This window comes from Lontra canadensis, unplaced genomic scaffold (genome assembly GCF_010015895.1).
Source record: "Lontra canadensis isolate GAN:19392208 unplaced genomic scaffold, GSC_riverotter_1.0 scaffold41, whole genome shotgun sequence".
Taxonomy (NCBI): Eukaryota; Metazoa; Chordata; class Mammalia; order Carnivora; family Mustelidae; genus Lontra; species Lontra canadensis.
In genome coordinates, this window is record NW_022631035.1 from 12,894,096 (window position 1) to 12,955,043 (window position 60,948).

General features: G+C 55.5%; 1 protein-coding gene across 1 annotated transcript; it reads left to right on the plus strand.

Annotated features, from left to right (window-relative positions):
* Positions 1 to 1,522: 1,522 nt before the first annotated feature.
* On the plus strand, positions 1,523 to 59,270 carry CACNG4 (calcium voltage-gated channel auxiliary subunit gamma 4). Its single transcript, XM_032870797.1, has 4 exons — positions 1,523 to 1,823; positions 49,713 to 49,796; positions 55,179 to 55,319; positions 58,393 to 59,270. The coding sequence occupies exons 1-4, from the start codon at positions 1,604 to 1,606 to the stop codon at positions 58,929 to 58,931; spliced, it is 984 nt and encodes a 327-aa protein (XP_032726688.1). The 5' UTR covers positions 1,523 to 1,603; the 3' UTR covers positions 58,932 to 59,270.
* Positions 59,271 to 60,948: the final 1,678 nt, after the last annotated feature.

Sequence of the window (60,948 nt, forward strand, 5' to 3'; positions counted from 1 at the left end):
ATATGAGAAAGGCTCACAGGCTCACGGAAGAGAGACCACTAATTCCAGCATGAGGTCATTAATTTTCCTTGGGTCCCGGGGGTCAGGGAAGGTGCTGGAAATGGAGGTGACATTTAGGCTGCACCTCACAAGAAGAATAGCAACTCTGGGCATACTTCTTTCAGCTTTCTGGGGGTCCAGGGCAGCAGCCCCAGGGCAGCCATCAAGGGTGCCAACCACACGAGCTTTGGGGAGGGACAGAATAACGTCACACTGGACATCCCAGGGCTTGTCTCCGAGGACCTTTTGGAGGGAAGAGTTTGGAGCTGAGGTTTTGAAGGAGAAGGAGCCTGCATTGGCTCTGAGGAGAAGGGAGCGTGTCCAGGTTGGGATCATGCCAGCAGCAAAGGCAATTAAGTGAAGCCAGCAGGGCTGGAGGCAGAGACTGGCAATAAAGGGACAGAGGTGAGGGAAAGCCAGTTAAGCTCCAGTGGAGGGAAAGGCAAAAAGAAATAAAGGTATTCAGGAGCGAGCAAGAAGAAAGAGGGGAACAACTGAGGGCTGCGGTGCTTGAATCGGATACAACTAGGGTGTTCCTGGACTCACAGGAATAAAGCACCCAGAAATGTAATAATGGAGGGGAGCCCCCTCTCCAATCACAACCCCATTACCGCTCTGCCTAACAGGGATGCTATGTTCTTCCCAAATGACCTCTGGCTGACACCCCTCTTCTCCCTCAACCCCAAATTCTGGGTCCCCTGGAGGAGCTGGTGGGGGCAGGAGCAGTTAGGTGGGGGAGGGAAGGGGCCAGGGCCTGGCTTGGCCTGTAATATCTCTCAGCTGTGACCCACATCTGGGGCTTCTGGAAATCTGACCGGAACATTCCCACTGCCAGATTACGCCTACACCATCCATCGCCAGGTAAAGGCACAGATTTGTACACGGGGCAAGGAGGGCCACCCCCCGCACGCGCGCGCACACACACTCCACAAATGAAAGAGTCCCCGGGAATCTAAGGGAAGGCTGGATGTCCTGGGTTGAGTAAGCGAGGTGGCTGGCAACGCGGTTCCCTTTCCGTCCTCCCGGGAACCCGTGCCTCGGCTTCCTTCGCTCCAATAATGTGAATGAACCCTGGGAGAGGAGGCGAGAGCGCGTGCGAGCGCGGAGAGGGGAGAAGAGCGGGGGAAGAGAAAATCCGGGCAGGGGTAGAGGGGCCGAGAGGGGAGCGCAAAGCCGGGCGGGGGCCGAGGCGCGAGGGGCGGCGCCGAAAGGAGCGGGGCGCGGGCCCGGAGCGCGGCGGCGGCGGGCGGAGGCGCGGAGGGCGCGGGGCGGAGGCGCGGGCCGAGCCGGGAGGGCGGGCCGAGAGGGAGGAGCCCCCGGCCTCCGCCGCCAGCCCGCCCGGCGGCCCGCGCAGCCCTCACTCGCCGCCGCGCCTCGGAGTTTGAGCCCCGGCGGGGCCCGAGCGCAGGCACGCCCGGGGCGCGGGGTCGGAGCGCGCAGCGCGGCGCCGCCCCCCGGCCCTCGGCCCCCCAGCCCGGGCGCCCCCGGAGCGGCGCGCGGAGGGAGGAGGGCGGGCGGGCGCGGCGGGCCGGGCCGGCGGGCGGCGGACTATGAGGCGCCCACCATGGTGCGATGCGACCGCGGGCTGCAGATGCTGCTGACCACGGCCGGAGCCTTCGCCGCCTTCTCGCTCATGGCCATCGCCATCGGCACCGACTACTGGCTCTACTCCAGCGCGCACATCTGCAACGGCACCAACCTGACCATGGACGACGGGCCCGCGCCCCGCCGCGCCCGCGGCGACCTCACCCACTCGGGGCTGTGGCGGGTGTGCTGCATCGAAGGTACGGCCGGCCGCGGCACCCACCCACCTCCCGACACACACACACGCACACGCACAGCCTGCCCGGGGTGCCGGCCGGGAAGGGGGTGGGCGCGGCACTGGCTCCGCGCGACACACAAAGGAGCCGGAGCGAGCGGGCGGGTCCCCTCGCGGCCAGCTGTGCACCAGCTCGGGGTCCCTCAAGCCGATCCCACAAACTCCACGCACACGCACACCCCCTCGCACACAGACACAATGAAACACACGGAAACTCACACGGGCGCGCGTGCAGCCCGAGACCGGAGCGATCCCGAGGGGCCGCGCCGGAGCCCCCGGGGGAGGTGGAGGATGGCGTGGGGGCGGGAGGAGGCTGGAGTTGGGGGGAGCGGACCGGAGAGGAGGGGAGGGAGGAGGGGGAGGGGTTGCTTGGCAACCGGTGTCTGTGCGATTGCTATGGGAACTGGCCATCCTGGGGCGGGGCCGGCCGGGGGCGGGGAGCGCTGGGGCCGCTCCTCGCTCGCTCCAGGCCCGGACCGAGGGGTGGGGGTGGGGGCTGTGCTCCGAGCGGCTCTGGGCGACCTGGGTCGCCGGAGCCTGACGCCGCCTAGACCCTGCTCCGCCGCCTACTCCTCCACGGGGCCCCGGCCCGCTGCTCCCTGCTGGGTGGGAAGGGAGGGGTGCGTCACCGAGGCTGCCCCCCACCCCAGACTAGGGGAGCAAGTCCTTCGTCGCGGTCCCTCGGCAGGGAGGCTGCGGGAAACCTCGGCAGGACGCCAGAGTGCGCAGGGGCGACCCGCGGACCGACAACTGCCTGGGAGGGGCGTGGCCGCCCGGTCGGTGCAAGAGGGGCGGGCGCGGCGCCCCACAGATGCGCGAGGGGTCGTGAAGTAGGTGTTGCAAGGTTGGAATGCCTCTGGGGGGCGGGATTGGGTGTCCCGGGACCAAGGGGACCGCTCCCTCCGCGGGAGGGGCCCGGACGCCTCCAATGGCAAAATGCGCCCGACTTCAGCGCCTCCAGCCCGCCCCGCTGCGGAACGGGAACTAACAGGTGGCTGTAGAAGGGCGGTCTGGTCCCAGCCAGGTTGTGAACGGGGCCTGCCGCTTTGGTCTTGGCTTTCAGATCGGAAAAGGGATGGGGGAAGTTGGCGGAGCGTTCCTTTCCGATATCCTTGGACAGAGTTTCCTCTTTCTTTTTCTGTAACCTTTTCCCGTGTGTTAACTCCGCCCTTCCGTTATTCGGGGAGTTCTCCCACACACCCAGCCTTCCTTACTGCAGTTACAGCCCCTGCAAATAGTTTAGCGGGTTTGGAGCTTCGTGGAGGTTGGTAGGAAGCTCTTAAAGAGATGGCCCTTTTTCTGGCCGCATTTGGAGTCATATAAAAAGAGGCTTTGTAAAGCTCGGTCGGCTCGGGGAGGCTGAACTTGTTCCCTTTCCCCTCCTCCTAGACCTGCCCTCTCGGGAATCCTGCCCACCTCTGCTCCCCACACCCTCTCCCAGACGCGGCTGCCTTGCCCTTTGCAATTTGGAGTTTAGTGCCAGGGCTAAGTGGAGTCTTGGAGGAGCGGGCATAGGTGCAATCAATCGTTTGGGAAGCATGCCGCACAAAGGATCGGTGGGCCCACGATCACACCCTCCTCTTTTCTTTTGAAAAACATCATTTCTGGTGTGCAATTGCTCAGATCACAAACACCTACTCTTCTCATCTGGAAAATGTACCCACGTCACTACCTGCCACAGCACCTGAATTAGACACAGAACAGGGGCCGCAGAGCCCCCATGTTCTCCCTCACAGGCTCTGGGGGGCACAGTAAGTCATGCCACTGTCATCACCCGAAGGCACCCGTGGACCCCAACCAAGCCTCCCAGTTTCCCAGTGGGAATCGGAACTAACTCCTCCACAGCGGCAAGCCTGGCCTCTGCAGAGCGGCTCGAATGCCTCCTTTATTAATTCCTCATCCTAATTAGGATTGATGCTGCACTTAGCATCTTGCCAGCTACCTCGAGCCATTTGCACTCGGTGTTCATCAAGAGAGCCCCAAGCCCATCTGGGCAGCTGGCTCTGCTGGCGGAGGGAGGGTGGGGAATTGCCATCTGGGGGACTTCACCATAAGAACTGAGCTGCCTCTGTCATTCCCCACCCACCCACCCACGAGCTCAGGGGTTCTGAGGGCCAAACCAGGCCATATCCAAGGGCTGGACCACCCTTGGACCAACCCAGGACCAGGAGAGCTGGTTCAGGATTCCTCATTGTAGCTGGTTTCATCCTTCCCTGGACCTGGGTGGAAACTGCCGGCTCACCTCGGGGAAGCACAATCGCCTGACATCTGTGATGCCTCCACCTGCCAGAGAGGGTCCAGGCACAGCCATCCCACGCCCCTCCCTGGGGGCCTGGGCCCCCCCAGTGCTGGCTTAGTGTGTAAAAGGCATGATTTCCACCTGTTCTCTAGCAAAGTGCTCCCAAAGCTTTACATGGGGGTGGGGGGGGGCAGAAAAGAAAAGATCAAGCCTCTGGGCTGAACCTAGAGAAATATTGGAGTGGGGCCACTAACAAAACACTGGTTGTGACTGAGGGTTTGCTGGCCACATTGATTCCATTTCCTGGTTGTCTCCCGTCAATGATGCTGCCAGGACCGGAGAGCTGAGCCCTCTGCATGCTGAAGGCATCCCAGCATTCGGACAGGCCCGCCCCCAGCCAGGCAGTGCTGTTGTCACCCCAGCCTCTTTCTGCACCCCCCCAGATCCTCTCTATCGGACAAGCGCTCGGAGCCTGTGCCTGTTAGCCCACGGCACGTTCACAACAGCCCCAAGAGGATGCTGTCTGCACCCCCGTAGGCAGCCGAAGGTACAGAGGCTCAGAGAGGGTGAGGCACTTGCCCGGAGGCACCCAGGTAGGAGGCTGCTGGGCCAGATTTGAGCCTTTGTCTCACTACAAAGCTCTTCCCACCATGTAATCCTGCCCTTTCCCAAACAGCTTCTGGGTTGCCATTAAAAATAGAACCAAGTACTTGACTACCCAGTGGAGCCTAGCTCTGAGGTTGGGCTGACAGCAGCATGAAGGCATTTAGAAGTGAGAATGTACAAGTGATGCCCAAATTGCATAACATACTCTTTCTCCCCTCCCCTCCCCTCCCCTTTCCTTCCCTCTCCCCTCCCTCCTCCCCTCCCCTTCTCTTCTCTCTTTGTCTATTTCTGCCTCTGTCTCTGTTTCTGTCTCTCTCTTCTTCTACCACGTTCTGGACTAACCCATCCCCATCACTATCGGCCTCCTGCTCCCTTCCTTCCCAAGCCCACCTCATTCTTTCTTTGTGTCTTTGGTGACACTCAGCCCAAAGCTGGGGACACGGGAAAGAAGTCCTAAACCCTTGTGGACTTTTCCCTCGTAGGTATCACCAACCAGCATTTGCTCAGTCTCTAATGCGTCTTGCAATTAGGCAAGGTATGGAATGTAAGCAAGCATTATGGAGCGTGCACTGTGTCCTGGGAATGTCCCCACGTCGGCTGTTAGTTCCGGAGTGTCCGCAGGGGCCGCTGGAGGTCAGGGTCCGTGAGGGACCCACCTCCCTCACCTGAGCAACGCCTCCCATCCAGTAAACCCAGTCTGCATTCACCTTATGGAACACAGAGAAAAAGAAACTGTTAGTACTGCACCCTGGGGCCAGGGGAGAGAGAAGACAACCCTCAGGGGCTAGCGAGGGGCTTCAGCTCGCCCAGGCCCCGCCCAGTTGCCTGGGGGCGGGGCTTACTCCTACCGGACACCAGGAACCCTTTCCAGGCAGGTGCTGGGAAGCTCTGCCTCACCACGCTCCCAACATAGGACCATTCAGAGACGTTTTGATTCAAATAACGTCCGTTCCACACCCACTCCACTCCCAGGCACTGCGCTGGGAACTTTTCCTGTCTGTGTTTGCTTTCATTTTCTCTTGCGAAAACTCAGAGGCAGCCTGTCCAGTCAAGCCCCGGTGGGGGACAGTAGCCAGAGCAGGGCTCCCTCAGCTAGTCACCTCACCCACCGGCTCTCCTTTGCCCTCTGGTGTTGATAGAGATGGCCATTACTTGGTGAAGACCTCCGTGCAGGACTCCGTAAGTTCGTGTAATTGTCAACCATAGTTCAAGGCAAATATTAATTACCTGCCTTTCGTAGATGTGGAAGATGAGGCTTCCGATGGTCAGAGCTCTTGAGTGCTGTAGAATGTCTTCTGTCTGAATAGATGAGCCCGCTTTCCACCAGCCAGAGGATGTCCTTTATTTGAGCCACACAGATTTGGGAAGGGGCAAGTGAGGGTGTTGCCTTATCCCATTGGCTTAAGCAACATTTATTTCTTAGAGTTCTGGAGGCTCGAAAGCCAAGATCAAGTGCCAGCCGATTTGGCTCTTGGCTTGCAGGTGGCCCCCTTCTCACTGTGTCCTCACAGGGCGGAGTGCGAGCTCTCTGGTCTCTCCTTATAAGGGCATTAATCCCATCATGAGGAACCCCCACCCCGACTACCACCTCAGACCTCATCTAAACCTAGTCACCACCTCCAGAGCCCCAGCCAAGTACCCCTGGGGGTTAGAGCGTCAACATATACGAATTTCATCGGCATATATGAATTTCGGAAGGACATCAGCATTCTGTCTGGTGGGGGCTGTTCTTCCTTCCTGTCCCTGCTTCCTCACCGGGGCTCACTCTCTAGCCACTCAGGAAGGGGCCCTGGCAGCCCCTTCTCCTGTCTACCTTCCCTTAACGTCCTGCTTTGTTCTTTGCTGCTTTCTCTCTTCTTGTAAGAAAAAACCAGGTCCTTTGAACTGGACCCGCTGACTTAGTGAGGAGAGGCTGGGGATCCCAGGGGTCTGATTTAAGGACCTCACCACAGAGCCGGCTTTGGAGGAACCCCCCATGTGAGGGGCTTCAGAGAGGCTCAGTGGGAAAGCAGCAGCTCTTTAAAATAAATCTCCTGGGTCAGTCTCTTCAGATGCAGAGACTCGAGATTTTGGGGCTGTAGTCCCAGAAATGCAGCAGAAGAAGAGACCTCGGGTCATCAAACCCAGAGTCTCAGAAGGCGAGGGAGGCAAAGAACGGCATAGCCAAACCAGAACTGCGGAAGAGGGCCTGGTGGGCCTGAAGGGAGGGGCCTACCTGGTCTGGAACTTTCCTCCCATTTCTGGCTTTCGGCTATACAAGCCCCAGAGAACCCCCTGCCCCCAGCCTCCAGGTTGAATCAGGTTCATGGGGCTTCCACACACGGGCCAGCAGGGGGATGGGGGGCAGGGCTCCTCTGGCCAGAAGAACCTCTGAGATTACTTCATTCAGTGACTCTTGACCTTTTTTCTGCTAAGACACACACGCAGAAAGGCTCTAAGGCACCAGTCTGCCGGGCCTGCTTCTATTTATTCACTCATTCATCCAATCCATTCACTTATTCTCGTTCCACACATGCTCGCTGAGTACCTGCTCTGTGTCAGGCGCGTGAGGCTCTCCGTCACATGGCGGATGGGACAGACTCGGTCCCTGCTCTCCCGGAGCCAACATTCTCATGGGGTAGCTGACACTTCCAGGCATTGATGAAGGTTAGGACAGATGCAGAACGGGGGTGTGCTGGGAGAGGCTGGGGAGGGTTGCCATCGGTCAAGGGGACAGGGAAGAGCTGTCAGAGGACCGGAGGAAGAAGAAAGACCTTCCAGGAAGAGGAAAAGGCAGGCTGAGGCTCTGAGGCAGGAAAGGCCGGGCAGGGCTCCAGCACCGCGTGGGAGTCCCGGAAAGGCTCAGGCTTCCGGAGGTCAGGATCAAGATCAATGCTTTGAGAAGTTTGGGGCTGGGGAGTAAATTGACCTGACTTAGGATTTTAGAAGAGTCTTCAGCTGCACATGGGGAGTGGAGACTCTGGAAGGCAAGGGAGGCCACCAGGAGACCTGTCTGGTCCTTACTGCCGGGGACCCGAATGGAGTCTTGGGGCTAACTGGTGGCAGCAGAGGTGGGGAGAAGTGGAGAAAAGGATGGGCAAGGGGAAGCGAGGAGTCAAGGCTGACTGCCTGGATTGACTCCTGGATCTGGGGCTATGGCAGCTGCGAGATGGCACGGCCATGGCCGAGTGGGGAACACGGAGGAAGGAGCAGGAACGGGAGGGGAAATCAAGCATGTACCCATGGGGGTTCCAGGGTTTGGTGCGACCACCTAACATGCCCTCCACCGGAAGTCATGCTGGGAAGTCCCGAGGAGGGTAACTCAGGAGGACCACGCTATGTCACACGGGCCCGAGTGTCTGGATTCATCATCAATTGCCCGTCACCCCGGGACAGGGTTTCTCGACGTCAGGACAGTGACATTTGGGGCTGGGTCCTTCTTGGTGGCGGGGGCTGTCCTGTGGGCTGTAGGCAGTTCAATGGCGTCTCTGGCTTCTCCCCACCAGAAGCCAGGAACATCCCTCTACTGCCAAGCTCTGATAACCAAAATACTCCCAGACGTTGCCCAGTGTCCCCTGGGCATGCTGGGGTGGGGGGCAGAGTGGGGAAGTGAAATCAACCCCCTGTGGAGAACCACTGCTCTAAGGGAGTCAGCCTTTATGTGGGGGGCTGGGGCAGACCCGATTTCTGGCAGCTGGTAGGAGCCCCACTCTTGTCTCATTCCTTCAAGAAAACGTATGTACGGAGAGAATGATGTGGCATCTGCTTTAGGTGACTGGTGGCAGAAGGGGTCACTTCTATTCCCTTCTTAAGAGTAATGACTTGCAGGGGACCCAGCTCACCCCTGCCTGTGACACCCCAGCGTGTGTCCACACTAGAGATGGGACCTGCCTATGGGGCCCGAGCCTCACACTCTGCAAGCAAAGGAAACTCAAGGCCAAGGAGGCAAAGTGACTCATCCAAGGTCACACGGCTTGTTGGTAACAGACCTGGAGCAGAAGGGGGTGTGGGGACTGCCTGGTTAGGGCTCGCTGGGCACAGCCTTCCCTCAGGCAGGCATGGGGGCAGAGGCTGGGCACTAGGCAGCCACCAGAGCATGACAGGCAAGCAGCAAGAAATGCAGGGAGATGAAGGGAACTCACTCCCTCCGGGCCTTCCTCTGCCACAGCTCATCAGCTCCATCACAGTTAACCCACAAACACACACTCAGAGCAGCAGCCCCTGGCCTCCCGGAAGGACACGTGAGCACTGGCCAGGTCCCTGAAATCGGGGTCAGTAAGAGAACACACTGATTCTAACCCCAGGGCCACGCCCAAGACCCCCCTCCATACCCCTCGCAATCCTTCTCTTTACCCCCATGGTGCTCAGAGGGTACTGATGAGACTATCTCTTCTGAACTGAGAGTCAGGACGTGGTACCAGACGAAGGACATTCCTTTTCGAACATAAAAATTTCTTTATGTGAAAACCTTTCAAAGCTGTGAAAAATGGTATCATACGATTTTACTTATTTAGTTCTTCTCCCTCCAACCAAAAAAGAGAGAAAGGAAGAAAGGAACCAGATCTTAAAAAAAAAAAAAAAAAAAAAAAAAGTGGAGGAGACATTGGGTCAGAAGTAGAAACAAGAGCAGGAAAATAAGGTGATGGTTGAGTCCGATTAGCACACAAAATGCACGCTGCAAAGGCTGGCCGTGTTGCTGGAGATGGGCCACCGCTTGTCCCTAAGCTTCCCGGGGCTGGGGACAGACAGGAGAGCCTGACCAAACGTGGAGTAGCCAGTATGCACATGGTAGAGGAGATCTCTGCTGGAGAGAAGCCTGATTGTCTCTGATACAGAGGCCTGGGAGCAAAGTATTCCCTGTCTCCTTATATCACATTAAAGTAGACTCTGTTGAAAGGGCAGCATGGTTGGGGGTGGGGGGGGTTGGCGAGCCAGGAGGCCAGGTTTTCAGTTCAAATTCTGGCTTTCCCAGGTATCTGTGCCGCTTGGGGCAGGTTACTTAACCTCTCTGAGTTGTTCACATACCTGGAAAATAAGATAATGAAGCAACAAATGTGAAAGTGCCCAGCAAACAAACACAGAGTAGATACTCCCCAAACGGAAGGGGAGGACTCAGGAGTTTCCCAGCAGGTTCCCGGGTGTAGAAATGCCCCTTTGCATTTCAAGCGCTCTGTGATTTCTCTGCAGTGGCAGGACAGGGCTGCGGGCCGGATGACCCTCCGAGGGAAGCTCCAGGATTTTTGCAAAGCAGACAGTACTGCCCCTGGAGGACTCTAGGCTCTGCCAGCTCAAAGACGACAGACTGTGACACCATGACTGTGACGCCATACTCAGCCATGCCTGACCTTGGCTCCCCCTACCCTCCTGCTTTCCTGGAGCCGGGATGGGGCCTGGGAGCCACCCTGTTGGGGATGCTGGGTCCGAAGAGTAATCTGATTGTTTTGCTCCCCTAGATATCAGGATCTGTCACCTCACTTCCACCCCTCTCCCCGACCTCCAAGGTCCTTCAAGCCAACCTCCCCTACGAAACCAACCAACCCCTAGCCCCCCGCTGCAAAGCTTGTAACCCGAGCTGCCCTCACCCTTCCCCTGCCTCTCCCGCCTCTCCCCCACTTCCAAGGATTGCACACCCGAAGCCAGGTCCTTCCTGCGGACATCCACCCTTCTGTGCCTCCCACCACACCAAGCCCACAGAGGCAGAGGTCCTCCCAAATGCTGGTTAGGTGTCCCTCCTCCTCCCTGGCCATTGCCCCGTCTCTGAGAATGTGGAAAGACCACAGGGACTTTTTGACCCAAGCCCAGCTCCAGAGCCTGGGAGAAAACCCATTAGCGAAGGCCGGTCAGCTTCCCCGGCTCATCTGCCCTCACTGTCTCCATCATCTGCTGGCCCCAGGGAAGCACAGCAGGACTGGGTGCTCACGGCAGCTCACTCTCCCAGCCCCCACTAACCCACAAGGAAGCACCGTACACCCAGCCCTGAAGTCGTATGGACATGGGTTTGAGTCCGGACTGCCACTCATCAAGGTACCTAATCCCCCCGCCAAACACCAGTCCCTTCATGGTGGGATAGCCCCTGGGGTCGCTGGGAAGGTTTTGTGAGAAAACCTCACGGTTATATGCAAAAGGTTTTGTGCAAAATTACCTTCGGGGTGCCTGGCATCTTGTAGGTATATTCAAGTCAGGATTACCTTCTCCCTGGTTCCATGTTTCCAGAACCTTGGAAATTTCCCCAGAAGAACAAAGTTGTTCCACGTTCGCAGCGGGTTTGAGCGGGGCTCCAGGTCAGCTCACTGGCCCCCAGCGTCTGGGACAGGAAGACACTGAGCTTCTCCGGGGATGTTCGGGCCAGTGGAGAACATGGTGTGGTGTCATCACCTCTTGAGGCAGAACTGCTCAAGTGGCTTCTGTGAACTATAAAATCAGAACCCAAGGGCTCTCAGTTAGGAGTTGAAATAAAGTCTAGCACCAAGGCAGTGCCCAGAGCAGTGACGGCAGCCACCCGGGCTGAGAGTCTCTGCACCGTATTTCCTGGTACTGAGGCTGTCCCTTTGAACTCCCCTGGAGCGGGATCTGGGCTGTCACAGAGGAGGACGGGATGCCGGGCTGTGGAAACATCAGAAAGGGGGTCAGGAGACCTATGGCCTGATCCCAACCCTGCCACTGACCATCTGAACCGTCTTCTGCTTGTCCCTCAACCTCCCAGAGCCTCGGTTTGCTTGTTTGGCTAATTGGCAAATGATACCTTTCCTTCCCTCCATCTTTGCCTCCGTCCTCCATCCTTCTCCATCCTTCATCCCTTTATCTCTCCATCCCTCCTCTCTCTCTCTCTCTCCCCCTCCATCCATCCTCTCTCCCTCCACCCTCCACCCTCCTCTCTCCCTCTCCCTCTCCATCCCTCCTCTCTCCCTCCTCACTCCTTCCCTGCATCCTTCCTTTGTCCACTGCCCCCCACTGGGGTTATGGGAATATGCAGTGGGAAGGTGCTGGTAAGGCAGTGGCCGCTCCCACGGAGGCACTGCAGAGGAGACAGAAAGGAGTCAGGCTGCCTTTCTTGGAAACATCGTGGTCTTGGCCTCTTTGCACCTACACCTTGGCAAGGAAGCGTATGTGGGTAGCAGCCTCCCATGTCACATGTGTTGCTGCTGGCCAGTGTGGTCTCTCCTCAGGACAATCGGTCACGACTCCTATCCCACCCACTCGGTGCTTAGCTCAACCTCCAGCAAACACCGTGAGCCTGCTTTGTGCCCAGCACCGTGCTGGCCACCACAGAGGCCACACGAGAGCCGCTTTCCTGCGGGAGCCCTCCCTAGCCCTGCCAGCTTTCCTCCCAGAACACACCCGCTGCTTCCCCACCACTTCTCCCCACCTGGCTCCCAGCCTCTGTCATCTCTTGCCCTGATGCCCCAAGCAGGTCCTGACCCGTGTCCCTGCTTTCTCTCCTGCTCCCAGCCCCAGGCCAGCCCTTCACTCATAGCCAGAAAGTTCTTATAAAAATATAATCAGGGGACACCTGGGTGGCTCAGTGGGTTAAAGCCTCTGCTTTCCGCTCAGGTCATGATCCCAGGGTCCTGGGATCGAGCCCCACATCGGGTTCTCCACTCAGCAGGGAGCCTGCTTCCCCCTCTCTCTCTCTGCCTGCCTCTCTGCCTACTTGTGATCTCTGTCTGTCAAATAAATATATAAAGTCTTTAAGAAAAAAAAATATATAATCAAATGACATCACTCCCCAGCTTGACAACTTTCAGTGGGACCACAACCCATCTGTGATCAAGTCAGGCCCATTCCCTGATCTACGAAACCCTGCAGATGTGGCCCCACACACCTCTCTGATCTCTCCCACCAGGCGTTTCATTTTCCAGAAAAAGTGTCAGGGAAGATGTATCTGAACCAAGCCCATGTGATGGTTAATAGCATGGGGGCTGGACAAAGAGACGTGCATTTGAATCCTGCTCTACCCTGCTTTCCCTGCGAGCTTGGGCAAACTCCCCCAGCTGCTCTGAGGCTCAGTTTTCTCATCTGTAAAATGGGATAGAATGATAGACACCCCCAGAGAGTGGAGCCATTCCCCAAGACACAGCACCAAGCAGGAGTGATCTAGGGGGACTGGAGATAGGAGAGCTGGACTTCGGGTGGGCTGAGTGCATAGGGTGGGGGACCACCCCTCTCTAAGGGAGGAGGCAGAGCAGACCTGGAGACACAGGTGCGGGAGTCATCTGCTGGGTGGACGAAAACAGTTCCCCCTTGTGATGACGTGTCAGGTCATGAACATGAACCCCACGGGACCAATGGCACTGTGGCATTTGTACTTTCTGAACCAAAACCAGATAAAAAGCAACAGGTTTTCTATTGTTGTCGAAGGTATAAGAGGTAATACAGGAGACTTTACTGGGATCCTGAAATGTTGACATTCACAGTTTGTTTGAGGAAGTGGCAGGGCAGGGGAGAGATCAGACAATTTAAAATCAAAACCATCCTAGAAAAATCCAGACCCCAGTCACAGGCCATGTGCAAAGGCTGCAAAGTGGACTGTTGTCACTGTATTCACGGGCTGGGGACTTGTGCAGTTAGGACCCCTGAGTGTTGGGTGTTCTGCTGTCACCATCTTATAATTCTTAATCATTTTTGAACAAGAGGATCTGTATTTCCACTTTGCATTGGATCCCATAAACAGCATAACCTCTCCCAAGTGTCCTTCTGCTCCTAGAAGAAACTTTGTTGAGAAAAATGGGACAGAGAAGCTGATACTGGAAGGTCCTGAGGTTGTGCAGAAATTGGCAGCCGGGGTGGGAAGCACAGGTGGGAGCTGGGGAGTAGATCTCACTGCTCTTTTTTACCCGAGGGCCAGCCACCAACTCTACACAAGGACAGGGGCTGCCTCGGAGAACAGTGTGGCTTAAAACTCTGTCACTGTGAAGCATTTATGGGGTGCCTGCTGAATCCTTGGCTTCGTGCTGGGCTCGATGGGTGCAGAATGTACCGTCTGGTTCCAGGGAACCCATAGGAGACAAGATGGTCACACACGACAGTGCAGGGCATGGAGAGCTCCAGAGCACACCTGGCTGTCAGGGCACCCTCCTGGGGGCACCACCCGGACCTGTCTCCTAGGGTCACCGGAGGATCAAGAGGAAAACACACACAGGGTTCCATACACACCTGCTTTGCAATAGACATGCAAAACACAGGGGCAGTGTAAGCAGCCTCTTGGAGAGAAGTAGGGCATGGTGGGGGAGGTGAGGGAGGACGGCTCAGATCCCTTGCAGAGTGGGGTCTGAACCCAGGCTCTGCCTCCTGCTAGCTGTGGGGTCGCCTGCCAATCGTTTCACAGTGTCTGTAGAGCCTCAGTTGCTTTCTCTGCAAAATGGGCTGTAGCAACCCTCCAGTGCAGACTTGCTCCCAGGAGCCAAGATGCGCTGTGTCCGTGCTCAGCTCGAGCCAGGAATAAAGGGTCCAGTGCCCAGTAGTTACTGTCCTTTACTAACCCAGAGAATGCCCAGCACGTGGGGGCAACGGGAAGGGGTCCCACCTGTAAGGATGGATCTCAGAGGAAGGGAGTCTCTGGCGAGCCCCCAGCCCAAACCACAAGCAAGGGAGAGCACCCAGATCCCTGAAGGCTCCCAGGGGACATTTCAGGACACCCAGGCTCCCTTCCAGGGGCTGGACAGTCCGGCCAAGGCCGTGTCACCAGCTCATCTCTGCCACACGGTGGGGGGAGGATGGCCCGCGCTTGCTTCCGGCCCTCGCTCTGAAAAGCCCCGATAACAAGCGCACATTGACGGCCGGGTTCCCCTGGGCGAGCGCGCTCTTCCCGGCTCGCATCTGAGCCCTGCCCCAGACAGTTTTCTCGCTTCAGCAATTTGGCGTGTCATACAAAGGGGCTCTGATCTTTCCTGATGTCCAACTCCTCTTGCCTGAAAAATAGCTTTTGTTGTCTTTCTGCCCACGGATTCCTGCGTGGGAGTCAAGGCCAGATGCCTGGTGCGTGAAGAGTCCCGTTTGCTTAGCCATGTGCGGGGTCCCCCTTCTTCCGCCTTGGTGGCCCTTTGTGGCCCGTGGCCCCTTAGGTTCAGTCTCTCCAAGAGTTGTCTTCTGGCCCCTGGCCTGTCTTCCACCTTCACACTGGTCAGTTCCTCTCCCCACCGGGTGGCTGTGTCCCAAGGGTCCTTGCTGGGGTTGAGACCAACTCCCACTGTCCCACCATCACCACACCCACCCAGCCAACCACTAGGTCTCCTTCCATGAGCCTCCTACCAAACCAACGTGTTTTGTTCTTCCTACCCTCCCCACCATCATCTCTCCTCCTTCCCTCCCCCCCAACCTCCCTCCCTCTCTTGCTTTCTGCCTCATACCCCTATTTCTTCTCCTTTCCCTTTGCAGTGTGCCACATTCAAATCACACAGACCCTCTCCTGTGTCTTGTTCAAGGCAGACTTTTGAAAGATCTTGAGGCACTTACGAGATAAAAATGTATTATCTTAAGTCTGTGATTATTAGAAGGTTTATTAAACATGGGAAGAATTCTATTAAGTAGCAAATTGAGTGAGTCAAAAACCCATAGATGTGGAACGTCTAAAGGTCACCTGGTACAAAATAGATGGGAATATGGCTATGATTATTCTATGCGGCCAGAAAAAAAAGAAAAAAAAAATTGGAAGGAAATTCACCAACATGTTAAAATGGTGGTCGTGGGAACTATGCATGATTTCTTTACTCTCCTTCTATCTTTTTCAGATTTTCTGTTATGTTGGGGAGTTGGGATTTAGAAACCTGGTATTTAAATTTAAAAAGCACCAGGGGGGCACCTGGGTGGTTTAGTCAGTTAAGTATCTCCCTTTAGCTCAGGTCATATTCAAGGTCCTGGGATCGAGCCCCCCATCAGGCTCTCTGCTCAACAGGGAGTCTACTTCTCCCTCTCCCTCTGTAATCTCTCTCTGTCTCTTAAACAAATAAATAAAATCTTTAAAAATAAATAAGTAAATAAAAAGCACCAGGGCCCGTCTCCAGTCCTCAGACAGATGAATGGATGTGTAGGTTCATTCAGTGTTAATGGTGTTTTTTCTCTTTATTCTTAAATGCCTCCAGGAGCGTGCTCCCTGGCATCACGCCCAGTCACCTTTTGTCAGTGTTTTATTACAGGCCACCCCTGACTTATAACCGAATTGATTCCTGGTTGAAAGCCTCCGTGAGCTGTCCACCGGCGAATTTTTGTTTCCTGTAAGCACAATTTGCACACTTGGTTTGCATTCCTAGAAATCCATCTCATGCCATCAAAGTACCCAAACTGACCACAAAAGTAAATGAAAAAGAAATAAAACCCCAGATAGATGCTCCTACACACTTTTCTCCCATATGTAAAACTAAGCACTTCGTATAAAAGCTGCATCGTGAGATGTTCCTTTGGGGGAATTTTTCTGCCTGAGCCAGACTGGCCCACATTTCTCGAAATAGGAATCCAGTGAAGTTTGAGCAGAATTTTCTTTCCTTTTTTTTCCCTTCTCTCTTCCGAAAAATCTCCTGTGGCAAGTTTACGCATGCTTCGTGGCACCGAAAAAAAAAAAAACAACCCTCAAATAAAGCGTTCTTGGGTCTCAGATTTTTTCCATTGCCAATTCCATTTGTGTAAATTCTTTGCAAAAAGGCTTTTCATGGCGAATGCTGGAGGAAAGGTAGTTCCCACTGTGACCTGTACCAACCCCACTCTGCTTTTCAGGGCAGTGAGTCAGTTGATTCTTCAAATGCCAGGCAATGCTGGGCTGTCAACGCCCAGGGCTTCCCGAGGCCAGATGCTTGCTTGTTAGAGCTGCTTTAGCGGGTAGCGGCGCTCTTAGCAAAGACAGCCGTGCGAGCCGCCCTGCAGAGGCAGAGGTGAGGTCCCAGCCCGGCGGCTGTGGCTGCGATGCCCAGCCTTAGACTAGAAGGCTCTTCCTTGATTCCCGTCAAAGTCGCTGGGCCTCTGATGGTGTGTTTGTTCCTTCTCATTCAGTCCTTCCCAAAGCCGAAAACAAAGCACTCATCTTCGCCCTTAAAAGCCCTTCATGTTCTCGGAAGCGGTGCTTATGTCCTCCCTTAGTTCTCCCATCTCGGAAGGATCGGGAAGGAAATTTACCTGTCTTTGTTTTGTTTTGTCTTGTTTGTTCTTAAACCTGGTTGTTTTCTCTAGACCATTTCTGGCTTTTGGGCAACAAGCCTTTGTAGGGTGCCCGCTGGTGCAAAGCGCCCTGGGCTGGGCGTGGTGGGCGGAGCCGGAGGAGACCCTCCCCACTTCTCAGAGGCGGGTTGTTGAGTGGCCCATGAGCAGGTGGGTGCCCAGGCCAGCCCTGCCCTGCCTGATGGTGCCCTTGTTCCCCTCCTGCCTCACCTGCTTATCCATCCCCCACACCCCTGCCCACTTCTTTGCTTAGGATCCAAACTACAAATTTTTTTTTTTTTTTTTAATGAGTGAGTATCTAGTGAGTGCTCGCTGTGTACCAGGTACTGAATGTATGATTTCCAGAACTTTCCGTATGGTCTTTCATCATTATAACAGCTATGACGTAATGCTACTTAAGTAGTTATTTAATGAAGTATTGGTTCGTCACGTATATTTCAAAGGGAGAGGGAGAGAGAGCGAGCTAACTCTTACATCGTGCTTACTACGTGCCAGGAACTGTCCCAAGCCCTTTAGGTATGGATTTAGCTGGTCCTCAGCTGCCCTATGAGTGGGTACTGTCACTGCTTCTACTGTAGAGATGGGGAAACTGAGGCATGGAGATATTAAGTGACTTGCCTGAAGTTCCAGAGCCAACAAGTGGTGACAGCTGACTTCAGATTCCGGCTGTCTAGCTTCACGTCGCCTCCTCTTTGTTGCCGAGCTACGACAGCGATAGCTACAACTTGTGGAAATCGCTCATGTGCTGGCACTTGGCTAGCTCCCCTCCTCCTTACCGAACCACACGGGTAACACTTCCCTTGTGGGAGGCCGAGATGCTAAGGGAGGCTCACCCTCCTGGACACAGGCCAACATGTGCACCCAGGCGTCTGCCTCCGAAACTCTCTTCCAGCTCTTTCTACGGCCCCGTGGGAAAAACTACCCTATGCCTGTCAAGAAAGAGAAGCAGCCTCAGTCGCCCTGAGGAGTGGCGGTCGGGCAGCTCCGAGTCCTACACATTTCCAGAACTGTCCATAGGGACACCAGGAAGCTAGGGGCCAAAATGCAGACTGCTGTGCTCCTGTGCTGCTGGTGGGGAGGAGGGCTGGACGTCAAGAGAGAGCAGGATGTGTCCCACAGGTGCAGCTCCGCGGGTTGGCAAGCTGCTGGCTGCAGGCCAGGCTGGCACGGCAGGCTTCTCGGAAGAGGTGGGCACAGCGTCGTGACCAGAACAGCACACAATGCTGGGCTCGGAGTCTGACTCATGCAGCCCGGAGAGGAAGGATTCTGCTGTCAGACCGAAGGCGGCTCTTCAGATCAGATGTTCTCAGTAGAGAAGGTAAAAAGCATTCTGTTGGAGACAGCTCCTTGAAGGAGGCATTAACCACACACTTCAAACCCCCAGAACCCACGTTCTGCAGGGGATGCCACGTGCCAGCACATTTTCACACCCAGATCCCAGTGGTTGGCATTCATGTGCTCACTCCCAGCTCACAAAAAGCAGACAGAAGCACAGAGTCTGGTCGTACTCTGTGCTTCCTCTCCTATCAAGTTCAAATGCCTGCAGGACCAGTCCAATTCCAAATGCGATGGAAGTCAGCAGCATGGCTCTCCTTTGCAGAGAACCGACTGGAAGGGGATGAGAGGGGGCCCCAGGCGTGTGTGTGACCACATTCCAGATCCTGACCTGGTTGGTATTTGCATCAATGTAGACATGGAGACATATGTTCATCGAGCCGCCCTCAGGATTGCTCTCTGTGTGTTATCATCCATAAAAATTAAAAACAGACAGGGGCACCTGGGTGGCTTAGTCAGCTGAGCGTCTGACTCTTGGCTTAGGCTCAGGTGGTGATCTCAGGGTCATGGGATCAAGCCCCACGTCGGGCTCTGTGCTCAGCGCTGAGTCTGCTTGGGATTCTCTCTTTCCCTCTGCCTCTGCCCCTCTCCTGTACTCATGCTCACGCTCTCTCTCTAATAAATCAATAAATCTTAAAAAAAACAAAAAAACAAAAACAAAACTTAAAAACAGACCAATACAGGTCTGGGGTGACCAAGACCCCTGGATGGCCTGTCACCGGCCCTCACCTACTGTCATCGATCCTCACCAGCTGTCTGGTATTTTCTTCAATTCTGGTCAATCCCACAAATGCTCGTTGGCAATGTGGGCCCCTAGCCTGTGCCGAATTCTAAGGACTCAGTGATTTGGCTCATCTGTTCTTCCACTCAGCTATGATTTTTGCATCCAGCCTTTTGGGAAGGCTGCTTGGACGGCTGGAGGAGACGGACGTTCCTGTATTAGCGGATGGCGTGACTGGGAGCTGAGGAGATCTCCCACTTGCACATGCCTCCCGATCTGTAGTCTCTCATGGAACTCTCGCCACCCTATGGGGACGTGGGCTCTATCGGCCTCAAGACGGTAGAGCCGGGAAGGCAGAGTCTCACTTGAACTTGCGTTGGGTCCTGTTCTGGTCACGATGCTGTATCCACCTCCTCTGAGCAGAGTCTGAGCCCCCCCCCGCCGGGGCTGCTCTGGTTACTGGGCAGGCCACGAGCTGAGTGCCCGTCTCACCCCACACGGGCCTCGTCCTTATGGAGATGCTCACTTGAGCCCAGCACAGCTGCTGAGGAAGGGCCCACCCTAGGTGTAGCAGAAGCCTATCGTGTTTTGGGTGAAGGGGGTCTGGCCCCAAGGCCAAGAATGACCTTGTTTTTCTGAAACTGTTCTTGGTCTCAGCCAGGCAACTGAGACCTGTCATTACCCTGCCTCGGGAAGCCAGTACCTTCAGCCCTCATTGCACCCCCCGTACCCCCAATCCCCACCAGCATTTCTGAATCTTGATTCAAATCCATCAAATACTTACGGAGAATTTTTTTTTAAAGATTTTATTTATTTATTTGACAGAGATCACAAGTAGGCAGAGAGGCAGGCAGAGAGAGAGGGGGAAGCAGGCTCCCCGCTGAGAAGAGAGCCTGATGCGGGGCTCGATCCCAGGATCCTGGGATCGTGACCTGAGCCGAAGGCAGAGGCTTTAACCCACTGAGCCACCCAGGCGCCCCACTTATGGAGAATTTGAAAACCAGACCCCAGACCGAGTCCTGGGCATTCAGGTCATTCATTCATTCAGCAAATGTTTGCTGAGTGCCTGCTACTGAACCAAGCAGTGTTCTAGATGGCGGGGGAAGTTTCCTTCATAGCATCGAGGAAAACAGTGATTCACATAATGATTATATGGTCTCAGAGGACAATAAGCAAGAAAAATCAGGAGAGTGGCCGGGGAGGGCCCCGTTGCGGGGAGGTATTTGAGTAGGCCGGAGGAGGGGGAGGTCTTGGGGAGGTTTGGGGAGGTCTTGGGGACAGTTGTGTGGGGCAGAGGGGAGAGCAAGCATCACAACCCTGTTTGAGCTTGTCTGAGGCCTGAGTGGCTAGGGCAGGGAGCAGTAGATATCGGTCAGAGAGCGGACTGTGGCCACCACTAAGGACTTGGAAGAGGCACAGGAGAGCTTGGGGCCAAGGCCTGATAGGCTCTCACCTCGGTTCTAACAAGATAGTAATGGCTACCATGTTGAATAATGTGGGGGCTGCGCTTGGCTTGCTCTGAAATGGGGAGGCAGGCTCTGCAGGGATCCTTGTCATGGTCTATCCTGACCTCTGTCAGCCAGAGGAAATCAAGGAGGGCTGCCCAGAGGTGGTGACGCTGGCTGTGTCTTGCAGAACGCATAGGAGTCTGCAGTCAGGGGAACTGACCGTACAGAGGCACATGCCTTCGTTCATTCACCCATTCATTCACTCCTTAGACATTTTGTTGAGCTACGTGGGTGAAAAAGAGAATCCTGCTCTATTCCTAGAGAAATTAGTGCCTGACAGCCAAATCCATTGTAATTCCTTGTGGATTTGTGATGATAAATGCGCCTTCCAGGAACTGGAGTCCTGCAGGGTGGGGAGAGGGAGGCCCTCGGAGGCACAAGGTGTGGGCGTGGGGGTCTTTCTAGGCAATAGGTCGTCGGAGCCCATCTTGAGAGATGAATCTTCACACCGTGTGCAGGAGCCTGCATTTGGCCCTCATGGCAAGGGCTGCTAGTGAAGGGCTCCACTGGGGGTGGCAGCCAGGTTCTGATTCGTGTCTTGAGAGCTCACTGAGGCTCTCTTACAGAAGACGGAGCAAGGCTGGAGGCACAGAGACCTGCTAGGAAAGTACTGGAAAAGGCCTGACCGGGGTGAAGGACCCTGGATTAGGATGACTAGATGGAGCAGAGAGAGAAGGTGGCTATGAGATCCACCTTGGAGACAGACTGGCCATGGGGATGCAGAGGAGAACCCAGCCTGGGAGGAGTGTGTCACCAAGCAAAACAGGACACCTGGGAAGAGCAACAGGCTTTGTGAGTGGAGCTGCCGAGGGCAGCTCCAGGCCAGAGCCCAGGTGCATGCAGGAAACAGCAGGGACTTTAGGTTGGATCAGACTCCACAAAGCTCTTATGTCTTAGCTCTTCTCTTTACTATTTATTTCTTCCCATTTTGCAGATGGGGGGACCAAGGTACAGCAAGTTGCAGTGAGTGTCCCAAGCAGCAGGGCATGCAAGTGGCAGAGCTGGTCCTGGGATTCGCCCAGAGGCAGTCTGGCTCTGGGTATCATGCTCCTGACCCCCACACTGAGAGGCAACCTTAGGGAGGTCCCCAGCACCTGGATGCAGGGGAGAGCCGGGAAGTTCTCGGGGTGGTGAGAAGAGCCACGCAGCCTGGTACCTGTTTCTCAGCAAGACATGGGTAGCTCTGCACCCCAAGATCCTGTAGGTGTGACCCCAGCTCTGTTTCCTAGAAGGCTCACCTGTGGCAGCTGTCCACCCCCAACCCTAGTCATGTCTCCCTCCCCGTAGCAGAGAGAACATTGCCATCTGCTTACTGTCCAGAGACCTCTCGCTATCAACACTCTAGAGCTAGGTCCTGTCAGACCCAGCCTAGAGACGAGTCAGGCTACTGCACTATGGGTGAGTCTCAAAAACTCGCTAAGTGAAAGAAGTCAGCCATAAAAGCTAGGTCCACCATAACGAACTGCCACGCGCTGGCAGGCTTGAACGCCAGAAATTCATTGTCTCACGGTTCTGGGGGCCAGAGTCCAAGATCAAGGTGGCAGCAGAATTGGTTCCTTCTGTCCACGTGAGAGAGAATCTGTTTCGTTCTTCTCCCCTGGCTTCTGCTGGTGGTGTTCCTTGACTCATACATCTCTGTCTTCACCTTCTCATGGCATTCTCCCCGTGTGCATGTGTCTGTGTGCCTTCTCTTCCTATAAAGACGTCAGTTGTATCAAATCGGGGCCAACCCTTATGGAGCCCACCTTGATGGCCTTCTTAACTTTACCTACAGTGGCTCTTTCTAAACAATGTCACATTCTGAGGTCCTGGGGGATTAGAACTTAAACATATGAATTTGAGGAAGTGGGGGGACACGGTTCAACTCTTTACAGCCTCACACTGTATCATTCCATTTATATGAAGCGTGCAACATGCTCATGGAAACAGGAAGCAGATTAAGGTTGCCAAGGGCTCAGGGGAGAGAATGGGAGCAACTTCTTAATGGGTACGAGGTTTCCATTTAGGGTAATAAAAGTGTTCTAGGGGGTGCCTGGGTGGCTCAGTGGGTTAAAGCCTCTGCCTTTGGCTCAGGTCATGATCTCAGGGTCCTGGGATCAAGCCCACATCAGACTCTCTGCTCAGCAGGGAGCCTGCTTCCTCCTCTCTCTCTGCCTGCCTCTCTGCCTACTTGTGATCTCTCTCTCTGTCAAATAAATAAATAAAATTTTTTAAAAATAAATAAATAAATAAAAATGTTCTAGAACTAAGAAATGGGTTGAGGAAGACTAGGTAACTTGCCTGAGCCCAGATAGCTACCATGGGGTTGAAATGAGATTTGCACCAAAGCTTAGTGTTCCTTCAGTTACAACTGGGTTGGAATGGAGGTTTCTCCTTGGGCAAGTTGGCTGTGTTCTCTGAACCTCCTCTTCTTTGTCTACAAAATGGAATCAACAGGTCCACCTCTGTGTCTCCCCATGTGAGAAGTCAGGGAGATAATGCATGAAAGAATCACTGGCACCTTCTACATGCTTAATAAATGGCCGTTGTCATTACTCTAACAGTCTGGGTCCATCCCTGAAAAACAAAGTCCTCTCTCTGTCATTCAGACTGAGGAAATTTAGTAAAAGGAGTTGATTTCCCAGGTGAGAGAAGAGCTGAAAAGTCGAACAGGGGAATCATGAGGCACCCAGATGTGAGCCACAAGAGGAAGCCCCTTCCACCCAGGCATTGAAATGAGAACAAGAAGAAGTGCCTTTGCCAGAGGCCAGTCCATCCAGCAAGTGCTTGGATCATGCAAGAAGCAGAGACTGCAAAGGGAGGGACCTTCCAGAAGGAACTGGACCCCTAGAGGAGATGCAGTAGCCGCCACCAACACTGCCCAAGGAACAGTGGGAGAAATACCCTGACTTCTCCCTTCCTTATACCTTCTCATGTTCCATCAGAGCCTCCTATTGGCCAAAACTGCCCAGAAGCCAGGAGCAAGGGAGCCTGGGAAATGTAGTTTCCTGGGATACAGGGGTACCCTCTGCTGCCCCTGTGGGTGGTGAGGCGTGTTGGTCTGTGTGTGCCGACTCTCGTATGACCCCTGCCCGCTGTGCTCTGACATGCTCTTGGGTGTGCACTGAGGGAGAAAGCGGAGTTGCACCCCATGGCTGTGTGTGCCTTGTGGCTACACAGCCCTTTTGTGCACACATGCGTGCAGCCCCACACAGTATGACTACAGGGTCGCCCGCCCAAGAGGACACAGCTGGCTGTGCAAGTCCCCATGTACCCGTGACTGGAAGTCCCTGCAGCAGTGTCTGCTTGCTGCCTGTCCCTTCCTATTGCCATGCCGGAAGACCCACGCGGGATCCCAAGCATGAGGGCTTGGAGTGGCTTGGCTGATCTGCTCAGCTGGGCCCCTGGGCAGATGCACCTGCCTCTCCCGCTGCCCTCAGTGAGAGAGAGGATAGAGGAGATGGCAAGAAAAAAGGCCCCAGAATCCGCAGCACCAGCTTTTCTCTGAAGGAAGGAAGCAGCTTTTACTGTTTTCCCGAGAAATCCAGCCCCATCCTTAGGGATCTCGCGGCATCCCCTATGGACTCCACACGAAGCCCCGCCTCCTTCTGGGCGGCCTCCGGCACCTGCCCCCGGGTCTCCCGTCACCTCAGTCATCCGCTGGGCTCTAGCACCTTGCCACTCAGATGGCACCTGAGCTCTCCGCTGCTCTCCAGAGGGCCCTGAGGACACAGGACATCGTTGCGGGGCTGCCTCCCTCAGGCCAGAACGTTGCAGAAATCCACCAGCAGAGGCTTCCCATTTCTGGTTCCATCCTAAGAAGGGCATGGAAACAGCAGGAGAGTTGGGTAAGAGGAGAGGAGGGCGAGGGTCTTGAGCACTGGGGTGTGATGTGAATTGGATTGCGACCCCCAAAGAGATGTGCCCAAATCCTCGCCCTGGTATCTGTAAAAGGGACCTTATGTAGAAATGGGGTCTTTTCAGATATATTCAAGTCAAGATGACGCCCCACTCTGCGGACGGGGTCCTTGGAAGAAGATGAGAGACACACACAGGGAGACGGTCCTGAGCAGCTGGAGGCCGAAATGGAAGGGTCGCAGCTACAAGCCAAGGCATGCCGAGGAACGCCGGAAGCAAAGAGAAAGGCCTGGGACAGATTCTTCCCTTGGTCTTTCAGAGAAGGCAGAGCCCTGTTGACACCTCAACTGTGGGCTTCTGGCCTCCAGAACTAGGAGAGCATCAATCTCCTTTGTTTTAAGTCCTCCTTGTTTGCTGTGCTCTGTGACGGAGCCTGGGAAGCCAACCCAGGGAAATTAATTCATTCGGCCTCGTCAATAACCACCGAATGAGCCAGCCTCCCGAGGGTAACCTGAAATGAAGGAAATGTGACTGTTAGCCACCGCGCCACCAGAGCGTGCTTTTTGTGCTGAGAACGAGTCCGCATCCCCTCCTCGAACCCTCCCACCGGCCCTCTGACGTCGGGACCATCATTGTCCTCGTTTACAATTGAGGAAACTGATTCGCAGAGAGCTGAAATAATTTTTCCAAGGCAACGTGAATATTTTTATTTCTTTCTGGGTCAATGGCTATTTTCACAAGACTGGACTGAGCTACTGAAGGCTACAGGGACTGGTTAAGATGAGAAACCTATTCGTTCGCGAGGCTTTTCTCGACTACGTATCACAGGCTTGGCGGCTTGCGACAGCACAGACTTATGACCTCCCAGTTTCCGTGGATCGGGAGTTGGGGACAGCCTGGCTGGATGCCCTGCTCGTGGGGGTGTCCCCTGGCGACGCTCAAGGTGTCAGCCGGGCTGCATTCCTTTCCGGAGACTGGGATCCTCTTCCGAGCTCACTGGTTGCTGGCAGAATTGGTTTCTGTGCATGACGAGGCCCTGTGCTCTTGCTAGCCATCAGCCTGGGGCTTCTCAGCCCCGAGGGGCGCCCACAGCTCCCTGTGGCCCCATTGGTGGTTCACAACCTGGTCATGTGCTTCCTTCCAGGCCAGGAGGAATGTGTCTCTGACTTCGCCCCCTCCAGCCTGCCACAGTGGGGTCTTATATAATGTGATCTCATCAAATTCGAGGGTTCCTCCCACACTCCAGGGGAGCAGGCCGGGTGGGGGTGGGGGTGAGGGGGATTTCAGAAACTGTGTTAGGATTCTGCCTACCAGGTTCAGCGGAACTTGACTCAGAGTCCTGGCTGAGTCCCTGACTTCAGGGTGTGACCTTGGCGAATTCCTTGCGCGCTCTTTAAATCCGAGTCTCCTTATTTATCAAGGATGGGCAATCCTACCAGACCCAGGGCGCTGTGTGGGGGATTAGATCGGTTAGACAGGCAAGCACGGCAGTTGCTAGGAGCTCAGGAAGCGGCAGCTCCCTCCCCTCCTTTGCAAGCGTGCTTCCCAGAGGAAGACTGGGATGGATGGCACACCTGGCCCTGGAGCCCAAAGGTGTGGCTTAGCCTCCCGACCCATCTCAGGCGGGGCTCAACTGTCCCACAGTTGTTCCTGCCCCTTCCCCTTCTCCTGAATGGTAAGCATCCCTGCAGCTTTGCCTGGTGAAAGATGAGGATGAAATAAGGTCCCCCAGACAAGCAAACGAACAAAATGCTTGGGAAATGTCTTCCTTCCCATATTGCGTGAGGCGTGGTTCCCCTGTGCCCAGAAGCCAGATCCCATAGGAAAGGTCCGGGCCCCTCCTGGTGCTGAGCTGAGCAGCGGGGGTGGTGGCGTGCGGGTGGGGGGGCCGATGTCTTTCCCCCTGTTGGTCCTTTTGGCACCTTCATCGAGTTCTGTCATGCCCCTCATAAGAAGGGTTCTCACTCAGGGACTGCCCTCCCCCACACAGCCCCCGTGTACTAGTCCTGGGTACGGCCTAGTACCCAGTCCCAAGCACATATTGATGGTTCTGGGGCGTGTGAAGAATCTGGAAGGTGTCTTACCAGCCAACCACCAGAAACCTTGGAAGTTTAAGGCATAATCTGGCCCTGACATTGAAGAGTACATAAATCACAGATCTGCAGGCTGGGCTTTCTTGCCCCTTCTTGCCAGTGGAATCCCACTGTCTACTCTGCCTTTCCAGACCCACCTCCCACTGTCTGGATGCCGTGGGACTGTCCCCAGGGGAGCCATCGCCCACCCAACTCTGTTCATCCTTTAAGAGTCATCCAGAGGTGGTCTTTCCCATGAAACGTTAACCTCATCCATCCAACCATCCACCCATCCATCCATCCATCCATCCAACCATCCATTCATTCAACCTAGCCTGGAGCCTGATGTAGAGACCTTTGGTCTGACGGTGGGGGTGCTTCTTGGAAAGATAACAGAGTGGGAGGGGGCTGTGGTGTTTGCACTGCTTTCCCTGAGCAAGATCAGCCTGGGGCCTGGGGCCTGGGTCCCCAGCCTGGGTTAGCCCAAAGATGGACTTAGTGGGATGCTTAAGAAGTGTCAGTTCACAGGAACTTTTTAGGCCTAATTTTGTGTGTTCTTTTTCTTTAGAAGGGCCTAATTGCACAAACTCAGGGCCCAACAAAATCTAGACCTGTTCCAGATAGGGCTGTAGATAAAAACATCACCCAAGCAGGACATCCCAGGAAGGTGGGGGGTCCCTGTCCGTGGGGACACCGAGAGACCCTTTATGAAAGAAGGTACCGGGTCCCCGAATGTAAAAGCACTCCTCTTGGGGGAGCCCACTTTCCTCCTTTCCTCCAGCAGGTCTCCCTAAATCAAGCAGTCTGGGGGCAGAGACAGTGGGCTTCTGGCCCTGAAACAGAGCCAGTCTCCAGGGTTAGAACTTGGGGTCCCCGCTGGCTAAATCCAGACTGTTGCTCCTAGAACCTCACTCTCCCCAGGCCAGGTACATGTCACCCCAGGAAGGATCGTGAGTTATGTTTCCTTTCCTTACTCTACTCTCTAGCTCCCCAGGCAGCTGGAAAACACATTCATCAATCTGACCTTTCAGCGTCCAGCCAGCGGTCGCAATCCATGTCAGCAAACACAGGGCCCTCCAAACCCGGCTGCCTCTGAGTTCCCCAAAGGGAATCCCAGACAGAACACCCACCCCGGCAATAGACATCGCCCCCACCCCCAGGCTCCAATTGGCTGTAAGGGACCTCATGGCTGTCCCCGAGGTGCTCTGCAGGCTGCCTCCCGCCTCACTCACCCGGAGGTTGGCTGGGCCCGAGGCTCGCAGCGGGGACTGCGAGCACCATGTCGGGGTTCGACATTTGCTGAGAGGTTCTCGCTCATTTATTAATGAGCGTTGGCAGCAACCCTGTGAATTAGGGCTCGGTTGGAGCCGGGGGCTCTGAGAGGCTGGCAGGCAAGGCTGCTGGCTTCCAGGGGTTTGGCATCTGCCACGGTGACACCCCAAAGGGCTTGTCTGTTCGAAGTCAAGCATATGCGTTTGGGGGCAGAAGGCAGCTTCTCACCCCTGCTGCAGCTAGTCTGGGTGCCTGGGACAGGTGCACACCTGTCCATCTACCTTCTCCCCCATCCCTGTCCCACCCACATGCCTGTCCACTCATGCATGGGATGACACATCCCATCATTCAGTGACAGTAGTGTCTCAAGGGTGGGCAGACACATGTGGAGAAGACACATCTGGCACAGGGCTATGGACCTCTCGTGCTTTACCTAATCTTCCCGTCGGAGGCAGGTCCCACAGCTATCCTGGCTGCTCGAAGCCGGAAAATGAGGTACAGAGGGCTTAAGAAACTCACCAAATAGGAACAGCTCCTATGGACTCAGGTGACTCCCAGATTGGTCCCCAGGTGTCCTAGTCCTGGTGACAACTCAGCTGGGAGTCTCCTAAGTAAAAATTGTCCACTTTGGAACCAGGGAGCAGAGTTTAAAGTTTGGCCTCTCTGCTGCTTCTTGAAGTCTCAGTTTCCTTCTCTGTAAAATGGTCACAGGCGGTAAATCGAAGGGCTGTGTGGCTGAGTGCCCGCACAAAGTCACTCTCCACTGCCCCCCCACTTCCTTCTTGGAGGCTGACTGGTGGGCAGGTCATGAGCGAAAGAGTGGCAGCTCCAGGATGGGAGTAGGGGTGAGGAATGGGGGAGCCACGGCTTTGGCACCAGCAGGGTGGGAGCCATTTGTTGCCTGATTCACCCAGAAATCCATGGCCTTGGGAGCAGGGGTGGAGAAAGCCACCTTACAACGTGCAGGAGACTCCATCCAACATCTTTATTTCTCTTTAACAAATTTCCCCTGGGCCAGTTTCAAATCAGGTTTATTCTGGTATCTCAAGGTATAAAGCCTCCAACTCAGAGCCATTAGAGGTTAACATATTTAGCCGTCCCCGGGCATGGTGCTGGCTCCCGGCCACCGTGGCGCGGCTGACCCAGGTCACCGCACCTCCGCGAGCCTCATTCCCCCGGCTGTGCCACTCGAAGTGCTGGAGACGGGCGTCCTGAGCTTCTGTCCGCAGGCAGGGAGGGGTCCGGCCTGGGAACTGAAGGCTGTGCTGTTCCTGTGTCTGGATCCGGATTTCAGGATTTCAATCGGGAGGAAAAATGGCTTACTGAATAATGAAAGCCTTACCATCACTCAGCGGCGGCTTCTCGGGGCACCCGAGGAAGTGCAGGCTTCTGAGCTCTGGCTGAGAAAGGTGTGGGGGCAGACAGATGGCTGGCTCAGGCTCTCCTAGGTGTCAACCCCGCCAGGGACTCCGTCAGGAGCCCACCCCTCCCATTTGCCAGTGTCTTTGGATGGGCCAACCTGTCTCCTGAGACATCAAGACGAGTTTACGGCAATGTATGCTGTGTTGAAAATGCGATCCAAGGGCGCCTGGGTGGCTCAGTGGCTTAAGCCTCTGCCTTTGGCTCAGTTCATGATCCCAGGGTCCTGGGATCAAGCCCCACATCGGGCTCTCTGCTCAGCGGGGAGCCTGCTTCCCCTTCTTTCTCTGCCTGCCTCTCTGCTTACTAGTGATCTCTCTCTCTCTCTGTTAAATAAATAAATAAAATCTTTTTTAAAAAAGTGGGATCCAGAAAGGCTTCTGGGTTTTTCCTTTTTCCCTTTTGTCCCTCCCTATTTATGAGGTGGCAGTTTTTACTCTGGTTTTAGAGTTGGTTAAAATGGAGATTGGGTGACAGCCGGTCACCCTGGGTCCCTGGCCGGGCTGCCCAAGGATTCGCCTCTAGATCAGTCGTATTTATCATATTACAATCGGCTCATGCTTTCAGGATTTGTTGACTTAGGAGGGTTGATGACAAGCAGTGCGTCCATTAGCATCTTGTGAACAGAAGCTGTGCTTGACCTGCCAATGCCTTTGGGCTTTGAGAGTAGAAATTCTGTGCCTTTTCTGGAAATTTTCACCCACTGGTGGGCAAGACGGTTGGGAGCGCAGAGCACCTTTCCCATGTGGACATGGAACTGGGGGGCCAGGAGGGAAGAGTGACCCACCCCCCCGCCATGTCCCCAATCCCATAGAACCTCCCTTTGGAGAAAGTTCATTGCAATCCAACTGATCGAGCAGACCAGAATAGGAGCTCAGGATTCAGAGACAAGTGCAGAACCTGGTCGTCTGGCTCAGGGAGGAGACAGGATATAAATACAAGGCAGGAAGGTGCAGGGATAGGGGTGTGCGCTGAGCATTCTGTGGCCCCAAAACAGAAGGTGGAGGCGGGTCGAGGAAGGCTTCTTGGAAGGGGCAGCACCTGCCCTGTAGACTTTTGGAAGTCTTCATAAGGAGGAAAGCTCCAGATGAGAGGGAAAGCCAGAACCAGAAGACGGCTCAGAAGAGCACACCTCGAGGGAGGGATGCAGTGCACTGCTCAGTGTTCCTGGAGGATGGGGCCAGGCAGGAGACTTGCGGTCAACAGGAACCAGCCCGTGATGGCCGACATGCCCGAACTTGGTCCCTCAAGAGGTAGAAAGTCACCGATGGTGCTGTGGCCAGCCCCGTGTCATCCGACCACTGCAGCAGATGATTCTGAAGGAGGCAGTGACAAGAATACCAGTTAAGAGAAAGGCCACGCAAACCCAGGGTAGGGTGGGGGGTGTGGATGGAGGGGAGTGTCGGGCCTGGGGTATCCCAAAGGGGTCATGGTGCAAGATCGGCTGGTGGATGGGAGATAGGCAGGGAGACGAAGAGGGAGGAGACGGGGCACCTTCAGTGAAGAACCCCCAGAGGGTAAGAGCAAAACCACAGCCGGAGGAGGAGGGTAACCAGGGGTGGGAGGAGAGTGTAGGTGTGAGCCATGCCATCCAAGTGGGGGTGTCCACCAAGGGAGTCAGAGAAGCTATGGACTGGGGAGTTTACTCCATGGATTGGCAAGAAACCAGGGCACCTGCCCGGGGTGTGCAGACAGGACTTGCCGGCAGACAGGAAGTGGACAGCCCTGGCAGGCGGGGGCGGGAGGAGACCTGGAGAGAGTGAGAACCATCGGAGGGAAATTAGGAGTGCCCCCCCAGGCAGGCAGCTCCTTTTCAGTAACAGGGATCGGCCCCCCAGTACCACTGCCTGCCTCAGCCTCCATTTCCAAATCCGTTTCATCTGTGGGCGCTCCGCACGTCCTTCTCCCTCACCAGGGCTCTGCCTTCCCGTCTGAGACCTTCGGCACACATTTCCAAGGACACACGGTCATCCTCTTGGTGGGTCCACTTGGGTCCCCGGCCCGGGACATACAGAAGCTGGTGAGAGGGAGGTGCTCCTGAGATGGTCCAGGTAGCTCATGGAACATTCCGGCAGATGGGTTAGGACCCCCCCAGCCCTTGCACTGCCAGCATGTGCCTGTACTGTAACCACTGATGTATTTCATAGCATCCGAGCTGGTAGTAGAGCTGGGTGTTTAGGGGCCCAGGATGCTTGCCTGGGTTCTAATTCCAGCTCTGCACTTAGGGTTTGGGCAGCCCCGGGCAAGTCACTTAACCCCTCAGGGCCTCAGTTTTCCCATCTGGAAAATGGGGTTGATGATAAACGCAGAACCCACAAGAGCAGGTTATAGGAGGACTCAGTGAGTTAAAACATAAATCGCTTAGGACGGGGCGAGCCTCTGCACATGTTAGCTGCTCCTGGTGGTGGTCCTTGCAGCATTGGTGGTAGTCAGCATGGGAGCGCCTGCTCCTGCCCCAAGCAGCTGCCTTCTGCAGACTTTGGTCCTGCGTCCCTCGCTCATCTCCGCGGACTGGCAAGAAACCAGGGCACCTGCACGCGATCAGGATAGAGGAGGCTGCAAATTCAGGCTGCCCGGCTGGGTGGGCTCCAGACAGCAGGCTTTGTTTAGATGAATTAGGGAGAGGACAGGCCCCTCCACCCCGACTGACTTACAGTGGGCCTGGGAAGGGATGGGGATCCCAGGTGTAGAAGCCCATGGAGATGATATGAAATCAGTGATGTGCAGACGCTGATTGCCTTCCTAATCAGGTGATGAATGTGGCTCCTGGGTACGCTCTTCTTGCGGACCCCGCCTGGCCTCCTCCCAGGCTCCCCGCGCGCAGAACCCTGTTGCATGCGGGGCCTCTCTTCTCCGGCTTTGTGTCTTCCGCCAGCATTTCTCTTGCTTAATGGTGAGAAGCTGGGATATGGCTTCCCATTAACTTTTATCCTCCCCATAAACGGTCTGCTTGAGTCACAATGACAGTTGTTCTGCTCCCTTCCTGGGGGTTTCTCCGTCGTAGCCAGCAACACTAGCTCACAGCCAGCTTGGAGCTGCCATGTCCCAGCCCACCAACACCCTGCTCATGGGCCCTGTTGTGCCTTGGAAGGAGGGAAGCTGGCTTTTATATTTTTCGCCCCCACGCGAGCGAAAGCCCCAGGCCTTAGCACCCAGTCTCCTGGAGGAAGCCGAGGCCTGTTGAGCTGAGCCCAGGAGTACAGGGCTTGGAGCCAGGAGGGCCAAGGGTGTAGGACGGTTGCTCTAAAGGGGCGTGAGCATGGCCTCTGGGACCAGCTAGGGAGGACAAGTGAAGGCGAGGGGCAGGTCTCCCAGGTCCTGAGTCTGGGCATAGCTGGGAGGAAGTCGGTGGAACAGCCCCGGGAAGGCCACTTGAAGAGGGTGTTGGTCTCTCTATGCCAGGGCTGTTTTCCAGAGGGGATGGATGATAAAGACGGGGGCAGAGATGAGCCTTGGGGAACCCTTCCTCTCTGCCCCAAGTCGGCAGGTGACCTTGAGGGAGGCTCCTGTCCCAGAGCCTGGATTCCAGTTGGCCTCCCTGCCTCCACTCTGCCCCCAACCCTGAAGAGGAACAGACCTCCCTATAAAGCCATCTGATCACATCCAAGAGCGGGTTTAACACTTAACCATGGTTCCCTGGAACCCCGAGGCCCTGCCAGCTCCTCCCCACAGCCCTCGACCTCCAGCCACATGCATGCAGGGGCCTCCTTGTACCTCTGCAGATGGACTTTGGCGGTGCAGTGTCCCCGGTCTGCGGCGTCTCGCCTGTCTTCCTCCTTCGGGGCTCAGTGGCCGTGTCGGTTCCACGGGCCGCTTCCTTGACTCTGTTGCAGGCTCACCAGCCCCCTTGGTGCCCACTCCAAGTTGAGAGAGGCTGCCTGCCTGCCTGCCGTAGCCCAGCACCCAGGCCAGTGCCTGGCATACGGCAGGTCGTGGGGAAGCGGGTGATGACCCGAATCGAGGAGGCCCGGGTGGCGGTGACACCAGGCTGTGGGGCCCTGGGAGGGGGCATGGAACTGACATGCTCTGTCTGACTACAAAGAGAAGTGGAAATCCAGGGGCCAAAAATAGAGAAGCCCTTTTTGGAGAGCTGCCAGGCAGGACCATCAGGTGCTCTGTGGGTTGGGGACAAAGGGACAGGTCAACAGGGGTGGCTGGTCAGCCCAGGCTCCCTGAGTCCAGTCTAAGCCCATGATTTGGGGGCTCCTCACCAAGTCACCTGGAAGCACCGGGGTCCCAGCAGGTGAGAGAGAGTTTTAATCTGGTGCTCTGGACCTCAGGTGCTGGCAGTGGTGAGAGGGGTCTTGTTTTGGTTTTTAATTTATATATTTATTTATTTGAGAAAGAGAGAGAGCATGCACATGACTTGGGGGAGGGGCAGACAGAGAGGGAAAGACTCTTCAGCAGACTCCACGCCCAGCATGGAGCCCGCTGCCCAGCATGACCCTGACATCATGCCCTGAGCCCAAATTAAGAGCTGGACGCCAGACCGAGGGAGCCACTCAGGCGCCCCAGGAAGAGGGATCTTAAAAGTTGGGTTTGCATCTGGCTTCTGGCTGCCCAGGGGGAGCTCTTCCCTCCAGCACCCAGGGGGCTCTGAGAGGGAGTCTGGGCCCCACAGACCAGCCCATCCGCACCAACCGACAACGCCGGTGACCTGGCAGGTGTGCGCCCTCCAAGATGCCGGTTCTCCCTGCCTCCCATCTTTCCTCTCTCTCCCTTGACCTGTTCTCAAATAGAAGAAGGAGGCAGGGAGGCGCAGCGGTGAGAGTCCGGTGCCAGGGTCCGACAGGAACAGAATCCTGGCTTGGCTGCTGGGGGCTCGATTACCTCCGGCAGTTACTTGCCCTCCGAGAGTCTTGGTTTCCTCATCTGTAAAATGGGTTCCCAGGTGCTTTTCTGCTTCCGGGGTTACTCCAAGGCTTTCGTGAGGAAACGGGAGGAGCTTAGCACAGGGCTTTGCAGGAGGTCTGTGCTCGACCGAAGCCAGCCCTGATTAGTCCCTGGGCAATGAGGCCAAGGAAAGCGAAGTCCTAAGAGTCGGGAAGGTTTTGCTCACTTGAAAGCGGCAATATCACAGCTATATGAAGACAATGAAAAATCCGTGTCAGTCCTGATCTGGAACAAACCTGGCCTGCTCCTTTCTCCTAGTAGGACCAGCTGTCTCTCTGACACTAGAACGGAGTGGATTATAAGAACAGCTTACGTGTCTTAAACATTCACAGTGTCCCGGGCACCGTGACATCTGAAGATGGCATTAACTTGTTTAACCCCCCAAACAGCCCCCTGAAGAGTTTCCCATGTGTGGTCCCATTTCACAGATGATAAAAAGTGAGGCACAGAGAGGTTAATGGGGACCCACGATCACACAGCTGTGTGACGGAGCCGGGACAAAAACCCAAGCAGCATAATTTCGTAACCTCCCAGCTCTGCGATATCTGGCCACAAGATGATCAAGATCAGTGGGCATCATCTTGACTCAGAGTCCCTGCAGGGGGTGGAGGGGAGGAAAGTACTGTGATCAATTAGCAATGTCTGCCGTGGCCTTGAGACGGGAGGACTCAGCTCTGTGCCCACCACCTACTCATTGTGAGCCTTGGCATCACGGACGTCCCAGCAGGAGCCCCTCATTGGGCTCTGTGCTCAGTGGGGAGTCTGCTTGGGATCTCTTCCTCTGCCCCTCCCCCAACTAGTGTGTGTGCCTGAGTACATGAGCTCTCCCTCTCTCTCAAATAAATAAACCTTTAAATAAATAAATAACTCAAATAAATAAGTAATTCTTGGTGTAGGGGCTGCTCTGAACCTCGCACATCCTGCCCCCACCAGTCGCCAGTAGCACTGAGTTCCCCCAGGTTCTGACAATTAAGACGCTATCCAGACAGTGCCTCCTGGGAGGCAAAGTCACCCCTGGTTGAGACCCCTTAACTGGAGCAGGCAGCAGGGGATGGGTGAGAAGAGCACTGAATTCAGAGTCAGGAGACCTGAGTTCTAGGCTTGCCTGGCGCCAACCAGCCCATCACCATGGAAACAGCCCAGGCTTCAGGTTCTTAATGTGTAACATGAATGGGATAAAGGGGATGGTCCCAAGACTCCCTTCTAGAAGTTTATGATTCCACACTGTGATTCTCCTTCCCTCGCCCAGGCCCTTCAATTAAAACTCTCGGGTTGGGGCACCTGGGTGGCTCAGTGGGTTAAAGCCTCTGCCTTCAGCTCAGGTCATGATCTCAGGGTCCTGGAATTGAGCCCTACATCGGGGCTTTCTGCTCAGCAGGGAGCCTGCTTCCTCCTCTCTCTCTGCCTGCCTCTGCCTCCTTGTGATCTCTGTCTGTCAAATAAATAAATAAATATTAAAAAAAAAAACTCTCGGGTTATTGGAGCATAACTTTCTAGAGATCTGCAGAGGCAAACCAGCAGAGAAGCCTGGAATCTGCCAAGAACTGTTTCAGCCTCTCAGAGCTCTGGATTTGCTGCTCATTAAAAGAAAGAAAGAGGGAGAGAGAGACAAAGAACAAAAACCTGAACCTCAATACTGAGATTTCATCCAAGCAGCAGTTCCCAAGCAGATATAAGTAGAAAAAATCACAATCACTGAACCCCCATTTCCCTGTGTTAGGAGGAAAAAGGAGCTATTGGTTGGGGACGTCTCCCCGGCTCCGTTCAATTATGAATCTCGGCAGGAAGCCTGGAAAATCCCGGCCCACCCAGGAGTGAAGTGTTGGAGGAGGCGTGAGGCTGGCGATGGGAGTTCTTGAAGGACTCACCGAGGGACGTGAGGGATTTGGGATGGCGAGGAGACCAGGCTCCCATCTCCTGCCCAAGGGCCAGGGTGCATGGGCAGGAGCGGGGCTGTGAGGATGGGCTCTCGGGCAGGCGGCGGCCAGAGCCATCTCTGAGGTCCTCACATCAGGCTTATGGGGGAGGAGACTTTGTCCAAGGACCTGGTTTACTGGCCGCCAGTGGGTAGGAAGGGCTTTTATATTGGGATGGAGGAGAAACCACCATTTATGGGGAAACTTCTCCATGCTGGCCTCAAGGGGTGTCATTACCTTATTCCTCATGGAATAAGGAGGCTCATGGGTATCCCCTCTTTATAGATGAGGAAGCAGAGATATACATAATTATATAATTATAATGGTGTATAATTAACGGACTGGCCTGATGAGGGCTTTTCCCAGGGGACTGAGACCTCGAGAGGCAAAGTTCACAGGACACGCGGCTTCCACCCTGCAGCGTAGAGACAGACGTTCAGCGTTCCTGCCTGCAGACAAAACATCCCTCCTGTGCCACAGGCTCTCTGGTCGCCCCGGAGTCTATGCTCGTCTTTGTATCTTGTCAAAGCATCGCGCACGTGTCCTGAGGAAATGACATAGGAGCCGGGCTTCGGAGCCCGCCCAGACTGGGTGGGAATCTCTTTCCCCTGGAGCACAGAAACCAGCTTCTTCTGGCTGGATCCCAAAAGAGGACTTTTTCAGATGTGGAGGGTCCCAGGGATTGAGGAAGGTTGGCAGCAGAAGTTTGGCAGAACACCCCGTTCGTGAGCTCCCCAGTGTCCCTTGGCCCCTAGGTCCCCTCTGCTTCTGATCCAAAATCCAAACCCCCAAGAGAGCTTCTGGCTGGTCCAGCTGTGCATCCAGGATTCCTGGCTGGGGCAGGGCCATCCAAAGTGGCCACCGGGGAGAAATCCACGTGAGGGACCCATTCCCAGAGAAAGGGGCTCCACACGGGTACACTTCAGAAGTACCTCAGAACCTCGGATGGGCTTAGCGCCAGGCACACGGCCTCTCCCCATCTTCCACTCCTCTGGGCAAGCCCATGAGCCTTAGAATCCAGTCCTGGAAACCTCTCAGTTTACCAGAGCAACTTCACTCCCGGGTTCATAGAGACAGAGTTTGAGGGCAGAAATAGAGTTCTCTCTGGGAATCCCACTACCTGGGGGGACGGAGCTTGAACCAGAACTCCAGCAGACACTGAGCCGGAGTCTAGCCCCCTTTGAAACAGGTGCCGTCCTCCTTCTGTGGCTGATGACAAGAGTGACCTCTCACAGATGCTCCACTAGGGCTCTCCCAGTCAAGAGAGACCAATGTCTTTGCACCTACCCAGTGGCTCACCTGCACTGCTAGAGGGAGGAGGCGTCTTGGAGCTAGAGCCCCACGCCGCCAGCCACCATCTGGTTATGCAGACAAGACCAGAGGGAGGAGGCCTGGGGTCCAAGTTGCTGTGGAATCCATTCTTCTCTGTTGGCACCCGTCACTCCTCAACATGGCTCCCTCCTTGTGAATGACTGGTGGGCGGGGGTGAGCCAGGCTGAGTCCTGGGTCCCCCGCTGGCCTCCCCGCCCCGCGCTTCTGGCAGCGGCCACACTGAGTGGCCGTGGTCGTCTGGCAGCTGCAGGAAGCTGTGACTCTGGGCCAGGGTGTCAATGCGTCCCCTCCTCACAAGGCGCTTCTGTGAGAGGGGAGAGATGAAGGGAGCTTGTTAATCCTGGGGGAGCGGGGCCGGCCATCTCCTGGGCAGCTGGGTTCCTCCGGGATGAAAACAAGACCCCCAAGGGACCCCCAGGCAGGGCCACAGACCTAACAGGTCAACCAACACCCAGCCGGGCTGGGAATAGAATTGCAGCCATGCGGAGCCTCGGGGGACGAGGGCTCCCTGCATTAGTCATGAGGAGACCGTTCCATTCCAGTCGCACAAAATCTCACAGCGGCACCTCGGAGCCAATGCATGAAATCCAGTCCCCTTGCAGGGTGACGCAGGCATGCCCGTGACAGCAGCCCACAGACCTTTCTCAGCCTTGGTTCCTCCTCGCCAGGCATGCTTTCTTCCAAAATGCACTCCCTGGAGCGGTCCCAGACACCCCACCCAGCCCTTCTCTCTCGTTCTTGGAAACTCCACGAACCCCGTACTTCCCTCAAGGCATGTGTCACTGGCTCACTTGTTTTAAGGTGATGGGGATATGTTCATGTCCCCAAATGGGTTTCAAGTTCCTGCCAGCAGGACCAATGTCTTTGGGCTCCCACAGGGCCTGGCATCTACCAATGAATACTGAAGTAAAAGAAAGGACGAGTGTGGGGCGTCTGGGTGGCTCAGTCCGTTAAGCGTCCGACTCTTGGTCTCGGCTCAGGTCACAATCTCAGGGTCATAAGATCGAGCCCCGCATCAGGCTCCCCACTTGGCATAGAGTCTGCTTAGGATTCTCTCTCCCTCCCCCTCTGCCTTCCCCCTCTTCTATAAAATAAATAAATAAATTTTTTAAAAAGGAAGGAAGGAAGGGTAAAGGTCAAAGGGATGAACCATGTCTCTATCAAAAAAAAGACCCCCACAAATCCTCGAGGCACCTCAGTGACTAACCTAGGGCTACGCAGAGAAGGGAAGAGCACATATGAAACATGTCCCAGCCACTGGTGGCCGGTGTCATGATGCCCAAGGAGGTTGCACAGGCTCTGAATCCCCACGGCCATGGAGAGGACATGGAGGGCTCTGGTCTTGTCTGAAGGCATCTCCAAGAAACTATATATTCACCCTCACAACATCCTCAGGATTTATACTCTTCTCAAAGTGCTCCGACCAACATGGGGCTCATTGGGCCTCCCTTTGGCTCTGAAAGATCATAAAAATATTTCTCCATTTTCCAGACGAGGAGAAGCTTTCCTGACTTCCGCTCAGCAACCCAGGTCAGGTCCTCCATGAAGTGCTCTCTGAAACTCCGGCCTCCTCCTTCAGACCTCTCCCCTCAGCCGTAATTGACTCTGTAACTGGAAAGCTCCAGAATGGCAGAGGCCACCTCTGCTTTGTTCTCTTCTTATATCATTATTACTGGAACAGAGACACACTAAAACGTGTAATGTCTTCAACTTCCTAGAAGTAGATTTATGGCTCATAGAACAGTTCAAAGTGGATAGCCCTCTTCGTGGGCAGCTTTCCCTCATAGTTGGATCCAGGGACTTTGGTCCTTTCTGTCACGTGGCTCCCTGTGCCATGGAGATGGAGGGGTGCACCCATTTCTCCAGAGCGTTGTTCAGAAAGAGCACACATCACCTCCACTCACACTCCATTCACCACCTCGGTCACACTGCCTCATCTAACAGCAAACATGGCAGCCCTGCATTTCAGTAAGGAAAGGACTCGAGTGGTTAGCACCATCCCCGAGCTTTCCAGTTACCATTTCTCTACGGCAGCCCAGAGAGTGGTTGCCCAACCGCCCGCCTCGCTGCTGCTGGAGAGAAACCAGCCCGGAGGAGGACACCGGAGTGTGCCAAGTGGGAAATCAGTTACTGGGAAGGTCCTCTGGAGATAGGCGTAGAGGGGGAGGAATCATGAGGGGAACTCTGAAGGGGGGATTACGGGAGCAGAAGCTGGAGAGGTGGGAGAAGTGTGGAGACTTTGGGGTCCAGGCCTGGACACCTGGCCATGTGTCCCCCACCCTGTATTATGAGCCCCCCTCCTCAGACTCTCATGTTGAAGTCCTAACCCCAGTACCTCAGAATGTGACCTTATTTGGAGGTTGGGTCTTTACAGAGATAATCAAGTTAAAATGAGGTGCTTAGGGCGGACCTCAAACTGTAGGACCGCCGCTGTCCTCGTGCAAAAGGGAAATGTGGAGACGGACACACACACACAGGGAGAACACCGTGTGAGGCTGAAGACAGAAATCAAGGCAAGGGTTGCGGGAAGCCAAGATTTCGGGCAAAAGGCCACCGCTAGGGGAGTGGATTCACCTCAGAGCCCTCGGAGGAACCAGCCCTGCCCTCCCCTATCTTGGCCTCTGGCCTCCAGCAGTGAGAAGCCAAGAAATTCTGTGGGCCTGGCCACGCAGTGTGGGATACTTCGTGACAGCAACCCTGGAAAGGAGGACAGGCTGCCTGTCCGTGCTGAAACCATCTTGCCCAGGTTCTTTCCCGCCTGGCCTCTAGTCCCTCATCTGCAAACACGTTGAAGGACAGGACACAGGGTCTCCCCACACGAAGGGCCCCTCTCACACAGCCCTGTGCTGCCTTTCTTCTCCCTACACCCCTCATGACCCTCACCCCACACACCTCCCTTGAGGAGCGGCCGTAGCCCGCCGGGGCCTTCCAACTTCAAGTCACCCCCTGTGAAGACTGTGCAGTAAAGCCCCATCTCCCCGCCTACCACGTGAGACCCCCACACCCGGCCCAGCCTCTTCAAACCCCTCTGCTACTCTCCACCCATGCCGCACTCCGTGGTTCCAGAACACGAGGCTGGCCGACCTGTGCCCTTTCGCCCCCTCGACCTGTGTCCTTCGCTTGTGCTGCCCACCACAGTGCCTCCCGTGTACACATCAGCGCCCCTCCAAATTCCTAGCCTCAGCCAAGCTCTGCCCTCAAGCTCTCCCACCCCCATTACCACTGTCCTGACTGGTCTGGGGCCCTGGATGGCCCTGTCTCCCGCTCGAGCACCCCACCTTCTGGCGAAAAGCTCATCCAGCCACTCCCACCAGCCACTGCCCCTTTGCCCAAGAGTCCAGGAAAACAAGTTTTCCTGCCACTAAAGAGTGTCAGGGACCCATACGTCTGTGTCACGCTCCAACAAATCAGAACTCCTTGTAACTCTGAAACTGCCCCGTGTCCTTCTGCCTCCAAAGTGAGGGAGGTAAAGGCCTGGCTGCTGAAGCCGGGTGGCCTGGTTCGAATCCTGGCTAGGACACTTAGTGGCAAATGGGATTTTTTGTCCTATCTAGCTCAGAGGCTTAGTAGGAAGGTGAAGTGAGCTAATAAGTGACAGGTGCTCCCCAGAGAGCCTGGCACATAGTAGGTGCTAAGTAAATCCTTGCCACAAGGATAATATTCGTCCCCACCTCCCCGCCCCCCATTAGCCTGGCCAAAGCCTGGCTGCCTCTTCATTCTCCACTTCCTCCACAAGTCCTGGGTCCTTTCTAGAAAGGCCTATATCCTCCTGGAAATGTACAGCCCTCCAGTCCTCCAAGCTGCTCATGCCCTTCCCGAAGGAAGTCAGGGTTAGGGTTGGGGACCAGGTGACAGATACGCAGCTCTGGAAAACCCTGAAGGGGAAGCAGTCCTGGTGGGTCATCGGCACCGGGACCTGGAGACACAGGCTCCCTCTGAGCTCCTCCCACGTGTCCCACCCCGAAGTGGGACCACAACTTGGCCCTTGGACCAGGGTGGGGACCGGCATGTGATGGCCCAACTCGCAGAGCACAGTCCAGCCACCCGTCCTTAATCTGGACTCGTTAGGAGACAGCATCCCAGATTATTGTCCATGGAGAAAAATAAGTGCTGTTCAACTAGTTTCCAACGCATAAGCTGATTTAGACGGGTCTGCTGGGATGCGCTGGCCCACGGGTGGGACTCACCGTCACCTCCTCTTCAGCAGCTGGGCCTCCTCTGGGCTTTTCCAGTCCTCAGATTGACCGGGGATGGTGAGGGCTGGGGCTGGGGCTGATCTACTGTCATGGGTCCGAGCAGCTTCTGCAGAGGTGTCGGTTCCCAGATGTGGGCCGTTTCCCTGAGCCCCACCCCCACCCCGGACCTCAGCTTTGAGCTCAGCCAGAACTTCAGGATGAGAACCTACCATCTAAGACACCTCTGATGCCTTCCCCTGCCTCCCGGCCCCCGATCACCCCCCGGGATGATACTCATAGTGATTTCTCCGAGTGTCTCATGTTGTGGGTGCCCCCAGCCGAGAGCTCGCTCCGTGAGGGTGAGGACGGGGCCTCACTCAGACCCGAAGCTCCAGCACGTGGGCCACGCTTGGCACACGAGAGTGAAAATCCTGTTGGGGGTGACTGAGGCAGGAAAAGCCCAGCTCAGCACCTCCTTCCACTGGGCCCTTTGTGCTCTATGCTCACACTCATCCTGTCCTCGAGCCAAAGGGGCCCTGCCGTGTCAGGCCGCCTTCTCTGAGCCTCCAGCTGTCCCCGCTCACCCACAGCTGCCTTTTCCAAGGCCTGGACATGACTTTGCCTCTGGCTTCAGTGTCAGGAGACCGTTTCCTGGAGGCTAACCCGGCGCTCTTGGCGGCTATGAGGTTGCACGCCCTGACCCGTCCTGGGGAGGAGGACCAGCAGCCCACGCTGCATGAGAAGCCCCCCACGTTTGCCGAGGGGTCTCGAGAACGTAGCGCCAGGGAGGAACACGCGATGAGACGTCAAGAAGATGGATTCCAGGTGCCACTGCTCTGCCGCGCGCACTCCGGGCGTCCCCCGAGCCTCTGCTTTAAAAGGGAGCAAAGGAGACTTTCCCGCTAAGGGACAACGCCCGGGCTTTCCTAACTGGACCTCTGCAGTGCGGCCTGGGGAGCAGACCTTCCAGTGTCTCTCAGCTCCTTTCTTCCATCTTCAAGAGAGTGTTTTTTGCAAAGATGAAATGAGCCGGTGCATGGCCCGTGCTCAGCACATCACCTTTTTCACCATAGCCTGAGCCAGGGACTTGGATGCAGGGGGTGTATCTTGGGAGGCGGTCCTAGGGGGTGGGCACGGTGATGGGGAGGGCGGGGGCGCTGGTGAGAGCAAAACCCAGATTAGACGGAAAGCAAGCCAGTGCCAGGGGCGTCCCTGAGTTGACCATCACTTGACTCGGTCCTCTTGGAACCTGCCCCCAGAAGCAGGCAGCAGGGACCCCCCAGGATGGGGGATGGGCACTTTATCCACCAGCTCCCCTCATCCTCCTACACAAAGGTTACGAGGTGGGGAGGAGGAAGGATTGTCATCATCCTTCCACATCAGTCTTCCAGCTCCATGCATGGCTGTGAATTCCGGCTCTCCCCACCCCACCCCATCCCACCCCACCCCCACAACCCACCCAGCGCCCTGAACAAAAAGCCAGAAATGATGGGTGCGGCCAAATCGAGGTGTCAGCAGGTGACCCGTACGTGGAGCTGGCTGCGGCATGGACGAGGGGCTGGAGTGAGAAGCCGGCAGAGAAGTGCTGGGGGGGGGCGGTTAGCAGGTGTCTGTACCCAGTGGGTGTGGTGGCTGCCGCCAGTGTTTGTGAGGCTCGAGGAAGTCATACTTATGGAGATGCTTTGCACGGGGTGGAGGAGTATGGAACAACCCCCTTCAGTGCGGTCGCCCTCCACCAGTCTTTCCTCCAGGATTCCCCTGTGACAACAGAGCTCCGAAGTGGCCCGTTGCGGAGCTTGTGTCAGACGCTGGCCTTCCGGAAAGGACGTGTCCGGTGACCGTCTCCTCCCGCTTTGCACTGAAAATCCTACATCCCCATAATCAACCCCGCCACGTCGTGGGGGCCGCACCCCCGGTTGCCTGGTGGGGCGGGGGGAGCGCTGGGGACGCTCCCCCAGGAGAGGCTCCAGTGCCTCCCACACGGTCCCACCCCCGCGGTCCACACCAAACTCACTAGTGGTCACATCTGATCAGATGTGTGGTCATTCCGGAAGGACCCTCCTGTCATCACTAAGAATTAAAGATTCTGTTTCTTTTCTTTCTTTCAGTAACCCCTACCGGTTCATGTTTTGGCACTGTAGGAAATTCAGAAAAAAAAAAATGTAAAGAAGAAAACTTTAATTCGCTCATAACCCTATCACCCAGAGATAAAACACTGTACCTTTCAAGGATATTTCTTTCCAAATGTTTCCTATGCCTTTAGAAAGTGCTTTAACAAAAGTGGTCTAGATGTCTGTAGATGAATGACTGGGTTAACCTGGGCACACAATTTTATCTTTTCTTTTTTTTTTAAGATTTTTTTTAAAGATTTTATTTATTTATTTGACGAGAGAGAGAGAGCGCGCAAGCAGGGGGAGCAGCAGGCAGAGGGAGACGCAGACTCCCCGCTGAGCAGGGAGCTTGAACTCATATTTTTTTCTACGCAAAACAGTTCTAGAATCTTTGAGCAGGAGAGACTCCCTCTGGCCCAGTTCCTGAGTTTTGTAGATGAAGAAATAACTCATCTGGGGCCATGTGACAAACAAAGTAGTTTCCTGACCCCAGGAAAGAGAGGATCCCCAGGAATGACTCAGTACTCCTGCAATGTGGCCTGGCCAGGATGTCGTCATTAACCACCCGACATATCACTTAATAGATAACTTGGCGAAAAACCTGTTCATGGAGAGAGAGCACATGTGAAGTGGATTAGAAGTGGCCTTCTCTTACCTCTTGTATCAGCCATTCATTTTCTCCCTATCGGATGCACTGGGCCAACACTAACAAAATTAAACTTGACAGGAATAAATGTGAAGGCCCTAGGAATAAACACCCCATTCAACAAAAACAAGTTGGGGGGAGGTGTTCCAGTTCTTGAGAAAAACTTCTGAGAGCCTGAGTTGACACCAGGTCCCATGAACAGAAGCACAGAGTTCAAAGGAGAGGAGGGGACAGCTCTGGTGTGCTCTGAAACGTTGGGTTTGGTGGTGGGAGCCGAGAGTTGGAAGCTGCCCCAAAGAAGGGAGCTAGGCTGGAGATGTCTCTTGGAACCATCAATAAAGAAATGACTGAAGGAACTGGAGATGTCTGACCTAGAGGTGACATTCATTTAAGGGAAATACCCAAATCCTTGGCTCTAGGGGAAGGGAGCAATCTCTTTCACTCTCCATACACCAATGACAAGTGGCGCCTTCTTCTCCACAGCCCTCCTTCTTTAGACTAGGTTTGGGGATAAGGTTGACGGGGATGGGGGTCAGATATCCTGCCTGTTAATAAGGTCTGCTAGGGGAGGGGTCTGATCTCAAATGTTGGCAGGTGGTGGGTCATTGCTTGTCCTCAGCTTTGAGCCTCACCTTCCTGGGCAGCTGGAAAAGTAGCTCTGACTTCCATCCTGTCATACACATTCAGTGACTCGAAGGTCCACGCATGGCAAAGGGATTCTTTCATTCCTAGAGCTTGTGAGTAGCACCAGTGGAGGGAGGCAGGAACTTCAGGAAGTTCAACGTTAAAGCTGTTTAAAAATGGAATGCCTTGGGGAGGTGATGAGGTCCCCATGGCCGGCAGGTACCAAAATGCAAGAGAATCAGGAGAGGATCTGGGACCCCGATGGGGACTGGCCAAGTTTCTTTGGAAGCCTGGGCCTGAGAGACCACAGGAGTTTCACTCCAGCACAGTTAACAAGGAGGTGCCCAGTGAATCCCGACTTCTTAGTTTTGCCCATGGGCTCCCACAGCTGACGGAGGAGCAGGAAGATGGAACACGACCTTGGGCAGGGCGCCTACCCCTTTCTGTAGGGCTGCGGTCCCCCCTGGGGAGTGAGGGAGGCACGCTGCATTTTCTCCCACACAGCACAACACATGTATGAGCCTCCTAGGGCCACCGTGACGAATTGTCACGAACTGGGTGGGACCAACAGAAATGTCTTGTCTCCCAGTGGTGCAGGCCGGAAGTCTAAATGCAAGGTGTCAGCAGGGCCGTGGCCGTGGCCCCTCTGAGACATTGGTAGGATCTTTCCTTGCCTCTCCCTAGCTTTTGGTGGTGGCGGGTAATCCTCGGCCTCCCTCGGTGTGTAGACCTGTCACTCCAGGATCTGTCTCTGTCTCCCCATGACCTTCTCCCTTGTGTGTGTCTCTTTCCACAGTCCCCCCTTTTTTTTAAATAAGGACACTGGTCCCCGAATTCAGGGCCCACCCGAATTCAGGGTGACCTTATCTTAATTTGCTTAGGTCTTTAAGACCCTATTTCTTTTTTTTTTTTTAAGATTTTATTTGTTTATTTGACAGACAGACATCACAAGCAGGCAGAGAGGCAGGCAGAGAGAAGAGGGAGGGAAGCAGTCTCCCCGCTGAGCAGAGAGCCCGATGCGGGGCTTGATCCCAGGACCCTGAGATCATGACCTGAGCTGAAGGCAGAGGCTTACCCCACTGAGCCACCCAGGTGTCCTATTTCTAAACAGAGTCTCATTTGCGGGTACCAGGGGTTAGGACTTTAATCCATCTTTCAGGGGGACATAATTCAACCCCCAGCAATGCCCACCCCTTCTGTCTATGGATAAGGGCCCAAAGTGGAAGGAGTGAAGGAAGGAAGAAAGGAAAGGGAAAGGAGTCGACGCACAATGCACGTGTGGATTCAACATTCTTCAGAGCGTAATAGGACGTGGTGGGATTCCCAGTGTGTGCACATGGCCCCAAGAAAGGGATTCTGTGGGCCAACTGAAATGACAAACCATGACTGTGGGTGGCTATGCAACCACGAAAAAGAACAGCTTTTAAAAACCGTCAATACAGGGCGCCTGGGTGGCTCAGTGGGTTAAGCCTCTGCCTCCGGCTCAGGTCATGATCTCAGGGTCCTGGGATCGAGCCTCCCATCGGGTTCTCAGCTCAGCAGGGAGCCTGCTTCCTCCCTCTCTCTGCCTGCCTCTCTGCCTACTTGTGATCTCTGTCAAATAAATAAATCTTAAAAAAAAAAAAAGTCAATACATTGGACAGTGTGAGTTCTATGTACAGATTCTATCAAATATTAACTCTCTCTCCTAAATGTAGAGTTGAAGGCAGCAAGACGTACTACAGGAGCATTTGGAGCAAAGATATCCATATGCAAGCTAACAGGTCAAAACACGAGTGTTGTTTTCAGGTTGAATATATAAATATATTTCTTTCCTCGTTTCTACCAAGGGCATGTTTTCCTTTCACGCCGTCAGTGCCGGAGCGAGCTTCCTGGCCTAGAGGCTAGGGTTTCTGGCTAGGATTTCCAGCAACTGTTGGATTCGTATCAACTTGTTATTTTTTATGAAAAATAGACAAAAGTTTTTTCTAGAAGTTAAATCTATAGCTACTGGCCTGGAAGGATGTTCATACATATTGTTAAATGAGAAATGCAGGTTATGGATGATGCATAAAGCATAATTCCATTCAAAAAATAGGCATCTTCGGGGCACCTGGGTGGCTCAGTGGGTTAAAGCCTCTGCCTTCAGCTCAGGTCATGATCTCAGAGTCCTGGGATTGAGCCCCGAATCAGGCTCTCTGCTCAGTGAGGAGCCTGCTTCCCCGCCCCACACCCCGCCTGCTTCTCTTACTACTTGTGATCTCTCTGTCAAATAAGTAAATAAAATCTTTAAAAAAATAAAAAATAGGCATCTTCGAAATCACTTTTAGGAGTCCCTAATAAAACTAACCTATCATGTGACTCAGCAGTCGTACTCCTGGGCATTTATCCCAGAGAAATGAAAACTTAGGCTCACCCAAGAACTCGCCTGTGAATGTTTGCGGCAACATTATTAGAAATAGCAGGATGTCACAGCTGTAATCGCTTTGAACAGTCAGATGTCCCAAACCTTGTTACCTCCATACCGTGGCATAGCGCTGGCCAATAAAAAGAAAGTGTTTATAAACATAGCAACCGTGGATGAACCTTAAGATAACAATGCTGGGAGAAAAGAGCCAAAGGACATTCTTGAAATGACAATTCTCTGCAAATGAACAGCTTGGCAGTTGCCGTGGGTCAAAGAGACGCCGGAAAGGCAGGAGGAAGGTGATGCTGGAAACGTCCTCTCTCTCTCTCTCTCTCTCTCTCTCTCTCTCTCTCGACTGTGGCCATGTCAGCATCCTGGTTGTGAGACTACAATTTTGCAAGATGTGACTGTTGAGGGAGACTGGGCAGAGGGTATATGTATTATTATCTCTTACAACTGCCCGCAAATCTACCGTTATCTCCAAGCAAAAAGTTCAATTAAAAAAAAAAATGGGGGAAACTCACGTAGGTGGACACGTGCCGGTGCGCACACAGAGGAAGACGTGGGGACACACACATCGTTGGCCTCTAGAAAACGAGTCTGAAGAGACATTATTTACTTTTTCGTTGTCAACCTCTGACTATTTGACTTGTTTCCAACAAGCACATGTGATTTGGTGATTTGGGTGAGGCCCATAAAATGACCTGAAAAAGGTGAGTGGGGAGAAGCAAGAACAGTAGAGGGTTTGGCCCGCCTCGCCCATCTGGAAAACACTCTGTGTTTCCACAAACACCCCGGCTCTGGGCTCCCACAGCCCGACCTGAGGGGAAGGTGTGGCTGGTCCCCTCTGGCCTCCGTGGGACCCGTTGATGCCCACCCTTGTGCTCTCTCCTCTCACTCACGACCTCTCATGCTTCTCCACCAACCCAGGTGCTCAGGGAGGAGTCAGGACCCTCGGCGTAAAGGGTGGGAGGTTTCTGGGTCCAGTGGCAGCGAGCCTTTCCTGAGCCGTCACCGGGACCCAGGAACATTTGAGTGCGTTTTAAGTGTTGCCCTTCGTGATTCTTCTGACATCCCTAGCAGACAAAGCATGTAGTTGTTCCCATTCTACAGATGAGGACATGGAGTCGTTCTTGCTTGGCCCAGCACAGCGGACACTGTCAAACCCTGTCCCACTCAGGGCATGACCTCTGAGACCCACAGTCTATCCTCCTACCGCTCCCTGACCAAATCCAGCCCACCTACCAATGGATCCTCAAGGGTCCTGGGCCTTCGGGAAACGGGGGTCCTCCCCCAGCTCCCCGGCTTTCTGGAGGCAGCAGCTAAGGCAGAGGGGACAGCGTGGGGAGGCTGCGGGCGAGCCGGCTAACTGGAGGACAGGTGGAAGGGCAGCGTGCCCCGAACTCATCAGAGGCCTCTCTTGATTGGAAGCACAGAGAGACGGATGCCGGCCTGGCGCACGCCCTGCTTCTGACTCTGCCTCTGACTGAGAGGTCAGGCTGGGCTGTGGGAGGCCAGCGGGATGCTTGGCAGCAACAGCAAAACAAGAACTGGCCCCGGGTGGAAACAGCCCCCGCCCCAGCCAAGCGGCGCTGTCAAGACGAGCTCCTTGCCGAAGCAGGGAGGCTGAGCTGGGCGTGAGGGGCTGGGCTGGCAGGGCAGGGCAGGGCCTGACACCCTGGGGGCCCCGCTCTCCACCCATGTCCACTTCTGTGCTGGGTGTTCCCAGACTATAGGGGAGCAGGGGCCAGGAGAGCAGGGAGAAGCTTCTGGAAGGAAGGCCTGGCCTCTCCTCCTGCAGTTGCAAAATTACCCTGGGTGTCATGCCTCCCCCTCTGCGGAGGCTACCGCTCGGAGCCGGGAAAGGAAAGCAGGCAGGAGGTGGTCTTGGCCTTTCTGGAATGTTCTCTGGCTCCATATTGTCTTCCCTCCATCACACTGAGTGAGGGGATCGGAATCACGTTGCTCATTGCAGATTCGGAGTATACGTTAGGGATTTATGAGTGTTTAGGAGAGAGGAAAGACACCGACCTCTCAGGGTAAGATTTCACCCCGACTCACCAGACCCCGACCTAGACCCAGACCCAGACCTTGCCCCACCACGGCCCCCAGCCCCTCCCCCTACACGGGTCCTACCGAGTCCAGCCACGGAACTTCCCACCACTCCCCGGGCTCGGACCCCAGCCCTCCCTTTTCTCGGCTTCCTCCTCCACCCGGAAGGTCCCCTCTCATGGTTCCCAGGGGCAAATTCTTTGTCATTTTTCGAGATGGCTCTGCAGTCCCCTTGGACCAGATGGGCCGGGGGGTCCCGTGGATGGAACGTCCTGCTTGCCCTAAGCAGCTCAGCTCTTGTCCCCGCATAGTTATTGATGGTGGGCCTTTCACACTTGCAGGTGCCCCAACGTGGACCATGACCAAGAGGGTCCTGTCCCGGGCGCTTGTCCCTCTGCGTGGTCCTTCTGTGTGTGTGCCCGCTCCCGCACAGACCAGGGATGCCAGAGCGGGCCTCTCTCCTCTCTCCATGCCCGGGCCTGCCCAGAGCCTGGTACACACGCCGTACACGAGGCTGGAGGGAGCAGGTGCGTGAACCTGTGCCCCATGCAACATTTACCACGTTCTTTCCCTCTTGCTCTCCCCAGGGATCTATAAAGGCCACTGCTTCCGGATCAATCACTTCCCAGAGGACAATGATTATGACCACGACAGCTCCGAGTATCTCCTTCGTAAGTGTCAGGAATCTTTCGCTTCCTTGGTGTGTGTAGGGGAGAGGGGGATGCTGCTGGAGGAAAGCCTGGCCCCATGCGTGTAAAGGGGGTGCGTCCTCCGGAGGCTCTTTCTCTCCCTTTCCGATTCGGAATTGTTAGTCCAGAGGATGGACTTGGCCCGACACTGCCGTGATGTGCTAAGCCTCCCAGTGGGCTTCCTTGGTGGGTAGGCCCATGTCTGGGGAGACTGAGGCTGGTAATGGTGTGGGCGTCCCCCTCCCCAGGGCTGCTGGTCATGACTAGTTTCAGAGTCACTGATTGCTGCTGCTGGACCCCGGGCAAGGAGGTTAAACATAGGCTTGTCCAGGCCAAGCATCCCGGGGGGCCATGACACCCTAAATACATTGCCCTGCCAGCCTTGGGCCTGCCCACCCCCACCCCACACACCCAGCATTCTATTCTGGAAAATTCAGAGGAAGCGGCACCCTCAGTCTGCCTAGGGGAGAAGGCAAGGAGGGGTGGCCGAGCCGGCTCTGATGGGTGGGCTGTCCGCGCTCACGGCACCAGCTGGGGGAGCCCCTGTCTATGCCCAGGCCCTGTGGCTGGGTTGGTCCCCCGACGGGAAGTCATAGCATATATTGGACAAGGACAAACCCCTTTCACACCCTAAAGCTGGTTCTCACCGCTGGGCCTGTGAATACCTCCCTGGGAGGAAGGATGGGGCCACAGCCAGGGAAGGGCCCGGAAATGGAAGAAATGCCTGCTTTGAAGCCACTTTCCCTTTCCCATTAGCTAAGACACACACAGAGCTGCTCACAGCATCTCCCTTGGGGGCCGGGGCCCGGCTTCATTTATGGAGAATCGATACCAGCGTCCTCCGAGAGAGCTCAGTCTACTCTGCACCTGCTTATGGATCGTTTTGGGGGTTTTGTTTTTTGTTTCTCCTGAGAGAAAGGATTTGGGTTCTGAGTCATCCAGTGAAACAGTCCAGCCTGTGGTTCCCATGGGGCCTGGGGAAGTGCTGGGCGGCTCTGGCCGGGCCCAGAACCTGAAAAAATTTGGGGCTAGATCTGCCTCCCAACCTCCCTCTGTCACCTTCTCTTCTTCCTCCTGCCGGTCCTTTCTTTCTGCTTTTGGGGGGACAACACGGAAGCAAGCAAATGATAGTCCACAGGGCCGCCGCAAATGGCCGTGCAGCTAACGCACTGCTCAAGGAATGCCACGTGCATAGACTGTGGCATAAATGACACCCTTCAAGTTGCACAGTGCGTGGCCTGCACAGCCATCCGGGACGACCCCTGGTGCTCAGCCCGGCGGGGATGGCTCAACTGGAAATCAAGCCCGACTCAGAACCTGCCATTCTCTGCCCTACCCAGGGCACTCAGGCGGTTCTTAAGGCTCTGAGAGCAGATTTGCCCCCACTGGGGGTGTGAGGAGCGAGGCCTGGAGAAACAAAGCATCCCCTCTCCCGTTTCCCGCTTGAGCTTACTTGAGGTTATGGCCGTTGGCGCTGGCTCTTCCTCTTTACTTCCCTGCCCCTGTCTCCTCTTCGTGCCAGGAGCCCTGCAATCTCTTTCTGGATTGTTCTCATGACTATCGACCCAGAGACCAGACAATGTAGCTGCTTGAGGTCCCAGCAGGAAGAAGACTGGTTTGCTCAGATGGGGTGGAGGAAGGGTAGCTGGTGAGGGACTGTTTACAAAGGGGTAGGCGGGGTTAAAGGAAACTGGCGGGGATGGTGAGACCACCAGCACTAGCAGCTAGGGGAAGCCCTACCCCTCCTGGGCCCAGCAGGTGAGGAAAGCAGGTATGGGAGCTGGGAAGGGGGACGTGGTGAGGACAGGGCTGCCTGGCAGGAGCTGTGGCTTTTAGGAAGGAAGGCAGCCACCTCCCCGCAGCCCTCAGGAAGGAAGCTAAGGCAGGGGGACACTCCCCTGCACTCTCCTCCCAAAGCCAGAGGCAAGGGAGCCCCAATATCCCGTGCATGGCTTGTGCCTCCCAGGGCCCAGGGCAGGATGCAAAAGGTTGGAACAAGGATGCGGAGGGGTAGATCAGGAACATGCTGCCCACTTCCCTTCCAGCTTCAGGCTCCTGCTGTCCTCATACACTGCCAGGGTACCTGAGGTTGGGGGTCATAAGGACTAGGAGGGGCCTAGCAGCGATTTTCCCAGATTGATGGTGACGGAACGTCAACGAAAGCTCATTTGGGAAGGAAAAGCGTTCCTCAGGTGTACACGGTGCGGGGAGCAGCGGGTTCATTAACAAGCCCAGAGATGCCCAAGGAGAAGAAGAAGTGATGACTCTAGCTGCTGCTGGAACTGGGGCGGAGGGCAGACCTAAGGTGTTTTTCCTCCTTGTTGGAAATGGGCTGCGGAAACAAGGAAGCGGTCTTGAAGCAAGGTTCAGAGTGCAGGTACCTGGGAGCTTCAGCCAGAGGAAGGAGGCAACACCTGGGGACAGGCCAAGGTTATGGTCACTGTGCCCATGCCCCCTGATTCCCAATATTTGGTCCTCTGGTCCCCAGACTATTGTGATCCCAAAAACATAGACACACAGGAGAGAGAGAGAGACAAGGGTCACGAGAGCTCATTTAATCACCCATTTAACAAAAAGTGATTATGGGCCTACGTGCCAGGCACTGTATTAGGCACGTGGGGTACTGCAGTGAACACAACAGAGCTCTGCCGTTCTGGTGCTAACATTGCAGTGGAGAACAGGTGGGTCTGAGAAGGTCACAGAAGGTACCATGATGTCTGCCTGTGGGAGAGCCTGTTGGGGTGCAGCTTAGCTGTCCGGGCGTGGGGTGTCAGTCCCAGCAGGTCCGAGGCTATGTTCCTCACACCGTGTCTTCAACAAGTCAAGAACAAGGTCAACCTTCAGGCCGTATGCTCTGAGGTCTTCCAGAGAAACTGGGCTCGTGTGTTGAGTTGCATAACCGTCAGAGGGCTTCCTCCCAGCCTTGGGGCTCTGGCAGTGTCCCCACTGGTTGGTAGACCCATAGGCAGGTCTGGAGTGGGTCACCACCCCACACCCTGTCTGTCATGTCTCTTTCACCGGCTCCACTAGACCGGCCCTAGAGATTCCCATCCACCCTGCCCTGTGCCTGGTGCCCTTTCTCCAGGCTCCGCATTTTCCCAGCAGGCAGCTGATTTCTGTACTAAACCCATGTCAGGTCTTAAGAGCGGGTATCAGGCTCTTAGGAGGCCATGGTGTGCCTGCGGGGGAGTTAGAAGGAGGTGGCCATCCTCTAGACAGACACAGGTTCTCACCAGGGCTAGATTTGGCTGTGACGCATGGGCTGGACCTCAGCCCCACTTGTCCCTCAGCTCTGTGCAAGACCCAACTCATACCACCATCCACAGCGACCCCAGCTGGTGTCTGCACAGCCAGAACTCGGGGATGAGCCTGTGCGGCAAAGGATAGGTACACACATGACTTACCTGGGCAGGGTGGATGGCTCGGAGCCAAGTCTGACCTCAGGGACCTTGGAGGAACCAGGCTTCCTCCTCTCCAGCCTCCAACCTGTCTGCAGAGCGAGGACATCTAGGGGGAGCTGAAATCAGATTTTTCTGGTCAGCACGGCTCAGAGGCATGTTTCCCAAGCCCACGGGAAACCTCCTCCCAGAGCCTGTGGCTGCGAGAAGGCAGAGGAAGGAGGAGGAGGAGGTCCTGGAGAGAAGAGCTTTATTTAATGCCCCCAACAAAGCCCCCTCTGTGAAGCCCGGCACACACTGGCGGGCTTACAAGGAAGGGGACAAATGCTGCCTTCAGAGGCTGAGAGGCCACAGACTCCCTCAGCTGGCTCAGGAGTTGGCGCCTGCCAGGGCTCCCGGGCTCACTGTCCCCTGCTGGGGCCACCAAGTGTCCCTGTAGCCAGGATTTCTCCTGGGCTGGGAGACCGGCAGGTGCATCAGGCAGGCTGAGCTCGGGGCTCCTCCTGTCCTTCCTCCTAGCCAGATGCAAAGGAAGAGGGACCCAGGTCCCCGGAGCCCTTCTGAAGTGGAGGGAGTGCATTCTTTGCCTAGGGCCACCAGGTTAAAGTGCCATGAGCTGGGTGGCCTCCAAGGACAGGAATTTACTCTCTCACGGCATGGTAGCTGAAGTCTTCAAGGGGTGGTGGCCGGGCTGCCGCTCCCTCCATGGGCCCTGGGGGAGAAGCTGTCCTTGCCTCTCTAGCGTCTGTGGCTCCCAGCTATCCTCAACCTGGGGCCACTTTACCCCTTTCTCTGTCTTTGTCTTCACGCGGCTTCTCTCTTAGGCGCCTTGTCTTCTGCTTGTCTCTCTCCCTCCTCTTACGAGGGTACTTGTCCTTGGATTTGGGACCCCCCTCATCTAGGATGGTGTCATCTTGAGATCCCTAATTTAATCACGGCCTCAAAGAGCTTGTATCCAAATAAAACTCACATTCGTAGGTTCCCGTGGGTGGGACGTGGTCATATCTGGGGGCGGGAAGGATTCAACCCCTACAGATAGGTATTACTACTCTCCCCGGGTTATAAAGGAGGGGACTGCCATTGTCAGAAGTCCACGGCCCTGGCCTTCCCCCTCATCGGGGGTGGAGCAAATGTGCAGACTGAGCTCCGATGGGTGCCAGGGTCCGCTCGTGTCCCACTCTGTGTAGCTACCTCGTCCTCTGTGACCTCGGGAGGTCCCGTGCTTCCGCATGTCACCTGGGGTTGAGGACAGTGATGAAAAGGCTGGAGAGAAAAGCTCCCCTAGGAAGGGTGTGCTACGGCCAGGCCCTGGGCTAAGCCCCTTATTCGTACAAAACCAACCATAGGATGTAGGTACGTACCACTGTGAGCTGCTTTCTAGAAATGGGGGAGCTCAGTTTTAGGTGAAGTGATTTCACTCAGGCCACAGAGCCAGCACGTTGCAGAGCAGACCCAGGCCCGTCTGATGCCCCAAAGCCTGTGTTCTCACCTACCCATCAGAGCAGCCTCTTGTGGACACCACTTCCCAGCCTTCCAGAGGCTCCTTAGAGATGGTGTCTGTGAAAGGCTCCGTGGACTGTGAGGTCTCATTTGAATGGGAGGCAGACCAGCCTTTTCATGACTGTCATTGCAGCTCCCAGATGTCACTGAGGGGCTCTCCTGCCTGCAGGCTGTCTGAAGTGTGACCCACACCCAGGGAGAGCCTAAGTGAGCCACGGGCAGATGCGACTCCAGGCCACCTGGCATCCTGCAAGGAGTAACCAGCAAGCCTGGGCTATCCTTTGAGTCTGGCCCAGTGGCACCCACCCAGCCAGCTCCCAACCCACTGTGGTCTCCAGGGCCTGATGGGAACCTTCAAGGTCAGGGGAAGGGCCCCAAGCTTCAGGGCTCCTGGTCGGTGCCCATGGCGACACCCAGGACAGCAGCCCCTCTCACTGCCCTCCCCTCTGTCTCCTGCCCAACCCAGGCATCGTGCGCGCCTCCAGCATCTTCCCCATCCTCAGTACCATCCTGCTGCTTCTTGGCGGGCTCTGCATCGGCGCTGGGAGGTTCTACAGCCACAAGAACAACATTGTCCTCAGCGCGGGCATCCTCTTTGTGGCCGCGGGTGAGTCGCCAGCTCTGTCCCCCCACACCGGGTCTGCATCCTGGTGCATGCATGGGCTTGGGGGGGCGGGCAGGTGTAAAGTTATTTCTCGAAATTGATTTCAGGTGTCCAGGTGGGAGGGGGCTGAGCAGAGAGTGGGCAGCAACTGCTCAAGGGGCACGGGGTCTCCGCTTGGCGTGATGAACAATGTTCTGGACCTAGAGAGCAGTGGTGGGTGCACAACATTCCAGAGGCATTCTAAGCCATGGATGTGTGCACTTTCAAGGGTTAATTTATGTTCTGTGAATTTCACCTCAACCAGAAAGATTAATAAGCCCAAGTGTGCAAAGTGCCCCGGAGGGGCAGGACTGGAGCCTCAGAAGCCTGTGATGGGGAAGCCCGGCTGAGTTAGTGGGGGGGACCAGGGGGGCACCAAGAGGGGCTCAACGGAAGCCAGGACCTGAAGGAGCCGACCAGGTGAGGACAGGGTGAAGGGGGTACGTTACTGGCAAGGGTGCACCTCGGAACTGCCCTCCACGACCCAGTGAAAACCCACAGAGCCATGGGTGACCGGCACGCTCCCCCAGCCTACCTGGTCCCAAATGACTTCACACCGTTCCCTCCTCTTGATGGAGACACCACAACTCATGTCTTACCACTGCAGACCTGGCAGAAGTGTGGACCAGAAATGGGAGCCCATACACAGTCCAGGACCAAACCCTGTGTTTTCTGGCCCGAGTCTCTGGGGGAGTCTCGAGGGGGCTCCTGCTGGGGCCGAATCCGGCCGGTGGCGTCCTGACGGCTCCGGGCAGCCCCTGTGGGATTCAGATAAGCTTGCAACAGGGGTCCCTGTCAGGAGACACAGGACCTGCCTAATGTCTTAGGCCTTCTAGTACGTAAGTTTGAGATGTGTTACAAAGCTCAGTGATTCTTTTTTTCTAATGAAGATTTTATTTATTTATTTATTTATTTGAGAGAGAGAGAGAGAGAGAGAACAAGAGGGAGCATGAGGAATGGGGGGACAGAGGGAGACGCAGGCTCCCCACTGAGCGGAAAACCCGACATGGGGCTCAATCCCAGGACTTTCGGATCATGACCTGAGCCAAAGGCAGGTGCTTACCTGAACCGCCCAGGTGGCCCTGAATTCAGTGATTCTTTCCTAAATTGTTATCATAGCTCCCTGCTAGGCTGTGACAGTGTTCTTGCTTTCAAAGCATCTTATTTCTTCCCTCGGTCTGGTGAAGCAGCCCTAGCTTGGCCTGGGCTCTGCATCTTGAAACAGCCCAGTAGTCCCATGAGGGGGACAGTGAGAATCCCAGCAATGGCAGTGGTCACTGGTAGTCCTTGGTGGTTGAGTTTCCTTTGCTGAGGACGGTGGTGGGGGCCTGTGGGGACAGGTGTGGAAGGGTCTACCGGTGCCTGACCTCATCTTGTCCTCTCCTTGTGGTTTCTCTGAGAGAAGGAAGGTGGCTTCGGGCCAAAGCAGTCAAGGCACTGGCTTAAAGTCTTTCGGCCAGCTTCTTAGGATCCTGCCTCGACATCCCTTCCACATCTGCGTCTTTCCAAGGCAATTGATACTATGTGTGTGTGTCTCTGTGTGTGTGTCAAGGGTGCAGGGTGTGCGTGTGTGTGTGTTGGCAAGGAAAGCCCGAGTGTAGAGCCTCCTTCTTGGCCCGGCCCCCATGCTTTTCCTTCTTGTCCCCTCCAGGGGCAGAGGTGGGAGGATAGGGGTACACCCCATTCTCTCTCCTCCTTTAAGTCCCTGGCTTTTTGAAGGTATGAACCATTAAAGAAATCCTTGCCATAAGGTTTGAGTCCTGTCCCCTTTCCTCTCCCCGAGGAAGGGAAAGAAGATTTGCACCAACCCCCACTACCACATATTAGGGCCACAGTGCCCGGTGCCCCGTGAGCACAACCATAGCATCCCAGATTCTAAGGAGGCCATCAGGTGGCCCAGGTGGCTTCCCTGAGGTCATCTGGTGGTAGAGACACAGGCTGTGCCCAGCGCTGTCAGCCTCCCATGTCAGGTGCCCTCTGCACCTGCCCATCTCCCCAGGAGGAACCATACCCAGTGCTCCAGGTCACTGGGGCCTGGGGACACTCATCTAAAAACATGGGTCCAGAGGGGAGAGGAAGCAGGGACAAGAGCAGTCCGGCAGGCGAGCAAGGCGATGTCCACTCATTCCCGTTTTTTCCCTGGTTTATGGAAGCTCTGATCATGGGCCAAGGCCACGGCAGGCCAGGGGTCACACATGGAGCCCCCAGCTTGAGGCCTCTCCAGCCCCAGCAGTGAGGTGATTTAGGCCCAGAAACCATTTGAGGCGGGAAATGGTCAGAGCCTGGGGAGAGGTATGGTCCAGAGGCCCGGAGGGCCTGGAGCACACCGTCCACACTCGGATCTCTGCGGGAGGCGGGAGGGCAAAGGGTACAGCGGTGCCTAGACCAGATGACACGTTACTGCCCAGTGAAACACAGCGGATGGTGAGAGAACAGAAAAGCCGTCTCACCGTGTGCCAGCTGCTGTGCTAAGTACTGGCATGTACCAGCCCCTTCAGTCCTCCTATCTGGCCCGGGAAGCGCGTACCGCGGGGACTCCCTCTGGCACGCGAGAATACGGAGACACAGGAAGCTGAGTTATTTGCCCAAAGTTCCATGGCTGGTCGTTGGTAGAACCAGATTCAAACCCAGGCAACCTGGCTCTGCCGAACCTCACTTCTGGGAAGATCAAGTCAAACAGAGAGAGCCAACAGGGGGGCTCCGTGGGGGTCTGCTTCTCCCTCTCCCGCGTCCCCTGCTCATACTGTCTCTCTCAAATAAATAAGTAAAAATCTTTAAAAAAGAACGAACAAACAAATAGTAGCCATCCGGAGGGGACCTGGGCCACTACGTGCCTCCATTCTTTTTGCACACCTCATCCGAACTCTTGCTCTACTACCCCTTCAAAACAAACAACTCAAAAGAAAAGTTCTCGACTGGAACAAAGCAGCGCCCGTCCGAGGAAGTGTGGCCACCAGCGCCCCCTCCTCCGCTGGTCCAGCTGCGGGTCTAACCTCTGCCTCCCTCCCCCCCCCCCCCCCCTCTGCTTCTTTTTCAGGCCTCAGCAACATCATAGGCATCATTGTCTACATTTCCAGCAACACCGGCGACCCGAGCGACAAGCGCGACGAAGACAAAAAAAACCATTACAACTACGGTTGGTCTTTTTACTTTGGAGCCCTGTCCTTCATCGTGGCCGAGACCGTGGGAGTCCTGGCTGTAAACATTTACATTGAGAAAAATAAGGAGTTGAGGTTTAAGACCAGACGGGAGTTCCTCAAGGCTCCCTCCTCATCTCCGTACGCCCGGATGCCGAGCTACAGGTACCGGCGACGGCGCTCGAGGTCCAGCTCCAGGTCCACCGAGGCCTCTCCCTCCAGGGCGGCGTCCCCGGTGGGCCTGAAGATCACCGGGGCCATCCCCATGGGCGAGCTGTCCATGTACACGCTGTCCAGGGAGCCCCTCAAGGTGACCACGGCCGCCAGCTACAGCCCCGACCAGGAGGCCAGCTTCCTGCAGGTGCACGACTTCTTCCAGCAGGACCTGAAGGAAGGCTTGCGCGTCAGCGTGCTGAACCGGCGAACGACCCCTGTGTGAGCTGCCCCCTTCCTCTCAGCGCCGGCCTGTCCCCAGAACCGCCGTGTGGATCCCACACGAGGGCACCTGCCCCTTAAGACGGACCAACGATGGACGGAAGCCAAACCCACCCCTCCCTGGTCTCCAGCAAGTGTCGCGGGCTGGTTTGGTGCCAAGCCACCCGGGAGATGGGAAGTGGAGGCGGAAGGCTGACTTTGTCCCCAGAGAGCGTGTTTGATGCCCCGGGATTCTGAAATCTCCTGAGGCTGCACGGCCTGGAGCGACCCCCTGGGGAAGACAAAATTGAGCCATTATCTCCTCTCAGAAAAAAATTTTGCCAGAAGAATGGGCTTTTGGGGTACCCCCCCCCCCACCGCCTGGGTGCTGGGCCACTGGGAGGGCCTCACCGGGCACACGGGGATCTTTGGACACTGGTCTGCTGCTTTCTGATCTGAGGTTTCCGAGTCCTTGAGTGGGAAACAAGGAAGCCAGAGCTGCCCCCTTCCTGTCTATCGAGCGCCCTTTCTCTTTCTCCCTCTCTCTCTCTCTCTGGCAGTGGCCAGTTGTTGAAATAACAGTAATCCTGAGGAGAAAGCCCTGTGGCCAACTGGTGCTTTGGCCTTTGTGCTGTCCTGGGGCCAGCTTCCCTCAATCTGAGGAGACCAAGGCCTGTGGAAGAATCCGCAGAGGGGGAGGCCTTCGCTGGCCGGGGCAGTGAGGTAAAAGCCGGAGCCTGTCGCTGGCATTCCTATCCGCTTGTAGAAGTTTCTGGTACTTGAGAGTTTGGAAGATTCCACGGGTCTGAGGAAAGGTGGCCATAGGTTGCTCCCCACTGACCTGAGGAGCTGCTCTGTCCCTCCTCGGGGAGAGGGAGGGGCAGACCCCCCCCCGCCCCCAGCCCCAAACACACACTGGTATTTGGCAACAGGAGCCTGAAATTCTGAGCAAGAAAGGAGACCCAAGGGTAAATAGCGACCAAAAAATCAGATTAAACGTCCATTTCCTAAGCAGTCATTAATCACGATTGATTGCCAATGAAGGCCAGGAAAGCAAGTGACATTCATTTCTTCATCTTAAAAAGGCCTAGGATTGTGATTCTTTCTGCCACCCCCTTGAAGGGCTCAGCCGAGAACATTTGGACGGAAAGGCCATACCGTGCTGTCCTCCCTCCTCATGAGAGGGACGTCCCAGCCCTGGGGGCCGGGGAGGCGACTCTATGTTTGACATTCTTTCCATCCGCGACCATCGCTTCCCCTCCCGAAGCAAGCGGAAAACATGGAAGCGTGTGTGGGTTGAGAAGCCAAACTTTCTGGAACAGGGAGCTCGCCCTCTTTTATATCAAACACGTGCTTTCTAAAGACAAATCCTTTCTTACTTTTTGAGACTTGGTAATCCCACTTCGAGCGGTCGTCTGTGGTCCCAGTAGCTGTCATCCTTAGAAGTGACAAGCAAATTCTTACCTCAGCCACCTGCTCAGCGACAACCCCCTCCCCCAACCCCACCCCCTGGGTGGACTCAGCCCTTAGGAGTTCAGATCTGGGTCATGGTCACCTCCATCGTCCTTCACCGCCCCCCCCCCCCAGAGAGGACATCTCCCTGAGGACCCCTCACCTGACTGCCCCAGAGTGTGGGCCTATGGAGGCGCCGTGTGCTGGGGACCCTTTTGTGCTTGCTCGAAACCCCTTCCTCCTGTTGAGGTTGGCTTTGTGTGGTGGTTTGTCCAAGCATGTGCAGCCGTGAATAATGGCGTGTCAGGGCTCGTGGCCCACCCTGCTGGGGCCAACCCAGGCCCCATCCCCTCCCCACCCCCGACTGCCCTCGGCAACCTGCCCCTGCCCCCCATCTAGGACACCATTGCACCAGACTCGAAGAAAGGGGGCAAAATCTGGGAGCCCATCCCCCAGCGAGGTCCCCAGTCTCTTCTGTCCCTTCCCAAAGCCGGGCAGCCGTGCTCTTTCTCCACCTCCACACCCGCTGCCCTGGTGGTTTCTATCATTTCACGGAGAAAGCTGTGTTCCAATGAATCCTACCTCTTGCC

Excerpts from the sequence above, each read along its gene's own strand:
- CACNG4 (XM_032870797.1), top strand. The coding sequence starts at position 1,604 with ATGGTGCGATGCGACCGCGGGCTGCAGATGCTGCTGACCACGGCCGGA. Across the intron at positions 1,824-49,712 it reads GCGGGTGTGCTGCATCGAAG|GGATCTATAAAGGCCACTGC; the intron begins GTACGGCCGGCC and ends TGCTCTCCCCAG. Across the intron at positions 49,797-55,178 it reads CAGCTCCGAGTATCTCCTTC|GCATCGTGCGCGCCTCCAGC; the intron begins GTAAGTGTCAGG and ends TGCCCAACCCAG.